The 72,089-nt window shown below is 35.0% G+C and overlaps 2 protein-coding genes across 2 annotated transcripts; both read right to left on the reverse strand.

The window, feature by feature from the left end:
* Positions 1-10,188: 10,188 nt before the first annotated feature.
* LOC140757997 (uncharacterized) lies at positions 10,189-33,912 on the reverse strand. Its single transcript, XM_073093935.1, has 6 exons — positions 33,699-33,912; positions 13,450-13,707; positions 12,213-13,254; positions 11,809-12,124; positions 11,567-11,728; positions 10,189-11,463 (listed from the first exon to the last, which is right to left on the reverse strand). The coding sequence occupies exons 2-6, from the start codon at positions 13,586-13,588 to the stop codon at positions 10,690-10,692; spliced, it is 2,433 nt and encodes an 810-aa protein (XP_072950036.1). The 5' UTR covers positions 13,589-13,707; positions 33,699-33,912; the 3' UTR covers positions 10,189-10,689.
* LOC140757835 (uncharacterized) lies at positions 13,661-37,621 on the reverse strand. The gene is made up of 2 exons (XM_073093705.1): positions 36,508-37,621; positions 13,661-13,707 (listed from the first exon to the last, which is right to left on the reverse strand). The coding sequence occupies exons 1-2, from the start codon at positions 37,619-37,621 to the stop codon at positions 13,661-13,663; spliced, it is 1,161 nt and encodes a 386-aa protein (XP_072949806.1).
* Positions 37,622-72,089: the final 34,468 nt, after the last annotated feature.

Consider the following 72,089-nt stretch of genomic DNA (forward strand, 5'->3'; position numbering starts at 1 on the left):
GCGGTTTTTGGACAAACATGAATTGTTGCCATCAATCTCAGTCGGACGGGACCGTATAACAGATATGTGTTACGTTAGTTATTCGTTATTCCCACTTTGTTTTTTTAGTAACACGGAATTGCCAAGTGTATAACTGATATTATGTCGTATCAAAAAAAAAAATACCTTGTCACTGATGTAAGTTTATTCTGCCAATTAACTTACCTATTTCTGCCTATTAATAGTAGTGCTAAGCGCTGCTTTGTTCTGGTTTGAACGCCGTGGTAAGTGAGACATACTTTTCCGAGGCGGTCCAGCTTCGTACTCAGTGTTAGCGGCGCATCTGTAGTCGACCTTAGCTAGGAATATCTAAGCCTATCTGGGGTCGATTACAGATGTACACGGGCGGCAGTAGCCACTTACCATCAGGTGGATTGGATGTCGTCTGCTACTCCTATATTATAAAAAATGTAAGTTTTTTTGCCATTCCATTACGAAATATATATGTTAAACTTAGAAATTAAGTGATTGTGATTTATCATTATTTTAATCCACCATAATATTTAACACACGTATTCCAATTTAGTCCTCAGCAACGCATCTGTGGCCGATCTCATGTAGAAACATAAAAAAGGCAATCTTATGTGGGATTGATCATAGATATCCATGGGCGGCAGTCGCTACTTACCACTGGTGAAATGCCAGCTCCACATGTATACTAAAAATATATAGAAAGAACATATATGATTATGTATTATTATACATATATTGATGCACCAACTTTACATGTTGAGGTTAAGCAAACTTTGTGACTCATAATACACACCACATAGCATAATTTTCTAATTTGGCTGAAGTCCAAAGTTCACCGTTTCGGGGGAAACGTAGAAGACATTCGCAATATTGGAGAACGGCTAATCCAATAGATATATTAACTTTCCTTTTGTTTTACTATGAAAATCATGGTGTATTTTGGGAAATTTCACCTAATTCACAGATTGGTTTCTAGTCCTAAAATTTCCCGCGCCCCTTTTGGCGAATTATCTATAACTGAAATGAAAGAAACCAAGAATTTCATAATAAAACCTTGTTTAAAACCTATTTCTATTTTATTGCAATATTTTTCTCCTATTATCTATAAAAAATGTGTTGTGTAAAAATAATACGTATAGATAATATATACAGACATAAAAAAGGTTTTTTTATCGAAGTAGTAAAATATCATTATCTTATTGAATGTTGCAAAAAAATTTACTAAGAATTATAATTAGAAAACTAATATACAACAACCTTGCAGGAGGTATATAATATCCGAAAAATATATTTCATTTTTGCTACCTTGATACGAAAAAGTTACAGGTCAGTAAACAAGTTGATTAAATAAGAATTCCTATCTAGGCAGCCCCGAAAATATGACAGCTATCTCGACCAGCGAATATTGGACCTTTATCTGATACGATGGAAATGTTGTTCCCAGTGCCGTTCGTATCTTTTCGGATCTTTCGACTCAGCTGGACGTATGAGTAAGCTTTTCGTCCCAAAGCGTTTCGTTTTATGTAACATGTAACATACAAAGTATGTAATGTAAGTTGTCGGTTACGTAAATTGTTTGGATGTGTGTGTTGGTCTATGTTGTCTTTGTGTGTTCATGATATATATGTAGAACTGGATATAGCTATAAGCGTAGAATGTGATGATACGAGAGGAATTCGGTGGTAGAAATTTCAATCGCACGCTCGGTAATTCGGATTCAAATGTCAAGTTAACGATCGATATTTTTTCAAAGTTATGTACGTATTTGTATGTGCAAGTTATGTACCTATCTAAGAATAAAGTTTGGAGAGTTATCTTAGTAGTAGGAATATACATTTTCTATGCTTGACAAGCGAGATTCAATTTCTTAGTTCACATTTTTTCGAAGTTATGTATGTATGAGTGATCGCTGGCTTTACAGATAAACAAAATTGATAGGACGAAGACCATAATTTTAATTCATATTTATAATTTCATTAAAACTTACTCATGACGCCCCAAGACTATAAACCGTCTGAAAAGAACTCTAAAGCCAATGTCTAAGCAAAATCTTAACTTACTAATAATATTTCAACATGAATTCAACTAAGCTCTCGCTGAGTTTCATACAATGTAGTAGCCCGTAACAGCTTAATTGGATAACTGTTCACTAGCTCCTAATACGAACATTAATGTAATCTTCGCATGCATGTCTAGCGTAGTTCTACTACTGCGAAATCTGAGATAATTGGTAGAAACCAATTTGCGAACGGAGTTTCTGTTATATTGTAGTAATGTTACATGACAGGGACTAGTGTTCAACTAAGTTTCTGTAGCCATAACGTGGGTTATTCGTATTACTCGGTAATTTGCTAACCTGTCTTTACGGATTAGACGGCTAAATTCGCGTGTATATTTCGGGTTGAACAAAACATAGACCGACTGGAACATCTATAGGCGAATTTTGAATAAGGACGAAAATGTGTGTGATTTGAATACGGAGTTAGTACCGCCATAACTATTTCTAGCATGAAATAGTTCTTGTCTTTCGGAAGAAGGTCGTGGGTGACCGCTGACTCGCATATTAGGCGACCATCTCAATCCTCATGTGTTGCAATGAATTTTTAATCGGCTTCAAATATATCCCTTTTTTATATAGAGCTCGTCTGCTATTTTAATGCTGAAAAAAATAACACTTTATTTTTTTATTTAACACAGGATTGTGTCATGTGTGTCATAGATACATAGACAAAAGACTTTATCTGTCGTACCCGGTAATTTAATAATTTTAATAGCGACATTCACAATGTCATAAATGTAAAATATCTGTAATGTAGGCACAGTATAAAGGTATAGATACTTATACTGTGGTATATGTATCGTTTCATGAAATATCTTAAACCCGCTTTCAAACGAACTGTTTCTAAATTTAACTTATTCTAATATCTAGGTCACAACTCGCAAACTTATTTAGCATCTATCGATATCTGAAGATAACTGATAGCCTACTTGCATGAAAATCGGTCACAAGATTTTATTATTGGAAGAACTCAATATTAAGGCCACAGACATTGACTCGAGTAAAGTTTTGTGTTATCGTTTACAATATTTATATCAAGTTATGATTTTATACTGTACTGTATATGTAACGTGTATATAAATATGTAGACCTAAAACCTTAGTCGCAATTCATCATTAAGATGCCTGGCCACGGATTGAACCCAGTACCCACTGTATGGTGAGGACCACATGGGAATTCAATTATTTACACCTAAAATATAATTGTAGAACTGTGTATACAGATGCATAATTACCTATTACAATATGAATATTATTCTATTCTGCGTTATACATAATTTTGTGACATAGTTCGTATAACGTAATTGTCTGCTTGGCAAGCTTATTGAGTTACTACGGTCCTCGAGGCAATAAGATGACCAGACGAGCGGGGAGATGGACAGCGACTAATTGGGTTACGCAAATGAGCGTAACTGGCCAGTTATGTCAAATAAAAGGATGACTATATCAACAAATCGGAACAGCTAGTTAGTTAGTTAATTTAAGAATATCTTAAATTAAGCTTATAAGCTATAAGAGGTTTTGTAAGCCTTGTTTATGTGGTAGTTTCAGTTTGTCATATAGGTAACATTGCTTCCCAGAAAGTCATCCTTATAAGTGACATTATCCTATGATGGAATAATAAAGGATGTGTTTCTTTTTCAAAATGAACTCGTTCGATTTCCGGCTAGGGAAAAAGATATTTTAAAAAACGAATGATACATTTTAGTTTTTATCAAAATCGGCTTCGTAACTCCTTTCAGCATTTTTTGCTAATCCTTATAGATTGGGATTTAGCCCTGAAGGCCCATTTGAAAAAATCACCCTGTATACCTAAAAGATCAGTTTAAATTGTAATTATGTATTCTCACTTATAGTATAACATGATTGTTTAAATTAAAAGAGGTTCCATTCCATTTTATCTTATAATTAAATCCTTTTTCTCTTGACTAGAATCTTAAAATTCCAATTTCGATAAAACTGATCCATCATTTGAAGAGTATACCCCCACTCAGCGATGTGGTAGTAACAGTTCAATCACGATCAACGAATGCTTTACTAACTTTTTACAAACCCAAATTTAAATGATATTTACATTGAAGGGAAACGAGTATTATTATTGCATATTTCCACCACAATTTTACATTTTGAGATAGCTAACTTTGTGATTCATACGCACAACATCGCATAATATACTAATTTGGCGGAATCCCAAGTTTCACTGTTACGGAAGAAATGTAGAAGACTTTCGCAATATTGGGGAACGGCTAATCCAGAAGATATATTAACTTTTCTTTTCTTTGTTAAGATAAAAATAGGTATTTAATTTCCGAAGATTTCTCTTACATAGGAATATTAGCAGGGAAAGCCCAGTGGTTGAAACTTGGCCCCTCAATCGAAGGGACCGAGGTTTGAATCCTTGCCACGCATCTTTGATTTTTCGTTCATGTACGTATTAGTTGTTAATTTATCACTTGATTTTAAAATAATGCTTTGATAAGAAAAAAATATCTCATAAGTGTGTGAAGTCTACCAAATGTGCAATTGGCCAGCGCGCTGTACTAAAGTCTAATCCTTCTCATATTAAATTGAAATCAGAGCCTAGCAGTACGACAGCAATGGGTTGACGACGACAACGAGGAAGATTGACATGAAATGACAAAAAATAGGCCTGATATATATACACAGATAAAATAACAATCATTTATACAATATTTTGAGAGGCACGGCCTGTATCTGTGTGACTATGTTACAGTAGATTAATATGTCAATACAAATTGTATTTATATAATTAGCTCTACGATTAGTGTCTGCAGTAAGTAAATAAAAACTAGAATTATCTAAAGTTCTTTGAAACTCCTGATTGCTTAACGAAGCCCTTAGTTAATGAATTAAGATAATCATATTTTTTATTTACGTAATAAAAACCCATGGTTAAATCACGATAAAATATTTTTTGACGTTGACTTAAAATTGAGTAACTAAATTTTAAAATTATCAATTACCACGAGGAGTTCGATGTGCAGCTATCGCGTCGTTTATTCAACATTTTAAATCATCGAGACGAAAATTTCATTTTTAACTTTTAATAAAATAAAAAGCAATTTAAAATGTTGAATTTCGCGCAAAATATTTCCTTTTTTGAAGCGTTCTCCTACATTTATTATTCGGACATCGCAGTTGACGCAATCAGTAAATATATCGGGAGTCTGTACAGCCGTGTCCATGAATATTACATGAGGTCAGCGGCCTGATCATGGATACATCAGGAGCGTTGAGGGCGGATCGTTCCTAAATGCGAATCGCTCTATTGTAGACCATTATACTGCTTTACTATTCAATGCTGGGTGATGATTGCATTGAATGCAGTTACAAGCGTTTCGAGGCGTAATTCAGTTTGGTTAATTCGATTATTGTTACTTAGGTATTCTATTATAACCTCTGTTAGTAATAATAATCAGTCTTAACCAATATTTGCCTGCCATAGTTCGAAGTTTGACAAAGTAGGTAGGCAAAACTTGACAAATTTCGAACTTTGTAAAGAAAAAATTGTTAGGATTGAGTATAAGTAACGGGCGTAAGTGAAATTGAGTTAGGCGTTAATTGATAATAATTTTTTGAATGTAATTGTTATTTATGTATATAAGAAGTATACCGTATATAATTAATAAATACGTTACTGGTTTAAAAAATAAACTATTTTAACGTGACCGTTCAAAGCAAAACATTTTTGAACTTCAGGCATGTTCGTTGCCTACTCTTTTATAAAAGTATAAAAAAGCATAAAGAAGTTAAAGCCATACTTACGACTATAGGCGTAAAAGCTAAAGCACTCGGAACATAATCTTTTTATAAGCATTTAAAATGCTTCTAAATGGGTAAATGGCAGCCATCAGTCAACATTTTAGTATTTTTCATAGTAGGTGCGTACTTTATAAACGTCGTTACTTTTTTTATCTCCAAAACATTTTGATAGTAGGTAGGACGACTCAATATAAAATATTTAAGAGCTTTACTTTGTGCGAAGAACTTCTGGCCGAAATTGAAATATCGTTCCGCCAGTCTGTTACTTAAATATCAACATTAAATCCATTTTTTTTATTTTAAAATGGCTTAAAAGCTAGTGTGATTAATAGACGATTGCATTATTCTTCAAGTACGAAGTTGCACATAAACGCACTCAATACCAAAATAATAATAGACGTTTTAACACTAAGACTGTTTGTCCACTGCACCGTCACCGAACCGATACCGAGAACAAGATTATTTCGCCGCTGTTATTAATTATGTCGTGACGGCGATAGCTTGTCCACTGCGACCGATATCGGCGGTTTATTTTGTTCCAGCTGTCACTCGTGTGACGGCTGTGTATGGACAAGTTCCAATGTGTTTTACATTGCCGGCTCATCGGCCCGTCAAAAACTCGGTGCCGATCTAGCAGTCACGCTGACCTACTCGCAATATTACGACGGACGGACGTTAGGTGGACAAGCTGCCATAGTAAATGTATGTACGCTACTTCTGCGCCGTCATTAATTATCGGTATTGGCTCGGTATCGGTGGTTGGTGGACAAACAGCGTAAGTTTTCATAGTCTTGCTTCTGGGAAAATTATCAGTGAGCGCTTTCGTTCTTTATTTGTGTTACATACGAAAGTACAAGTTGTTGTATCTAAAACTGAGAGACGAGAACCTGCTTTCAAAAGAAATATCGAATGGTGCACGGGAGACGTGTTTCCGCTAATATGAGGTCCCTAACAATAAATTTTATTAATGCCGAATTCGTTTTTGTATCACAAATAATTTGGTTTATTCTTTTAACATTTAAATTTAAGGCTGCCATAAAGGAGGTATCACACAAGCGACAGTAAACTAATAAATCTAAAAGCGGGGTCTACCAGCTACCGTCGCCATCTGTCGTCAGCGACTCCTGTGTCGTCAAGAAATAAAAACGAAAAAAAATACTTAAAAGGGTTATAATATGCTTTCCTATATAGCGAACCTATCAAGCCAGCCGTAAATCACTTGGTTAAATAATTACGGTACCGTGTAAATCATATTAAAAGTGTGCAGAACTAATTAATTTATAGCTCGCGCGTCCGACAACCGCGGGCGAACTCGTGGGCTATAAAGTAAGGATAAATAATAAATTTATATGCGCCTCTCTCGTATCTCTTTCTGGTATGTAAGGTATATACTTATGCGGTCAGTGGTATGGATGAAAGTGTATAGTTTGTCGAAGCATATGTAGAATGTTGTCCTATCTTTCATTTTTAAGTTAACATTCCAGCCTAGTAGTTGGTGAGGTAGAGTGCTAATAAAAATGTAATCGGATACTACGATAGTTACGAGTCAAAAGTATTACTTTCAAATTCATTTTTTAAACATTTATTAATGGCATAAGGCAATATCAGAATAAATATATTCTGATGAAAGTAATCACAAACGTATTGACTGTGAAATTCTCGAAATGGCGCGTGGTAGTTTGAGTCGGATATTATATCATGATTTTCATGATATTGAACGTTCCTGGAAACGATAAGATCCGTACTTCTTGGTAATATGTTATACCAATGTTTCATAAATAACCATGTAACAGGAAATCAGCTTCTTCATTCTTCTTCTCTCCATCTTTCTCCTCCTCGCAGCTGCGGACCACCAACTAATACATGACTGCATCAATAAAACAATTTTATATCACAATTTCCAGGCCGCAGAATATAGATATTTTTACCGTGGCAGATTTTACCATCAAAAGTAATTTAATAATATGTATTAGTTATTTCTAATAGGCGACAATTGCGGCTAAATTGTTACTAACTTGCTTCTTAATCTTAGAGTTTCTGTACTTATATTTTGCCACTAACTAGCACCAATATAACAGTATGACAATTTTTAATAAAATCATTAATGATACTGATACGCTAAGATAAACCAAACTCAATGCATGCGTTCGGTTGGAACTGAAACACTCAAATTTACCCTGGACGCACTCCATGCTAGATAACTAGTTTGACCTGTGTCAGTCGCCAATCAATAGCCCTAACGAATATTTTTGGACATGACCAGTATAGTAACTAGTGCATAAACACAAAATCATTTCATTGTACAACACTCGTAAATCTGTCACGCAGTTATTAATTTTTGTACAGTTACACACTAAGTATTGCATGCAAATTTTACATTCATTTTCATAAAATCGTGTACGCCAGTCGACTGTCAAATGCACTCAACTGGAATGGCTGAAATTTAGGGTAAAAACTACTGTGATTTTTACTGTGAAATTTATTTTGTTTTGTTCATATGGAGTTCAATTTTGTTGTGTGGCAACAGGAGGTAAAACATATATGATTTAAATGCTGCAATACTGATATCAATTGGTGAACGTTTAGGTTGCAAATTATGTAAATTAATACGTTTGTAGTGTGATCATGTAGATATACTTACAGCAGGTGTTATTTTTATCCTCAGATAATGAAACACATTCGTAGCCACTCTGTGGTCAAACGTCAATTCTATCCGACATTGATTACAGATGATTAGTCAGGCAGGCTAAGTATTACCGATAAATGGGCTACATACCCATTTTCATAACACAGTGCTATTGAAACTTACCCATAATCATGTCAACGAATTTTTCTATAACAATAATTAAGAGTACTTCTATAAGTCACGAACAATACCCTAAAGAATTCCAATTTTCTCGTTCTTTACAGTTATTATTATCGATAAAAATACTGAACTAACTAAGCACCAAAACACTCTTTAGAAGTACTAGTCGACTAATGATCTGATGCTGTCAGGTACGGCATTATATTCCACACAGCCCATTATATTCCCTCCATGTTCCCCACAACACACATGTTAGTATAATAAAATTATGGTTTATAACGATTTTATTGTGTGCTTATCTCATAATGAGATGTTTGTCGGGTTCGCCTCGTTCATTTTAATTACGTATTATTCTGATTTGTGGCCCATTATGGCATGAACAGTAATGCGGTTAAATTAAAATTGACTGCTCTTTATTGAAAGATAGATATGTATTCTCTGTAGGAACAATGTGGTAATTAGTATGTTCTTAACCAAATGTAAATATTTACCTTACACTGTAAGCGACGGTAAACTTATGAATAAATGTATTTGTAGTAACATAAAATATAGGTTTGGTCGAAAACTATAAAGTTATGTTGGAATCTCTTCAGTAAAAGTATAAATAATCACATTATACTTTTACCTGAAAAATAATGTAGTTATTTTTTACTTATTTATTGAACTCAGGTAGAAATACTTGTTAGTAGTTACTTATTAACTATGTAGTAGTATCATTGACACAAAATCACATTTCCTAATATTAAACATGACGGTTTTAGAAAGGTAGATAATAAATCCTTGGATCCAATTAGATCCCATGTAAATAACAACACAGTGTATTCAGTGTAGCAGAAAACATTAATATACTAAGTTAGAAAATTCTGCTTAAATACAAATATATACCACCAAGATATTACGAAATAGAGACGCACCTATTTACAAGCTTTTCTGGAAGTGAAATGTTAATGTGATGCTTTTCATCGCATTAGTTATGTTTTGCGTCGGGATGCAGCAGCCATGATACAGAAAGACCGAATTACTTATATATACGTATTTAATCAAAACCAAATATTACTAGTTGGCATTAAATCTAACCTAAATTATAACTAACTATCCTAAGTGACTGGCTGGGGCGATGTTAGAACCCAGAGTGAATTTCCACGTTCGAGACTATGAGATGGAAACGGAGCGGTGGTGCGGAGTCAGCGTTCTCACGGCACGGCGGCGGTGCAGGATCGGATGACTTCTTCATAATTTTGTTAAAGGCGAATGCCTAACTATGGTGGTTAAGGCCAATATATAACATTCATAAATATTTAAGCAGTAAATTATTCAAACAACATGAAGACTTCATGTTGTTTGAATAATTTACTGCTCCCCAAAGGATCACGAGTTAAAATTCTAGTTTGGCTTCTTTTTTTTGAGTCTACCATTTTTCATTATGGTGTATTCGTAGAATATTTTCACGAGTCTTTTCAGAAATAAGCTATATAAAATATTTTTGCCATCAAAGTCTATGTGTGTGTTGAAATAAAACACAATTTTACTGTTAAAGTATACGTTTTATTTAAGCTGTAGTTTACAACTCTTAACAACATGCCGTTTCCTTGAAACATAATGTTTTGATGCTAATACTTAACAATATAATGCTATTTACACTTATATAACACAAAGAACTGATTAAATATTGGTTACATTTATGCGATGTTAATACATGTACTTCTTTGAAGTTCGGTAGGTACAGAGACAAACGAATCGTAGGTTTACCTACAGAACAACGAATACCTTAAACATAGCCCTACTTAGTAGCTGTAGTTACAAACTATAAGGTTTAATTACTTATCCAAATTTATACACGCTAAAATATCCTTCTCGTAAAAATTTTACACAATTAGCTCTTCGAAAACCTATAACATATAACAGTTCTTTTATAGCTAACTACTTACATGTTATTAAAAAAGTAATCGTGATCTCAACTACGGAATGTGAAAATGTCGATCTTGGTGAAGAAGTCAGTCTTTACCTCACTAAAGTAAATGAAGATGTAACTAAACTTGACTGTGTGCAAATGTGTCTAAAGCGTAAAGTTGAGCCCAGTCTGACGGCTTCGTGAAAGACGCCGCATTTGGAGATAACTTTGCCTTGGTTCCGTTTAAAGCTTTGAGTCCAGGTCTGTATTTTCCAGTTCTCGATTTATGTCCAGATTTAGAGGTAATCAAAAGTAACATCAGAGCATTCCAGAAATTTGGCTCACTCCACAAAATTGTTGACCGACGATCCCTCTGGTCCTTCAAGAAAGTGTATATAGAATTTTCCGGTCCAATATCGGTGAAGACATAAATTGTATTTCTTGCTTTCAACATTTCTCCGCGAATTTTCTTTATATTCACATGACTGTAAGCTGACGTTAAGTAGTTTGGGGAAAATATTACTAGTGTCGTGTCCGTCTCCTGGGTGTTGCTTGTGAGTTTCTTGATAAAACTCTTGTTGCTGGGTTTGTTTATAGGTTTGGTATGTACGATGAGGTTTTTGTGAATTCTCAAACCGGGTAGCATTTCTTTGAGAACAAACTCTTCATCCATGTCAGAGTACTTGACGACGATATTTTGATTTGGAGTCTTTTGACCGTTTTGTTGCATATAATACATTTTGAAGCGAGACTTTATTGCCATGTTAATTTCCTTTCTATAAATTAAGTACAGAATCATGGTACTCAAAGATAGCGTAAGTGATACGATGAGAAGTATAAAGAAAACGAAGAATCTCAAAAAGCAGATATATTTGTTCCAATTAGGGCAATCTAATAATTCTTCGTCCATTATCTAGAACAAAAAGGAACACGTAGTATTTTTGTGTCTTATTTAGTATGTTATTAGGATTATATGTAAAGATCTATTTAGTAAGGTATATTTGATTTCAACTGACCTTTGTTCCAGAGTGTTCCTGAAGGTAGTCGAGGAAACGGTAATTCCTGCAGTTACATTTTAGTGGATTACTGGAAACCCATACTTCTTTCATTGGTTTCTTCACTAGTTCATCGTAGTCGTCTTTAGGTATTATGCCCCATACAGTTGCCCCGGCGTATCTCTAAAATGATAAGAACAAAATAAGTATAAGCATTAAACTATAAAAATATGAATATTAAGGGTTTTAAAAATTATACAGACCCATAGATAATGTATGGAGTTATGGCTAATATCTAATGAATCATGTCCATTGATCCACCAGTCCATAAAGGCATGTTTAAATTCGTTATGGCTTAAATTAAGCAGCTTCAGGTTATAAGTGTGTGCGAATGGTGAAACACTTTTCACTGTCCAGGAATTGTTCTCGAGTTCTTTGTTCTCAAAATCAAGCTTATTGTAAGCAAGCGATATTGACATCCTTTGTTTATTGTTACTGAATAAATACGAAGATATTACTTTCAAGTTATTGTTTTCCATGTTCAAATATATTAAGCTCAGAAGCGATGAGAACGTAGAGCTGAAACAATATTGTTAATTGAAATTACAATAACAAAACCAACCCTTACCATTATGTTATTGTTAGAAAGGAATCGATTTCAACTCACCCAGAAATTTCCTCAATCGAATTGTAACATAAAGTTAGTTTTTCAAGTCTTACTAATGATGAGAATAATTTAGGTTCCAAACTTTTTAAATTATTGTGACTCAAATCTAGTTCTAGTAAATTTATTTGATCGTTAAATATTGACTCTGGTAGTTTCGTTATGTCGTTGTATGCTAATGATATGTTTGTTATCAACGGCGAATTCACAAATATATCATAAGGTACTTCTTCTAATCCACATCTTTGAATATATATTTGTTTTAAATTCGGCAAGCTTCCAAATAGGCATCTAGGGAGTTGTTTTATTTTCACATCATTGTTTAAGATAATAACAGTCTCCAAATTAACATTCTCTGTAAATACGTTTTGTGGTAACGATGAAAATTTATTCGAAAATAATGTGAGCTTCTTCAATTTTCTCAATGGCTTGAAAATTAGTGGCGGGAGTTCATTAAGTCCGTTGGAGCTCAGATCTAATTCTTCGAGAACGTCTACGCCTGTGAAAAAGTCTTTTGAAAACCAGGTCACGTTACTCTGCCATAGAGATAGTTTTCTCAGAAAAGACAAATGAGCGAATAAGTTAGAAGACATATTAGTCAAGTGGTTGTGACTGATCTCTAAAGTTTCCAGTCTCTCTAGTGGCTTGAAGAGCTCTTCGGAAAGGTTAATACTGTTACACCGGATGTTCAACCAAGTTAGATTGTTAATATCCGTAAAAAGATTATCCGGTAAATGTGTGATACCTTTTACTGATAGAAGTAATTTTGTTAAGTCTTGCAATCCTGAGAAATGTTTCCTGTTGAAGTACCCTGACAAGTTCTTCGCGTTTTGAAAAATTAACGACATAGTCTTTGATACTCCTAAGTGTGCTAAGACATCTTTGAATGATGTTGACGGTAATGGACAGTCTTTGAAACTGACTGATTTAAATGTGTTCAAGCGATTGGCACATTTTGGTAGCTTACTGTAGTCTAGGCTTGTAGTATTTTCACATTTTATGTTAATGTAAGTGTTTGGTAATAAGTTTATTTTCACTATCCGACCTGAAATAAAAATATGTTTTATTTGCAGTGTGCTAAATTATTTTTGACTAAAAATAATAAAGTTATATAAGTGCTTGCAACTACAGAATAGATGTTAAAAAAAAATATGAACCATTTGTGTTCCATTTTGTCAAAATTCAGCTGACAGTAAAACAACAGAGACATTTGGAAACGTGAGCGTTTAAGTGCACTCACCGTCGATGTTGCAATTCAGTTCAACTGCGAACGTGCCGCCGCAAACGCAGTTAGAGTAACTTGGACACGTTGGTTGTGCTGCTCCAATTATATGTAGTGCTAGCGCTGCCGTTAGCACGTATACTAGTTTGAAACCCATATCTTTTGCTTTTACATCTGTTTCTTCTATTTACTCTACGTTAAGTGTTTTACACAATCCATCCAATTCCAATTACAAATCGTCTTCCTCCTTCTTAATTTCATCTTCACCCATTGGATCTGCAACAATTAATAAAAGGCATTATGTCACTACTGCAGTTAGATCGAACTTGATAAAATAATCATTGAACTGGAGAATCGGATGTAAAATTGAATTCGTTCGGTTGCTATTGCCAACAATGGAATTGATTGTGCTATTCGTAGTTTACAAGCAATCACCAACAAAAAGGGGACTATATAAATCGCTGCTGATGCAAAAATAACTTGCTTGTTGTTTCGGTCGATTGAGTTCGACCCCTTTCAATTATTTGTTATTGCTTTCCTGTTTAGAAATATTTTATGAGCACTTAGTGAAATAGTAGTAGTAGTTGTAGTATAATATTTGCATTTGCTGAAGATATTTCTAACTATCATTATCTGTTTATATTTTACATCAATCCATTTCTTTAGTCACGGACCTCATCGTCATATCATCATATCATCGGATAGTTCAGAAGTTATTCGGATAGTTAAAGCAATCGATACCAAAATGACAATAATTACTTGATTTTTGTCTGAAAAAACCCTATAGCAAATTATTATTAGGGACTCCTTCAATCAAGTTTTACGATTAGAGATCACTTTCATAATAATAATGAGAAATATCTAAATCTACATAACTGTAATTTTTATTAAATTATATTATACTGATACTGTATAAATTTCATTAATATCGTAAGGTCAGAACATTCTAAGAATTATGATCACAAGAATTTCACTTAGTTAAGAGACAAAGAAAATTGGAACGAGTAACAATAGTACTTGTGACAGCAAATTCCCGACACTCCAGACAGAAACTGTAACGAATTCCAGACAGCTCAGTGATTTAGACTCCATTGTTCCATTGACTAGTTTAGTTCAAGAAAATAAAAGCTTTTATATTTCCTAGTATTGTGTTAGTGCAAGTCACGGTCATGACCATAAATCTTCTCTAGAAGAATACTGCCAAAGTGAATCCAGAGAATGAAATTTGTTTGTAGCTTGTTTTGCCACAATACACAATACAATCTGCCTAATAGCTTTTATCTACGACATTTTTCGCCCTTCATCCAACGTGCTTTCAAATAGATTAAAAACAATGCAGGCATAATTTTTATCGTCACAATATTCTTTTACAACTGTATTCATATATCGTATTTCACAATTTATGAAGATAGAAGTAAATAGGGCCTATAAAGCTGGAATATCGAAATAAAACTAATACAGAGTTGAACTTAATGAAAATATTCTGTTCTTTGTTCGTCATCGTATTTTACGTAGCAATAACGTTTGTTTCAATGATTTTGAGGTAAAGTCAGATTAAATGGGTCTTGCTAAATATTTTACCTGGCTTGTAGATTGCAATGCAATAACTGAATGTGGCGTTATATTTTAATTAAAACATTTTTATGGTTTCACTTAAGCTATCACTCCATCGTTCAATCGATGTGCGAGTACATAGATACAAGATACACATCTTCAAAAGTAAGTATAAAATTCATAAACAAAATTCGAAATTGCGATCTTTGCACAACAGAGTTGGACATCCTTGTCCAGCGGACGTCCTCATTTGTATTCAAAAATTATAAATGAGTAAATTTGGACTTTCGGAGAAGTGCCGCCGGGTATCAACCAGACAACGCGATGACAGTTCTAATTAGTTGTTGTTTCTTCAGTTCAAGCACGAATCTCGAGAGATGCCGAAACTTTTGGCGGAAAGGTACAAAATTTAATTATTGAAAAGTCCTGGCCCAGAAAGGGGATCCGTACCTTTGTAAGAAATTTCTCGGTTTTATTTCTAAAATCCGTCCAAAGTTTAATGGCTTCCTAAGTTTTTGATACCAACTTCTTTCATACTAATGCCTACCTCTCCTCGTAAAATACCAACTTAATGTTGGTATTGTGGTTTAAGTAATTTTAACTTTTCATTTATATAAGAGAATCAAAAGTTATTCTTAGAGTGAAAGTAATGATTTATTGATAAATTGTGTAATAAATATATACAGAGCTAATATTTGAAAAATAACTTCAAAATAACTTAATAAGGTATACTCGTATATTATTTATTTCACTGTATAGAACAGTACCCTTATCATGAGTTTTTACGTTTTGAGAAATATGACTGTTATGGTATTTGTTTACGTATCAGAACTATAGTGTCCGTAACGTAACATTAAATGTCTAAATTGACAAAATGACGCTTTATGTTTTGTCTCTCTTTTTTGCGAACATGTGAGGTAGACAAAAATACTTGAGCACTTACTTATTGTTACGTTTACACAGTCTACTCAAGCAAACGGAACAGAATAATGAATTGAGTAAACGTAACGTAAAATTGTGGGGTGTTTTGAAAACTCATGGTAAGGGTACAGAGTACGTATAATATAATGTATATTGCTTTCAATTTTCAATACAGGATATTGTGTCCCATAGCGACTGGGCGGTAAGGCGCCGCCTGTGGTTGGCATCCATAATAAATGGCTGACGCATAAAAGATGATTTTTTCAAAGTAACTACTCATGCTCTGTATCTTTTTTAACTACATTTCATTTCTATTTTTTAAACATTTAAAACATCTTTCATTCGTGAGGACTATAGCGACTATAGTGCTTTTGCTCGGCAGTGATTTTTGGATATTTCGTTTTATTAAAAGAAACACAAAAGTGTGAGTATTCCTCATATTTTGCATACTTTGAGTAGTCTGTAATTAACTCCAAATAGGATTGGAGCGCTACCGTACCGGATCACGTTAACAAAACACTATTTATGCTGCACTTTACTACTTTTTGGCTACTCATAAACTCACTCACACAAAAAAACGGGTCAGTCTTTCGGGTAGCTGACAGAAGTGAAAACTCTGTCATCTATTTAGATAATAATCTAAATAGATGACAGAGTTTTCAATTAGTTTTACTTTGTAAAGAAGTTTTAATTACCAATTTAAATCTTAATGTTTGATAAAAACGCGAGTTCCATGATTTATGTTCAGCCAAAGTGTTAAACGAGCCTAAAGAAGTTTTCACTTAAAAACATAGATATTGTAAACAGTGATACTATGGTTATGTGTATAGATGACTGCGTTCAACGAATGGGCGGTGTGGCGCCGTCTGCGGTTGGCGTTCGAGATAAATTGATTCTGCATTACAGTGAGTTTTTCGCTACTCTAACTTGTCACATTTTACGCATTTTTATTGGTCGTGGGGAATTGAATGTTAGCATGTTACAAGTGGTCGAATAGTTCCAGCTCTATTTTAAGATGTTTTGAAACGACATGTTTAAAAAAGAATGTATTTTATGGAGTTCACGTCACTTCTTAAGTTATCGAGTATATTTAAACGTTATTGGATGACTACTCCAAGTACAACTGTAATAGTGGGATATTTTTTGTCTATTCAAACCTTTGATAGGTTTGGTCAGATTCCTTTCGCATCCTTAATTTTCCAAAATCATAGTAAAATAAAAGTAAAAAGTCGACATTATCAATTGCTTACACGGTAATATGAGTAGTGATTATCATGGATAATATACAATCTCCAAAACTCTCCATTATATGTTTAAAAGACCTAGAAGTCTATTATTTTACTTTTTGTAATATAATGGATATATATAATGGACTATGTTTTAAACTCACTTCGAAAAGTATTGTACCTCTAGTGCATTTCGCAGTTCCGTATATTATTATTATAATGACAAATTTGAGGCGCTCCGTGTATATTTGTTTGAGCGATCGAGTTGTCGATTCGAGTACTCTCGAATCGAATCCTAGATTGAAAACTCGTACAAACAGTACAGGTTATTTATATCATTCGCTAGTCCGACTGAGATCTAAATAACTTCATCTAATTCAATTTGGGGCTGTGTGGTCGCCGCTGAACCTATCACGCTGTCAATACATGGGACAGAATTAACGATAACACTTGTCGAAAGTCCAATTCAGAAAATATCTGCCTTCAAATGTATTTTTGATTATTTCAATGACTGATTGCTAGCGAGCATCAAAGCACAAATATAGAATGGACGTAAAATATAGGACATAAAATTTGGCGCGACCCGCCCTGTCAATCGGGCCGGCAGTTCAACTGGGATTGATTGCTTTTGTGTTTTTTGGCAATAAATGTGATTTATTTGTTTGATTTTATCCTAAATTTTATATGTTAAGAATTTCTAGGCTGTATTTATATTTTTGGGATTCTTTTAATTTGGGTGGTTGGCATATGTTTCAAAGTCTTTAACTAAATAATAGATGTAGACTATAACATTCCTTGAGATGGTGGAATTGTTCCAGGTTTGGCTGCGGAGGCATAACTGCCCAATTCTGCATTATAACAAGTATTTACCTCAAAATAAACACACAGCATTTGCATATTGAAAAAAAATGTATATACTATGTATATATCTAGTAAATTAGTTGTAAAATAAATCATTTTTAATAATGGACATATCTCTTATATAATATTGCTCGGTGAAGTATCTATGGTAGCCAGGGAATAATTGTAAAGATACTGCTATTACGCGTAGGATTAAAGCTCTAAGATAAAATTTAAGTAATGAGTATGAAATTTTAAGTACTCTCCAAAACAACGCAGTATCTCTAAGTGAGCAATTTTATAATCTCAAACTTTTAATATATAATAACTTCTGTAACGAGTTCCATAAATATTTAACTTTAATTAGGCCCTAAGGTTCTATTTACATCAAAATTTTGTTACAAAATATTATCCAGCTATTATTTTATCACTAACGTATTTTAATTAAGTCGTGCCGCCTATCATGTAATTATTTATCTTTACGTATTTTATTCATTTTATTTTATTATTTTACTAGGATTGAGTAATTACGAAATAGATATTATAAGGTCGTAGAATCAGTATGGTTCAACCGGACTGTTAGTACTACTACGTCTATTTTTAACGTAAAACGGTTCTGCATTTCGGTGGTGGTGTGTACGCCATCTGACTTGTGCACGAGGTGACCATGATAGCCCTCAGTAGTGACGGCGCATTTATGATCGGCTTTAGGTGTAACCTCTCTTGTCCCTGTTGTTCCGGGACCAGAATAGGGCTATCCCTTGCCAATCGTAACAGGCGACTAAAAGGGGGTTTTTGGGGTCGCGGGTGGCAAGAGTGGAAGTTCGAACCCCCCGGCCAGCGAACCCAGGAAGGATGGTGGTAAGTGTGGTCTCATACTGTCGTACGTACCAGACGGTTTAGCGAGCGCCAAGCTCACCTGGGCGGAGCCCGACGGGGCAACGCGCTAAGAGGACTCCGGTTGCGTTCCTTTGGAGATCCCATAGCCCTCTACTCAGCGCCAAGGACCACCGGGGGGTTTTAGTGGGTAAGAATCCCACATAACCCTACATCGCTCCTACGGCACCTTTTGAAAGTTTCCCCTCGTCAACAAAAAATAAAGGGAACCTCCCTTGTATATGAAATTGGTTTAAGTTTAATATCCACTGACGACAGTCAATACTCACCATCAGGAAGACTGCAAACACGTTTGCTAGATATTTCAATCTTATATCATCTTTGACGTCTAGCGTCGAATTTTGCCTAATATGAAAAGATAAACCGGTAACCAATAAATATATTCAATTCTGTATACGTACACATTTTCCAGTATTTATTCTTGTTTGATAAAACTCATAGATTAGTAAAGATTACTCACTCCTAACAAGAAAATGTAACGAGTTTTGACAATTGAAATTGTCACTGTCATCTATTTTCGTGTTTAAAAAATATTTAAAGTGTAGTTTTTAGATTATTTACGAATGAAACTATGTTTCTCCCCACTTTTTCTTCCATTTCGTGTTTTTGCACCACTTAATGGCACATGTCGGCATTATTCCGCGTAAATTACACCACGACAGCCATTAAATGGCTGACACATCAGTCAGCCGTTTAATGGCTTACTTTAATTACAAGGCGGTGAGATATCTATACTTATCTATGATAAAACCTTAAAAACACAACTCTGTGAAGACAAATACACATGCTGTTCATTACTTTTACTATTGTCCATTTACAACGTCAATTAAATTAAAGGAATGCAGAAACTACATTTAACTTGTCGAGCACACACGAAACCAACACATTTACTGTACAAAAAGCACGTACAAACAGTTGCAGAACTGCAATAGAATCGACGAGAAGTCTCTGATTGCGCTTTCTGTTTAACTAACGGACCGGTCGCCCACTCCGCAACTATTTTATTTAAAAGCGGAATTAAGTTTCGAAGCTCTTTGTGGCAATAAAATAAACTGGTGACGTTGATAGCTAACTGCTAATTACAGGTATGGTCTAAGCGTTTGATAGTTTATATACGGGTACAGCATTATTTAAGCCGTGAAATTATACCTAAGAAAATATACATTACTTTTGTCAATTTTTTACTATCTTTAATTCTTCGCACACTTCGTTATCTCCACATAAACCCAATAACCATTTTGATTGACCTCCCGCGTATACGACAACACATACTACAGAGAGATCAAGCTAGATCTCCCTCTTTAGATTGCTGAATTCTATAAACTATAGTCGTATACAAAATCCGTAGTAATTACTTATCTTAAAAAGATTTTTCTGATGTATCTCTTTCATACATTTGCGTTTTTAAACAAACAAGCAAATAATATCGGTTAAATATTGCTTATAAATGCAAATATAAGGCTAAGGTATTATGAGAATTACTATAGGTATTAAAAGTTTAATTTAATTTTCAGACATTCAAATGAATGGAAGAACTTTGCGGCGAATATTAAAATCAGGCACGCTTAGGCTCCTAAATTAGCATATGGGTAAAACATCTGTGGCCTTAATTGCTAAAAAAACATTCAACGTCGCTACAAGTACATTTTCAGAACAAATGTTTCCTTTAAATTCCTAATGTTACTCGAGGGTCAGGTAAATAATTTAAAATTTAAAGTTTCTGGGCTTCGTAGTTTTTAAATATAGTAATATAAATATGTAATGTTATAATTTTGGGAACTTTTCTTTGTGCTCTACATTTCCACTTCATAAAGGCCGCCTATTATTTTTTGGATGTTACGATTAACATAGAAATATTGAAATAATTATATATACACTTACCGAAAATCACATTTACTTTTTAAAGATATATTTTAAATATTATACGCTTTATATCTTTAAACGCTCGTTATACATAATCAATCTATCCAATGTCTTGCCTACCAAAGATCAACATTTGACAATTAGTTTATACTAGAAATTATCAAATTACGATCTTTGGCAAGCGAAATATGGATAGATTGAATATTAATAACATAATAATATCAATTTTGGCTCTCATCATTGTAACGCAAAATGGTTACGTATAATATAAGAACAATAGATGAATTAATGACTCTACGACAGTTTGTCTCGTCAAAGTCAGCCGCTTTGTCTGGTTATTATTCGAACAATACTTGCCTAAAACAATGAAAATAACAATTATATTGTAAAATATGTTTATGCTTTATACTACAGTGTCTTTAAGTTATATAATACAAGTAATATGATATAAAATATTTTTACTGTTTCATTTTGATAACAATAAAAATTTTGAAACATTAATCGGAGGTAGAAGGAGTATTTATAATTTGGCATCGTGTAAACAAATAATTTTATTCATAACTAGCTGACCCGGCAAACGGTGTGTTGCTATATAAATAATAAAATGATAGGGTTGAACAAACCGTAACACTTAGGGGTATGAAAAATAGATAGTAACCGATTCTCAGACCTACTGAATATGCATATAAAATTTGGTGAAAATCGGTACAGCCGTTTCGGAGGAGTACGGTAACTAACATTGTGACACGAGAATTTGATATATAAGATAAGCCCATATTTGTCGAGGGCGACATAATATATAGTAGAACAAGTATTGATTGTGGTTTATTAAAAGTACATAAGAAATACGTAGAATAAATATTTACAGATATAAAAAATGCTTATATTCTTAAATTACATTCGTTCCATCTGCATTTTCGCCGTTTACTTTAGTTTGAAACAAGATATTAGCAACAGGTCAAATGATATAAGATTTTCATTTGCCATCATCCCGTATTTCCTAGTACGAATCCTTTCAGCGTAAGTTCTAAGCTTAAGACACCTAGAATCTAGCTTACGACACCCGTTGAAATCAACACTGACAGTGTTTATGTCTTAGTAACTTTACCCTAAGTAACTTGAACGTTTGGTACTAATATAATTAAGTCTCAGGAGTTGTAATATCTTAAGCTAGAACAAGAAGTCGTGCAGGTGCATGAAACTTATTATAGCTTATGTATCATCCTTACGTCTGTAATATACTTGAGCAGTACTTAGTATTGCATAGATACCTTTGTTTCCTGTATTACGGGAAACCGCCCTAACCACAAGTGGTCCTCGGCTTAGTGGACTCCGGGATTTCCAAAGGACCTCAACCGGAGTCCTTTGCCCCCCTTGCCCCATCGGGCCCCGCCTAGATGAATATTACGATCATCACACCGTCTGGTGTGTATCACATATACCGTCATCCTTATCCTCTTACAGGAGATATCGTAGCCCTATTTCGGTACCAAAACACCAGAGACGGATGTATACCGCTACACGAAATATCAATGAATGAATTGGCTGCCTATTATTCAGCATATTTACGTCCCGTAACATTATTGTGAGTTTGAAATGTATGAAATAGCCAGGGTATCAAATAATTAAAAAGAAAACAGTGTTTTTAATCTTAAACTCTTCTCGTATTATGTTAAAATGATGAATTTTGAATTACTGAATATTTGACGTGAATGACATAAGCAACGAAAAACAAAACATATTTATAGTACACAATTGGGTTCTATAAATTAAACTGCCCACATACAAACTAACACTGTGCAGGGTCCAAATACAAATCCTTTGTAACATCAGTAGCTGTTGTAATTGTTACCGCAACAAAGCCACACTGAAGTGTTGTATTTAATTACAAAATTAAACTTTTGCAATTAACATGTAAAGTAGGATAAAGTTGGAAATGAATTGTTATCACTGAGGATATCTTAGGCCTTATATTACTTAAACTTAAATAAACGGTGTTTCCAAAATTTAATTTAACTACTTTCTGAATAAAGTAATATAATAGCAGTGATAGCCTAGTGGTCGTAACTCAGCCTCTCAATCGAGGGGTCATCATCATCAACCCATTAATGTTCCACTGCTCGGCACGGGTCTCCTCTAAGAGTGAGAAGGATTAGGCCATAGTCCACCGCGCTGGCCAAGTGCGCATTGGTACACTATACATACCTTTGAAAACTTTTTTTAAGATTTCTCAGGTATGCAGGTTTCCTCGCGATGTTTTCCTTCACCGTTTAAGCAAGTCATAATTAATTTCTAATACGCACATAACTTGGATTTGAACCTCGGACCTCTCGAGCGAGAGGTCGAGTTTCCTAACCATTAGTGTATCACTGCTTAGATTTTTAAAGACATTTCGTATTATAAATTAAATATCACTTGCTAAAACACTGTTAAAGGGGTGAAGGAAAACTTTTCGTATTTTTGTCTAGTAAAGTTATAATCTTAGCGACCATAAACTTTCTTCTATTTATCGCCCTAAGGATATTCTCCTCATAAGCAACTTTGTTCCTTATCGGTTATCAATCCTCTGAGGAAAATGGCTAACTCATTTCCACTTTAACCTGCTAATTCTGCAAAATATATTTTGTTGATAACTTTTCCTCACCGATTGACTATAGGCATATGATTGTTGTTACATCAATATTAATTTTGGATTAAAAGAAAGAAATGAAACACGACTGACATTATGAATTAAGATATTTTTCTTATATCAGAAGAAGCGTCTTGCATGAATACTCCTATTTTCTCACTGGACGTAACAGAATTCTTTCTACATTAAAGGTCTTTGCCGCTGGACAAACACACTATCACACACTATTGCGTCAGTTTCTTTACAATAACATTTCGTTAAAAATCATATACAAATGCCAAAATGTAAGTTTCGTTATACTACCAATCTTCCGTCTTGGATTGGTCATTAGGTTCAATTGACACTGCACAAAGGAAATGGTAAGAGATCGCACTATGTTACTAAAGCCAAAGTATACAAGAAAAGTTAAGCCCATTAAATTCCACTTCTACTGCTAATATCAATTTCCATAAACTACTTACACTCTGATTTCATTTTCAATTAAATCAAGATAGAGTCAACTCCATACTCCTAGTCTATTGTGTGTGAAATTTATTATCTCACGAGCCTATTCAAGTGTAATAACAATAGCCTAGAAGATTTAGATCTTTATCCGGCGGCATTGTTTTGTCTTTGCCGCAGCTACAGTAGTGGATTCGATTTGGATTAGAGAATCCTCATAATGGCTTGTGCTGAGCTGGGTCCGTGCGTGCCTATTGTATGAGAACGTAACCAGAGTAATGATGTATACGTAAGACTAATACACGTTAAATTAGTAGGATTATGGAGCAAAAGACTCAGTGTCCCCGCTACTAGTTGAGAAATGGTACGGCCTAGCCGGATTAGGAGCTCTATATCTCTTTTGGCTGAGCTACTAATATCAAAGATAGTCTAGCTTGACAATAGGGTATTAATACTGGATTAACCATTATGTTGACTTCATGACATACAAGTACATAATATATTTCCACATACAAATTACCCACATCTGAATTTAATAATAATATGTAATAACATAGATAAGTATAGATATTTCACCGCCTTGTAATTGAAGGAAGCCATTAAATTACTTAAACGGCTGACAATTCTATCAACCGTTTAATGGCTGTCATGGTGTAATTTACGCGGTATAATGCCGACATGCACAGTTAAGACATGAAATCGAAAATAGTGCGAAGAAATATCGTTTTATTCGTAAATGATCTAAACACTACATTTTTTTAAATATTTTTCAGACACGAATATAATTGACAGCGACATTTGTCAAAAAGTTACATTTTCTTGTTAGGAGCGAGTAATCTTTACTAATCTATGTGTAATAATGAATAAAGTTCATTGCTTAGACCCTTTATATTTTTCAAAGTGGAAAGTCTTAAGATTTTTTTTAATCAAATTTTACTGTTAAAAAAATCATATTAATACGTTACATTAATTGTTCTGTATATAATTTAAAATGAAGCTTACACTGATTTCACGATGTTTCCTTTCATGATTGTGATAACTGGTATTAATTTTTAAGACACAAATAACATCAAAAATCCTGGTATTTAAACCGCAACTCCTTAGATTGAGAAGCTGAATTTTTAACCAAGAGAGTATAATTATTGCTTTATATCTGTATGTGTGTGTTATATACGAGTGCGGTTAGCTGCAATACCCACCCTATTTTTCGATAGCCCGTTGAGTGTTTACGGCATCTACCCCATTCACCCTTAACGCGTCATCACGTGCGTTCGATGTTCTGAATTAATGTGGGCGGTTAGAGGACTTGTTCTATTCCAAAATAGAAACGAGTAGCTAAAATTCCAAAATATAATTCAAAGTTTAAAAGGAGAATGAATGGAATGGAAGTATACTACACGAGCTTTTGCCCGCGGTTTCGCTCGCGTTACGAAGTAATATTATTAACTAAGAAGATTTATACAAACTTTCATCCCCTATTTTATACCCTTGGGGGTAGAATTGATCAAAATCCTTTCTTAGCGGATGCCTACGTCATAGCATGTACCTGCATGCCAAATTTCAGCCCGATCCGTCCAGTGGTTTGGCCTGTGCGTTGATAGATCACTATGTCAGTCAGTCACCTTTGAGTTATATATATTTAGAATTTAATTTTGTGTATCTCATTCAGTCATCGTTACCTCGTATAGGAGTCACTTAAGTTTTTCAACTAAGCTTTAACAATCCAGTTGACGCTCACTAAAATTTAATTTTAAAATTTTAAGATGAAATATCATATCATGTCACGTCAAATAGATAACCTTTTATCACGTCGCATTATATGCCCACGAGATTTGTCCGGCGACAGCTTATATTAGTCTCTTTACGTAATTGATGTCTTTATTCTATGCAAATTCTCTAAGTAGTGAATTTGGGATTTTATTCGGTAAACATTGTAGAGCAACCCCTAAGTATTTCACAGTTTCAAAATAAGATATATAGATAATTTTGTTCTATCTCATACAGTGTGGTAAGAAAGAAAAAGACGAGGCTGTCCAAATTTGCAACAAATTAGCAATGCGGGTCGCCCGCGTAACTTTATGCAGACCCATAGTTATTATACGGTGGTAGAACCCTTTGTGGTTCGACTCCGGCGGCACCACCGCCACCTATTTCTGCCTTATAATCATCATAATACCTCATCATGTTCTGGTTTGAAGGGCGTGGTAAGAGAGACATACTTTTCCGAGGCGGTCCATCTTAGTCCTTAGCGTCGCATTTGTGGCCGCCCTCAGGTAGGAATATCTAATACTATCTGGGGTTTATTACATATGTCTAAGGATGGCAGTAACCACTTACCATCAGGTGGCTGCATGCTCTTCTGTTACTCATGTATGGCTGACATCGCTAGCAGACTATATGCACGTTTGCTTTTTAATAAGAAATAATATCTAAAATGCAGATGGTGATCACGAGGATTATATTAGGCAGTCCGTTCTCCCCTCACTAATATCACATAACCCGTTGCGGGTATTCCCATGCTTCCCCCATTCACCCTCTATGACGCGACGGCACGTGCGAACGATGGCCTGAATTAATGCTACTAGCTTCGTGTTTGGATTTATATCACTCAAATATTTTGTCTATCATACGAAAAATGTTGAAATTTTGATTGAATAAATCGTTGAATGATACTTATGATAGCGTTAGCGGTAGATCAATGGATATGCATATCGTACGCTTAAAGCTAATATTAAATTATGTATGAAATAATGCTAAATGTTGTTGTTAGTGTTCTCTGGGCTCTCTCTGGTCTCTGGACTTGAATGTTTGACTTCGTAACACACATGAGACATTTAATATAATATGTTTTGTATAACACAATTGTGTTAATTACACTAACAATATATTTTAATATTTTGTCAGTATAGCAGTATGCATGATACGTATTTTATACCTTAGTTTGCATACATTTCCAAAACACCCTGGTCTCTAAGAGTACACATTAAAATCAAGAACATCAGTAAATCAGAACTCGTTTTCAACGGCATTAATCTACCATACCGAAATACGTACCACTAAGTTACCACTGCTTGTCATGGTTATGATTAAAGTGAGGGGACTTCCCACGTTCCCCTTCACGTCGGACGGTCTACCAGTATTGCATGTAACATGTCTGAATTAATACCCTCAGCTTTTGTGTTCAGTGAGTGGATTTTTGCATTTCATATTTGTAAAAGTATGTACCCGCCATAGAGATGTGCCCTTAAATGTATTTGAAATATTAAAACATAGAGTAACCTATATGACTAGTAAAAAAACAGACTGTAGAAGACGACTATGCAATCCGATGGTAAGTGGGTACTGATGCCGGTGGCCATCTGTAATCAACCCCAGATCGGATTAAATTCCTACCTGAGGTCGGCCATAAGCGCTGCTAACTCTGAGGATTAAGCTTGAACGCCTCGGAAAAGTATCACACAAACGTGATAAAAGTAACGCTTTTCGCAACGAAGGGCTCCTACTACTCGTATTTACTGGAAAAAATCCTAAACGACATTAAACATTAAGTGCCACGTCCCAATATCCCCAATTGACCCTGATCGACGGGTCGTACGATGACTGAATTAATGCCTTCAGTTTTAAAAGCGGAATTTTTCATGCAAATGTATCGGTCAATATGTCTTCGTAAACTTGTTTAGCTTCTTCTAAATATTTCAAACTTTCTTTATTATTTTCGAATATAATTGTAACACACGTATAGCCAAGCCAGTCAACTTCACCTTTTCATGGACTATTTAGCATCTATTTATTATACACGGACAACCAATCGACAAGTGCGGGTTTCGGGTTTGGTTACTTTAATAAGCTATAATTTTTGTCATCATAACTTGAATATGCCTCTTGTTGGAAATAGGTCGGCGGAAAAAAAAGTACATAGAATTATAATATTGTTGAAGATAAAGAGTTATCATTAAAAGTAGGTAATTCAAGCGACAGCTCCTGTCGACTACCGTCGCTCACGACCGTTGACGGAAATCAGTGACAGTCGGCAACGGTCGTTCACATTGATGTATATTATCTCCCTGAAACTTTGCCGTCACAAGAACGGACGGACGAAGCCACGGACTATTGTTTTAGAAACAGTGCTTATGGGTGGTAGAACCCTTTGTGGTTCGACTCCGGCGGCACCACCGCCACACCTATTTCTACCTAATAACAGCAGTGTTAAGCGCTGCTGTGTTCCGGTTTGAAGGGTGTGGTAAGGGAGACAGACTTTTCCGAGGCATTCCAGCTTAGTCCTCAGGGGTAGCGGCGCATCTGTGGCCGACCTCAGGTAGGAATATCTAATCCTATCTGGGGTTGATTACAGATGTCCATGGGCGGCAGTAGCCACTTACCATCAGGTGGACTGCATGCTCGTCTGCTACTCTTATATTATATAAAAAAAAAAAAAAAAAAGTGCTTTCAACATTTATGACGTATTAATATATTAACAGTTGTAGCTCGTAAATGGTTTAATAATTAGTGTGTGTGGACTAGATTAACATATAAGCCACTTTAAGTCCCGAAATCTATGTAAGCTCCTGAGATTATAATCTTTCTGGTAAAGTTAAATGACCTCTGGTGACGATGAAATTATTTACATTTTAGTTTAGAACAAAAAAATAATTGTTTTCTCAGTTAAATGAAATATTGCTTTTGATGAAAAACTTTAATTATATAAAACGTTAAATCCGGGAGTAGGTTGCAAATTGCTTGCAAATTATTTCTATGTCCCAATGCTGGACAAGGGCTTATTCAATTGGGAAAGATCATGTAAACCAGCACTCCATCACGCTGCTTCAATTCTGTATGCTACATAATAAAATTAATTAATAAGAAAATCAAGCACATATCAACAGAAAATTCACACCTATTTCTACCTAATAACAGCAGTGTTAGGCGCTGTTGTGTTCCGGTTTGAAGGGTGTGGTAAGGGAGACAGACTTTTCCGAGGCGCTCCAGCTTAGTCCTCAGGGGTAGCGGCGCATCTGTGTCCGACCTCAGGTAAGAATATCTAATCCTATCTAGGGTTTATTACAGTTGTGCATGGGCGGCAGTAGCCCCTTACCATGAGGTGGACTGCACGCTCGTCTGCTACTCCTATATTATAAAAAAAGTAAATGTAGATTAAAAAATCTAACTAATTTCGTATATACAATAAAAACCCGGCACAACAGACTGGCCTTAATAAAAACTTAGTTTCAAATACCGCTAGATGTAAAACTTCAGTTTCCGTGAAAACTAATTTAGAAGGGGCGTATGTTCGCGTCTGCAGCATAGCGGTTTCAAAGTTTCGATAGAATCTACATTCTTAATTCTATTTGTGTTTCCGTAAACTTTACTAGTTAACGTAATAGTTTTATACTGTTTTTCTTTTACTCATTACAATTATTACACATTAATATTTATATTTATTTGAATTCTTGAATTGCCTGTGGTGTGGTTTAAAGATCAGTGCTGTCATAATAGTCTACAATGTATAACTTTCCTGGTTTCTTCCCTGCCAGGAATCTAAATGACAAAGTTACATTTCTAATTATTTCTAATGACTTCTCTCTTATTTTTGCATAGATATTAACGTATTATTTGACTTAAGCACGGCAGCGACGACACAGTTAAAAATATTTGTCTGGTCGGGAACCGAACCCGGAACCCTCGTAGTACACCACGTAGCCGTTCCAATAACCAAGTATTTTTGAAACTACCCAAAATATTATTGTTAAACACAAAATATTTTTAATGCATAAATGGGCTTTTTTACGTGAAATACATTTGCTAATTAGTTTTCCTCTACAGACCCTTTTAACTTAATTAAACTGTAGGCAATTTATGAAACAGTTCCGATTATACAAAAATTGTAGTACTCGTTAATAATACGTATAGCTTAGCCCGGCGCCGTCGGTATCAAAAGCTTAATTAATTAACTCGAGCACTACTATGAACTCGTATCGTATTTCTAGATTGTAGTGAGGCCACAAAAATACCATGAAGATATTGGTTTACAATAGTATGGAAAATTACTAACCGATTTAGTTTTACACAAAAGTTAATTGAATTTTATGATTGCTTTGAGATCAATACAACATCAATTTTTTTAACGGTAGCTACGATATTATGTTCTACATTTTAAGAGTGTGATTTGTCTATATATCTGATGAATACTATTTGCTTTCAAAAATATATGTATAATGCATAATTCTCTATTCTGGATACCTGTAAAATACTATGTGTGGATACGTCGAGGAATGTTATCTTCCTTATACACATTTTAGTATGAGTAAATGTAAAATATTAGACGTTTTCAACAAGCTACTTTGAAGAAAGCTCGACATTAGATACCAACCGAGACCGACGGAGAGTACTTCCCAAAATACTGAATGAAATTTAGTTACTAATAGCCATTTACTCAAGTTTGCTTAACTTTTTAGACCGGTATGATGCTCTCATGCTTCAATAGAAATTAGTAAAAATTATCTAATACGCACATAACTTTGAAAAATCAGAGGTGCGTGCCTGGAGTTTGAACCTAGGACCGCTCGATCGAGAGGCCAAGTTTCTTAACCACTAGGCTATCACTGCAATAAAAATTACTCAATAACAAATGAGAAAACAAACAATACGTACTATATACGGAGAACTCTGGTGCTAAGTTTAATTATAAATCTACCAACCACTGTTTGCTTCATAATATCGGATTTTGTCTCTATTTTTAACTCTGTAAGTATAAAGAAGGGCGTGAAACGAAAGTGTCGCAGTAATATACAAGTAACATTGTATAATAGGCTACCCTAATATCGTCAGTCACTGCCAAAGCCCTAATTAACTAACGAGCCCTCTAAAGGGCGCACTCAGACGAGACGTGGACCAATATACATAATAATATGTTCACACTAAAAGTCATTTACATTAAAGAAGAAATAAATTATTAACGCGTTGTATAGACAGAAATAAATTAACAAAAATACGTGACCATTTTCTAAATTTACAATTAGTCAATTAGTTAATCAATCTAAAATTCTTAAAATGTGTCGTATGAAACCTTTTAAATGATTTAATAAAAATAGGCTGATAATATAAATAGCTTTTTATTATTATTTTATTTGAGAACTAACTGGTTTAGTTGAAACGTCATAAAAAATATATATTAGCCCTTAGAAATACCGCTAAAGTAGACATGTTGTATTAAAAAAGTCTTAGTATTATAAATAGTTTTCCTATCGCCGTCTTTCATTCATGGAATTGAAAATAATCCTTTCCTGAACTTGATAGGGGATTTATTCCGTGCATTTCTTTAGTCTCAATTTACTACGCATAAAAATCATAATTCATATAGACGAGAGAGAAATAGAGACAGATATAGATATAAAATGTATATTAAGGAAAGAAAAAAGATAAAATCGTTAATTAAGAATGTCATGAGACCACCGCACGACATCTGGCGCCGTCAATATCAAAGGGCTAATTAATTAAGGCGAGCAGGAACAACGTTGAATTTCCCTCAAGTCTGACTACTTATGTATGTGGTTCGCTTAACGTACCGAGCTCCCTGCACCTACATTCTTACTGAAGATCTTCTTTGTCTCTCAATATATGATCCGCTAACTCCTACAGGCATTAAACTAGGAATCCCATCTGAATCATTGTCGTCCATTACTGTCCCAATGCTGGGCAGAGGTCTATTTTCAGAGTGAGAGTGGTTTAGGCTATAAGACTTCACACGTCTTTGAGGCCTCTTGTGTAAATAATTCTCAGGGGTTTATGTTTTCTCATGATGTTTCCGTTTACCCTTAAATCAAGTAATTTATTTGTAATACCTACTTCATAGAAAAAATCAGAGGTGCGTGCCTGGGATTCAAACCTAGGACCCCCAATCGAGAGACCAAGACCGAACCACTACGCTACCACTGCCTTATTATCTACCGCAAATCATTTTTGTATCATAACTGTTCTACTGTAATATAAGAATCTTCTCTGATTGTGATGGATTAAGATCGCTAAAAGTGAAGTACGGTCCACATCAACTCGACGTAATATATGGCGGTCCTCCGGTTCTTTTTTGCCGCATACATACAAGATATGGTACGAAATTCCTCCTGAAGTATTCCCGTAACGCTATGAAATGGGGTTCTCCAAAAAACGAACAAAAAAGGTCTCTTTCAAAGCCGGCGATGCATAAGTGACGCCAGTAGCAGCCAATGTTCATATTCGGCAGTGACTACTTCCACCCACCTACCTTAGCAATCGCTGTCGTAATTACTGCATCTCTTTATTGCAAAGGTAATACAAAAAAGTCGAATTAAGACTGTAGTTTACATATATTGCACATATTTTTGTATTAGAAAGATGATCCAGTGAGCAGATGATTGTAAGTAGCCACGGTTACGCATGGACCCTCGTCATCAACTCTAGGTATGGTATAAGTCCTACATGATAGTCACAGCTACTTTTGAGAATTAAGTTGGCATAGTCCGCGTAAATCTACTAATCCGCTCTGAATATAGAAATGAATCGCGTCGCCATAGCAAATTGTATGACTGCACCTGCTCGCAACAACTTCAGAGCGGACTAGCAGTTTGGCGCGGACTATATAAGTATAAGTGCCTCATATAGAAGCTTGTTTAGAAAATCTGCATAAAATCCGTCCCATATACAAAGACAAACAATGAAACATACATTAAAACCCACTCTTCATACAACTTAAATACGTCTGTGCTGACGTATAATGAGGGACACATTATTTACATAACCATTGTGTCGCAGGGTCTCATGAGTTGCGACGCTTCACATCTTGCTTCTCAGGCCTAATTAATTAACTCAAGTACTCGCTACGAATATGCCCCCGGGGCCGCAGTACCTTCGTGATTACCTAAATGTTTGTTATTTACTTTCCTCCTTAAACATCTTTAATGGGCACTTTGTTCAAATTTGCAAATTAATGTGCGTGGAATTGTAAGGATGCTGTTTCACGAAATTGCGTCGAATAACGCGCAACTTCATGTAGTATGGTGTAGTAAGTGGCTACTAGAGCTTAAGATCGTTCACTATTAAATAAGTAAGACTATTGTAGTTTATTTAAAAAGTCATTAGAGTTACATTACAGTTAAATTTTTTTGTTATTCCCAATTTTCGTACGCTTCTTACTTTTGATAATCAAATCGAAAAACAAAGGTAATTACGTCGAAAATCAAAAAAATGCATTCACACCGTAGTGGTAGTTAACGTATTTGCTCAAAGCAGCTACTTTATTTACCCTTTCAAAGTGTTCACAAATAATCACACGAAAATCGATATCTTACACCGCAGCGTCAACTCTAAAAATACGTGACATAGTAGTTTGCTTTTGTAGTTCAGATTGCGTCCATATGTATTATACATATATTATTATACGTATTATAATATAATATACCTGCACCTGGCCTTTTCACGGGTCACAGTTTAATTTGAGGTTAGTTATAAATAGTTAATTCACGTGTGGTAGTGATCATTTAATCTTCAAGTGCTTTTGCTACTCGTTTGACACAGAAAACAATTCGTATTGCAGAACAAAATAATATAAAATGTATTTCACCAATATAACAAATGCATACTTTATATATGACTATTTAATATTAATTTGAAGCACTTGAATATATACATAAACACAATTTTCACATTGACATGTTGATTTACAAAAATAATTAAATAAAAAAAAAAACAAAACAATTCATCCCTAAGCAATAAAATAAAATAATATACAAAAATAAAATTTCTACACAATAAAAAAATAAACAACTGAACGAAAATAATAATGTTATAAAAAATGTAACGAAAGTTAAAATGATTGGAAAGTAAAAACACAGTGCTAAATATATATTTAATTAAATACAACTTACCTGTTGCAATAAATCCAAGCACAGAAATAACTTTACAAATGTCCTTGCACCAAAATTTGTACGACAATAAATTTAAATGATCTAGTATTACTAATTTTCAAAGAGAAGTCTTCAATGTCTACATCAACCAACGACTATTTATCGAATAGAGCACTCGTAGAGAGCGTAGAAGCGTAACCGCTACGGAGGCTACGGCACGACTGAAGCGCTACGCGGCTACAGTTTCGACTACCAATTGCTGATACTCGGGTATTTTCGGAGCGCGACGGAAATGACCGAACGCAGCACAATATACAAACTTGTTTATACTGCGTTGCCCTTACTTTTAATATTTAAATGGAAAATAGTTTTTATTACCCACAGCTGTAACATTAGGCACACCCATGTGTATTGTTTTATGAGGTAATAAAGGTCAAGCTTACGTTAAAAGCTAGAATAACGAGCGTCTACACTACAGGTCTACACGTACTTTTTCTTGTAAGTAGATTTATGGATACACTACAACAAAATTACAGGTTATACACATTCTACATTTTGCTTAAAAATAGAGTGTATAAAAGTCGAATATTGTATTTTAAGCATAGTGGTTTGAAACAAGTTGTTAATGAAATAAATAACGGTAAATTTATGAACAATATATCTAAATGTAGTTGAGTGAAACTTTTTTATTATTATTCCGCATACTTTATTATACTAAAATCTTGATACGGTGTACTTGTATTTACATTTGTAAAGATATAAAGACCGGATCTAATTAGAGGATAAATTATTACAAAGTAACTAAGTACACCGATTAGTATAATTATAACATAATTTTACAATAATAAGGTTATTTGGATTATTTGAAATAAGAACATAATTATCACTTACTTTACCGATGAAGAAAAAATCGGGTTAAAACCTGCATACCTAGAAATCTTAAAAAAAAAATGTGAATTTGATCAACGCGTCATTTTGCTAATTGGCTGATGCGGTGGATTGTGGCCTACTAATTCTCATTCTGATAGGAGGCCCGTGCCCAGCAGTGGGACAGGAATTGGTTAATGACGACGATTAAGAATAACTTGTGATCAATAATGTACTAATGACATGTAAATGAACGCAACCGCCATGTCATAGTGCATATCCGTTGCGGTACTAGAAAATTAATTATGCATTCAGACTTTAATCGTCGACAACTTGATTATATTATGTGTCCGTGCACATAATGAAGCCTTCATTAACAAAATATTTATTAATATTAACGTCGAGCCTGTGTTATTAGTTTAAAATTATGTGATTCAAACACAATTAACGAACGAACGTAAAAACCATAGCATGCATCGTCACATAATATGCCGCTCAATTTGGCTCAAAATCAGTATTATACCTATTTCTATTTTTAACCGACTGTGGACGGTGTTTCAAAAGTTTCAAAAGTATGTACATATGTATACATACGTTTGTATCTATGTATATATATATATATACACATACATACAAACGTATATATGCGTATCAATGTCTTTGCATGTCATGCAATCGTTAACATATGACGTGTCGTTGGATTAGCCTAAATTTGTTTTTATAACATTTGTCTAGTAATTTAGAACCAGTATAGTGCAGATCTAAAATTAAATTTTAGTTCAACTGACTCTATTTTCAAACCACTGAAACCTACAACTCGATGTTAGATAATATAAATGTTTGCGTGAACTTAACCACAAAGAACCGATCGTGTGAAACCAGTGCGCGTCAAACCTCAACCACACATCGTTAGCGCTAGCTATTCCAGAATATTATTGAATATAAAATAAATTTCAGTATTAAAGCATTTCAATTCCAGAAAACAGATTATTTCAAATATAATGTTTCTTATCTCAAAACAATAATGTTATAAACAAAACTTTTCTTTAATAACTTGTAAGCTTATCTAAACTTGAACGAGTGAACAAAAACAAACACTTCGTTATATTTACCCAAAACTTTACGAATTTCAACTTTGTTACTTTCAAAAATGTACAATAGGCGAGCTCAATTCTCTTAGAATTACTTCATATTTAACAAAGCTAAGCCTGTGGAGGCTTATAAACATCAAATCCTTAATAAGAATAAGAAATCTGACACATAACATAGCCTAGTGGTTGGAACTCGGCCATTTCAGACAATTCTGATCTTATACGTATATCATTAATTTCGAATACCCAAACATATGTATATGCGTATTAGAATATACATATTAATAATATAGCAAATAGCAGCTTATGATAGCAGCATATGGTATATAGCAAATTACTACATCGGCTGAAGAAAAGGTGAGGAAACCGACACGCCTAAGTGTTTTCATAGGTGTGTGAAGTCTACCCACTCGCACTTGTCAGCGGGGAAAATTATGACATAAATCCTTCTCACTCTGAAAGAACGCCTGTGCCCAGCAGTGAGAAAATAATAAGTTGATGACGAACATCTGACATGTTTACAAAAACTTTACTAAAAATGTTCATTAAAAACAACAAAAGGGTACCGGAGCCGTAAAGCTCTAATCGTAAAACGATATTTTATTTATTTATTTTTATTTATTCATTTATTTCAGACAACAAGGTCCATATTACATATACCTTACAGACTAACATACATACTAATATATACTTATAACTAAATCACGTATTTGCGGCGACGTGAGACGCGAGTCTGGTGACTTCCGGGGGTCCTCTCCGTCCACGGAACTTCCGGAACACAACTCCCTTCGGCCACAGCTCCTCCTTCAGGAAGGTCGACAATTGCTCAGTTGGGACGCGTACAACAAATGAACTAAAGTTCACCGCGTTACGCGCCTCCAACTTTTCGACCACCAATCGGAACTTGGTTTTTACCGCCAAATACTCCACTATGTCAGACGGCTTCGTGCTGTAGTGGAGCCGTGAGACATACACGTGCGACACAGGAACGGCAGGACGCAGGAGATGGTTAGATCCCGTCGGTGCTGTGCCACATTGGTTACGACAAGGAGGCTTTTTCTTCTTACGCACCACCTTAATAAAGCCATCCTTGTCCGCCGCATGGTTGGACACCGCACTGCGAGGGGGTTCATTGCGGGGGTTCCCACTTTCCCTCTCTGGCCTCGTTGTCTTCCGCTTCCCGGGTAGCTGGCGGGAGGCAGCTTCAGCGTAGTCACGTTGAGGCGTAGACATGACGACGCACGGCGACACCTCGGCGGGGGGAGGTGCGGAGCGGGTGACGCACGTGTCACCACATGCGGGCGCAGCGGTCGGTGTCGTGTCAAGTTTCGCCGACTCGAAACTTGCTGACGAGGTGTTACATGCCCCACGACGCGTGTTGACGTTATTAACCTCTGGCGACCTACTTACTGCTAGCGTATTGCGTAATGTAGCAACTTCAGCCCGTAGGTCGCTGATGGTGTCTTGCGAGGCTTCTAACTTCAGCACTACTTCTGCCAGGCTTGTCTTTAATGTTGTTATGTCCTTCAACAGCCTGGTTACATCCACATGGTCGAACGTGACGGGCGGCAGCTTGTGGATGTTCTTCACCACGAATGCTGGTATGTCATCAGGATCAGTCACCTTAAGAAGATTGATGATGTCCTGGATTCCTTTCTCTCCCTTCTCGTCTTTCCTGCGGGAAGGCATACGGTCGCTCATCCCGAGCGACTCAAACAGCAGCATCTTGGCACTGCCGATCTCCTCACGCGTGAAGTTGGTCTTGCATATCTGGATAATGCTGACCTCATCCATGGTGTCGATGGCGTGCTGTAGAAACGCCAACACCTCATTGGCTATGAGTTGTTCAGATCTCATAGCCATTTTAGCCGTGCAGCGGCGATCGCCGCGCAAACCGCGAATATAAAATAGAGTATATTCGTAAGCGCTGTGTTTGCGTCCGTCACCGAGCGCATACGACACCCGAATGATATCCGATAAACCCATACGCTACCTCCCATAGTCGATAAAAAGCGAACAAATGGACAATTATCGGATTTGAACGTGGACGTAATGCGATGGACAATAAAAAGCAAAGCTAAATACAACGTAATATGTTTCGGGTCTCGGCGGATTTAGCGAGCTGTTTTTATAGGAGTCGACTTTATGACGTAAATGTTTCAAATCCGCCAAACATGGACGTACGAATGAACAATAGAGGTTTACTTTTTTAATTTTGGTTACAATTGAGAATTTAATTCAAAAGTTGTAGGAGTCTACGTTGTTTCACCTCAGTACCCTTAGTATGAGTTTTTACTTTTTGACAAAAATGACTGTTTCTGTTTTTGTTTACGTATTTCCAATCAGTTCTGATATTATCCGCTAGGAGCGCTGATTTGGACATTTGATTTGACAGCAGTTTGGCAACGCTGTGTTTAGTATAAGGCAATGTCACCCAACCGTGTCTGCCTGTCTGTTCGTTCGCTCTTATCTGATGACTACGATAATAATTTTGATACTATTTTCACCAATAATTAGAAGAAGTCCTAACAAAATTTAAAACGTATAATTGGTGCAGTTTTAACGTAAGTTTACCAATCTGCTGTAATAAATACAGATTAAATCGAAAAATATACTCACTGCACCTCCACTATTTTTCCTAAGCTTCCTATCCTCCCATGCGAGGTCGGATCGCTAGTAACATTGTGAAGGCCGTAAACTAAACGCATTATTACATTATCCTCCTTTCGCACATCCTGGGCATAAACGGATTGTTGGAAATAACTGGGATATCGATAATCTGTTTTTGCACCACAGAGCCTCTCTAACAGATCGGGTCTACTATAAATCATTTTCAAATGTTTCGCGGTTTTATGTGGCTTTCCGCGATGCCACAGTTTATCTTGTTTCGATTTAGGATTGGGATTGGTCGGCTTCGCTATGATTTATATCGGGACCGTTGTTCCGAGGGATTCCTGAAGTCTTTCAAATTACAATAGGTCAATAAGGTTTTAGGTTTAGGTGAATTATTGCTCTGATATAAGCTTAAAGGTATGGTAATTTATTAAGTCGATTCAAAACATGAATAAATTAAAGTAGTATCATAGTTTTATCACCTTATTAATCTGAATGAATATTTTTAGAAATAATCAGTTGTAGATAATGAAGGGGTGGGTGTGTCGGTCTGGGCGTTTATTTCGGTTCTTCGCTCATCGTAGACGTCGTATTTTCGTCGTTCGTATTTTTTAGTTATAGCCGAAGAAAAAACTTCAATAATCAAATATACGCTGGTAGGTCGGATCAAAAGAGATTGTCTTCGAAACGTGGTGAAGTCGGAACAAGGTTGGCAACACATGCGTCTTGCTTTACATTCGCAAACCCAACAAAATCCATCGACCGCAGCAAACTCGTTTTCCAAAAACCCAAAACCAACTGACAGACTGACTGTCATGATAGGGGCATGACAGTCACCGTGTTGTCAATCTCGACTCCGAATACATGGTCAGTACCAACAAACATTTGGTTTCATGTCCGTGTACTTTCACTTCATAAAAAGCAATGTGTCTTGTTAGTACTCGCTCATCTCTGAAACCACCCAATTAATTTCAATAAAATTCTGTTTGCATGTATGTTGTTTCTGACACGAAAGATAGAATATTTTTCGACCTAATAGGTGGCGAAGTTATCGCAATATACTTTTAGTGGCAAGACAACAGGCGTAAGAGTTCCATAGCAGTAAAAGGACAATTAACCATTGAATTGTTTTAATAGGTTTGCATAATTGCTTTACATGCTATTGGAATCTTTCATTTTGATGGTGTCGGAAATACTCGTGCAATACATGTATGTATGTACTTGTACGAGTATTACATACATACATACATACAATATAGTGTAACCACATTATATCGGTACAATTTGTTACTTAACAATAGTCTACAGTACAGACGTTTGAATTTATACCTTTACAAGTTAAAACAAAGCAATATGGAAATTGAATTTCATTATTTTTACAACCCCTTTCCATTTCCATTCCAGTTAAGATCGCAATCAACAACGTATTTCAATACGCAACATGAATTGTTCTACCTAATATTTCCTGTTATAAAGAAAATTACACCTTTCATGTTAAGAGCATTAACTCTGTATTAATTTGAAAATTGTAATAATTTTACTAGTTAAGACTTTTTGAATTTCACAAAAGAGAAAATGCGCGTACAATTTTCAGTTCAATAAGTATAAAAAGCAGGGTTACTACCGGAAATGTGAATACATATTTTAATACCCAAGAGGACAGAATCGAAATACTTTGGAAATGCCAATACGAATGCAATTTAACTGAGTTGGACTGTGATGACTATGATAAATATGGTGATGTCGGGGCGGGGTATCCCACGGGTAGATATTATCTATCTGTCATCAAACCATTAAGGCCTGGCCACACAGAGCGCGTAAGTAGCGCGTAATAGTAAATCCTGACGCCGCTGAGTTGTATTTTACTGAGTTACGAGTAAGCGGTCACACAGAGCGCGTACGCGTACGCGCGTTCTCGTACGCGCGCGTATTTTTTCCCATACAATGACGCTTGTACGCAAATCTGTAAAAAAATACAACGCCCGGCGACAAGAATGCCGAGTGCCGCGACAACCGTACGCGTACGCGCTCTGTGTGACCGCTCAGTAGTAACCCAGAACGACACAATTCGGCGCTAGAGCGCGGCGACAGGATTTTGTTCTAGCGCTGACGCTTAGCGCGGCGCTTAAATACGCGTTCTGCTTGGCCGGGCCTTTAATGTCTCACTGCACGTGAGCACAGAATGAGAAGTCTCAGAATAAAAAGGATTAACCGACCACACTAGCCAAGAGCGGATTAATAGACTTCACATATATACGCTATGTGGGACAGCAATGCGTTGAGGGCTGCCTACCTTTTATTACCTACTGATACTATCTGACCACCTCTGCTTCAGCAAAGTTACGTTGCATTCGTTATCGCGTCGATTGTTACCAAATAGAGGAATAACTAAACACTTTCTACACTCACAGCCCCACACTAGGATTCCCTGTGTCGTGTGTGCCATGGATACACACATAGACAAATACACAAACACCCAGACCCAAAAACAGAAATCTAAATTCATCATTAAGATATATGTTTGGCCGGAGATCGAACCCGGGACACTTTGCGCGTCAGACCGGTATGGTGGCCGCTCCGCCACGCGAGTCGTCCGATATAACTTGATAGAAAGACAATATCCTAAGATATCTACTGGAAGAAACTAACTACTATTTTTAGCACCACGCACTCCCATAAGATAAGCCTCATAATATCAAACTTAACGCTTTAAGCCACACAGACAATTTACTTTACCGAACATCTATTAATAAATGCCGTATGTTTATTACGTGGGGCACGCGATACAGTGATTCCACTAAAAGCATCTCGACGCCTTTTACTGTTCTCACCGTTAACGATAGGCGATAAAAGATTTTAACGCTTTATACGAGTATATTACGAGTACTGCATACTTTGTAACTGAAGTCAATGGTGCATAAGGATATGGCATTGTAATAAATATTTAAAGGGTAATTGTAAAAATATATGATATATATGTCGGAGAAGGACGGCTCTCATCGACATCATTGATAGAATGTATAGGTTTTGTGGGCGTTGTCATAGGGTAGATGCAGGCACAAATACAGTAATCACAATATTTATTGTTCTTTACATTTATGACTTCGGATTTACAAAATAACTATACTATGCTACTAATATTACTTTACAAACAAAGGATTTGAGCAGCAGGTTCAAGATAGTGACTACACGCTCCAAAACACAACGAAATAATGATCCACCTCGATCACTCACATCAGTTCTTATCCATGTTTCCCCACCGCGCCGCCACATACCTCGACTCCACTAGAGACCTCTTAATGTGCTCTGATTCTAATACAAAAGCTATACAATACTGTTAATTATAATTTAAAGCAATTAACCCTTCGCTTGACCAAGTACCAATAACATTACTAAAATACTAAAGTAACAGTATAGCTAAAGCTATATCAAATAACTCTGACTCTTCCTCCGACATATATATATTTGTAGATTTCAAAAAGGTATGTTACTTATGTAAGCGTTGCTACACCTCAGGCCATCGTAAAATAATATTTGCAGGTGTTTTTTTGATTTTAAGAATGTGGTAAGGCTAATGTCACGAATTAAAGCTAACTTCTAACTGTGCCCTTAAGCTAAGAAACATATCTGTGGTAAATCTTGGGTAGGATTCGTATTTTTATTTCTTTTTAATTTCTCTTTAATCTCTTTCGAAATTTTGGCCTAATGATCTATGGTTGACAAATTTATAGAATGTATTTTAGCACTATCGCGTTCATCGTTTATCGCTCATGCACACTTCGGGCAACACATCGGTTATACAGATAAAGGTAACCGTTTTCTATAGAGAATTCTTATTCATCCAGCGTAGTTTGAATAGTGTTTCGGATGTTTCAAAGAAACATTTTCGGGCAGGAAACGCCGGCGGCATTAAATATTCACGGCAATATGCCATGCGGCGTTCAGATAACTCATGCAAATACATGATCGTGTGTTCTAAGCATAGCTACGATGCGATAGAATTTAAATTGACAGGAAAAACGTTTTATCACAACTTGCTTTTATGTAAGTAAATAGCGTTACGGAAAAGTTTCATAGAAACGCACGGATTGTTGTAAGCAAAGTGCTCAGAATACTGATATAAAGGGAACGAGCTAAGGGAATTTGAATACGTTACCTTCGTGATTCAATTACTTGAATGTTTTAAGTAAGAAAACGACAAATCGTTCCCTTATGTCAAGCGGTCGCCGCCAAGAGGCAAATAGAGAAGATAGCGAAGATGCTATCTTATTATGTATCGCACCTTTTTTAATTAACCTTCAAAAGGCACCCGACGACGTGAGAGCGACGCCGGGTTATGTGGGATTTTTACCACACTAAAACTCCGGGATCTCCGACGGAACGCAACCGGAATCCCCCAAGCGCGATGCCCCGATCGGGCTCAGCGCTGAGAAAGCAGTTTTCGCATCCTCCCACACCATCTGGTGTTCACGACGGTATGCGACCACACTAAAATAAAAAAGGTTTAGCAGCTTCAATTGAAAAACAAATCCTACTTCTAAAACCGTTAGCACAAGAACCGTCATCATTTTGTTTAAAAAGGTATGTATATAAAGGCATTCAAAATAACTTTTCCCTTTTGCAGTAAATTCATTCAAATATCCCTTCCGTAGAAAGCTATACATTCTAATACTGTTAACGTTAACTTATGTGCCAGCAAAAGGCCACTCTTAGGCGTATTAAAGGATTGTAAAAAGGTTTTCGGCTGAAAAAATATTGGATTCTCTCGCAGGCTATTCAAGTATCACTGAGAGGCTCTGTCGGCACTGGAGCGTTAACAAGACCCTTTTAAGCTAGTGTTTGTGTAGTCACATTGTTGTTGAATGTCAACGGAAAGATGGGACAACAAACAAATGTTGCGCCACTAAGTGATTGGATCAAGAAGAACATTCCTTTAAGTGTTACGGCTTTTGACATTCGTAAGTATTACGGCGTTTTTGATACGTAAGTTGTACTTATATGAAATGGAATATATTGTAGTGGGATGAAATTATTATAATAGGTTAGAGTTAGTAGTTTAAGTTTTTAAGTAGGAAATGTTAGAAAATGTATTTGTTTTGGTCCGTCATTTCACCTATAAGTTGTGGTGCACATTATTTTGGTGTAAAATGTTAAAAGTCTAATTATGACTCAATTTTATAGACCACTGAGGCGAGGAACTTAATACATTAAATTTATCAATATGTAATGAAGATAATTTGAAAAAGTTTAGATAATTACTTGCTTTAAGTATAACATTTGTATTCCTGATTTTTTATGTGAATTGAATTTTCATGACAACTATAAAGTTGAAAATAGTATGTCTTTTAGCAATCAGAAAAAAGTCACTGTACAAAAAGGTTATATGGAAGCAACTGACAAATCGGAAATAAATCAGATTAATCTTGATAATACCATATAATTTTAATGCATAGCGGGATCCTCCGAAAATGAGCATATGAATAAATGACCCATATCATTACGCTGTGAATTGTTCGTAAATCTTGTAACATGGTGGCTTTGTTTAGCCAGCGAATACCCTTTCATAGCTTAGCCGTTCCCAAATCCCGGATTTTCCATGCGAATTGAAATGGAATGTTCGCATTTTCATCCGTGTGCATCCATAACGGTTTTTCTCCTGGACTCTGAAGGTATGAGCTTAAATCGCCGGATTTTAGAAATCGCAGTTTGCGTTTATAAATTAACGGAGTTCTTCCTGATTAAAAAGTATTTTTTGATAGTTTAAATGTGCTTTAAGTTCATTTAATAATTTGCCGGCATGTATTTCGTGGAAGAACGTCATTTAATAGTGCTGTTCAATGATACCGTCGAATTATTTCAACCTCAAATAAGATTAAAATAAAAAATTGAAACGTAGTAAAATAGCAAGCAATAATTAGCAAAAAAAAATTAGCAAGGGTATAATAACATATCTCTATACTACGATTCTTGTGTTTTAGGGTTCATTGACATATTCCACCCAAATCTGGCATATAATTGTAAATTCATCACTAAGATAATCGAGATCGAATTGGAGCAATATAAACGCTTGTCAAAAAATATCCAACAAGAACTCTTTGGCCGTGTCGCATACCCCTGTATAGGAAGGAGTGCTTATATTTTTGTAGAAATGACAAATATTTGTTTATAATCTAAGCCATTCTCTCCAGAAGTCTTTGTACTGGGCACTGATTATAATTATATAGAACATATTCACGGTGTATTTTGGAATTACCTTTTTGTTATATTATGGGGATTTATAAAGTGTCTGAACAACAAATAAATCATGAAGACTTATATAATTCTGAATAATTTAGAACAGACTGACCGAGAATCAAACCTGGAACACTCCGCATGTTAAGATATTAGTAATCACTATGCTGTCAGACTAGTACTAACCGCTGTGCCATACAAAACCTAAATACGTGCCTAAACCTAGTTGTCTCCGTTATACGTAGAAACCCGGCACCAAATTTGCAGAGTCTCGGAAAGACGGATGAAGTTAGTGTAAAATTATTATGATAATTCCTCACCAAAAACTTCCGAGTGAGTTTGCGCCATGAATATGCAAGGGGAAAGTTCATACGGTGCCAAGTTTTTATGAGCACTGTCAGATTGTGGTCGGCATTCGCTTTTGTTGGGAATTGTTTACGATGTAAAGTTTTCTATGCGGAGGTGTGATAACTGTAGCTTAAGCAATAATGGTCAGATGAAGCGAAGTTTCTGCTGTAAATTACCTGTTATGGCCTGGTTTAAGCGTGATAAAAATAAATGTCATGTTTCGTGTCTAAACCGTGTTAACATCGTTTCAGAATATATTTCAGTGGGATTAAAGGTATGCTCATAATTAATGATTAACATACTTTTTTTCTTCTATTTTATTTTAGAGTCGTTGCAATATAACTTATTTTCATATTTTATTTCGATATAAAAGTTTGTTAAACATACTTTAGTTAATTTTATTTGCATAGCTGAAATTTTTATGATTCGTATAAGAGGGAATGGGTTACTCCTTACAATTGGGCATTGAAAATACTCCAGAGTATTTTAAATGAACTTACCCCATTCTTCATTGGTATCTTAAATAAGCCTTTCTTGTTGAATGCTTCTCACCAAAAAAGAAAAAGCAACTAACTAATTACAACAACTAGAATCGATGATTTAACGTCCCCTCCAAAGCACGGCAGCGCATAAAGTTTAGCACCTAACTACCTACCCAGATCTACCGGATGCGACATTGCTTACCTTAATCATTTATAATATCCGCCAGGTTACGGTACATTTTAATTGAAGCAAGATTAAAGTTTGTTAGGATTAACATAAATAAGGCTAAGAACGTACTGAGAAACTAAGTACGGCCTTTAGTATAGACCTTTTTGATAAGATCAAATGGAGAACCTTAGTTAATTCATTCATCACCAACAAAGTCAATTTGATGTATAAATCAAAGTAAATTTCCTCATTGTATTGTTCGACATTACAGAGTTAATCAATCTTCTGTTACCATTGGGTCGCTACATAAATAAACAACCTCAACCTTACTAAAGAATATTTATAATTCCTAGAAACACTAAAAGACATTTGTAAAGTACTTTCTAAAACACGATGACCCATTTCTTACATTTTCACCTCTTTTCATTTCGTCTGTTTGTTGAAAGCGCGACTTAAAAGCGACACTTGAAAGTAGCAAAGTGTAAGAACGCACGATGTAAATTGTACTCTTTCTTAACATAACATGTAGCTATATAAAAGGGTTGGTTTTTTATATTAAAAGTGGTGTGTAAAAATGGTGCATTTAGATTATCTATGTATGTATGTGTAATAATTGTAGACGAATCTTTGTTAATAGTAGGGGAGCCCACGATGTTAAATATGTAGAAACTCGAGCGTCATTGGGACCTATACGTTTGTGTAGATTAGAAATTAGAATGAAGAAAAGGTTATATGATATTTTATGATTTAGCGGGAGTTTTCTTATTCTGACTATTTGAAAAAAAATGTATGAGAATGTATGAAATATAATGTATTTTTCTAAAAATGAACCTTTTCCTTTAGTTCGTGATGCATCATTACTTCCCAGGGATTCATGCTAATAAGTGACACTATCAGATAGCATTACAATACAAGATACAAGATATTTTTTTTTCAAAATGACTTTTTTTCACTACTTCGAATGTGGTAATCGGCAGATTATGATGTTTCCCGTTTTCTAGCATTATTTACTTTATATTAAAAACAAAACTGACCACGATCATGTCCAGCAATCGATTTTCTTGATTCTGCAAACTCCCCGACATAGAAAGCTCATTTATTGTTTACGATACTATACAGGGTGTAAGGAATCTCCCAAATCATAGTCTGACGCGCTCGAGACACTCCCGAAATCCCCTCTTGGGCTCCCCAACTATAATACATGTACAAGATTTCCACCACACAAGTTATCCTAATAATACATTTAGAAAGTATTGTTTATTTATTTGTGTACAAGTAAGATAGTATTACAATGTTTTGGTTCAGTTGGTGAGGTCAATACTATGTTTCCATTACTGAGAAAGGTATTTTCGTAAAGTGTAATGATTCTGGGAATGTGAAACTAGCTGGAAAACAGAACCACTAACACCAACAGGTTTTATTTTGTTTACCCCTTTTTTATTATTTTGTTGATCTTGTGTATAAAACGCAGTCATACTTAAACGGTTCAAAGAATTATTACATCATTATAACGCAAATTAAGATAAATAATTGCAATCTAACTGATGTATGATTACAGATTAAAAAACTCATTATAAAGGAGCAGGAGTGGGATATAAAAAGGCCAGCAGATAGTTACGATGTAAATCCACTATTTTTAAAAGAGTAAAAATATATAAGAAATATTAATATGACACTAAGTAACTGGCATTTCAAGTAGATTCCAGAAGAAAAAACTAAGTAAAGCGTGATCCTCATGCATCGTGAATCCCCGGGGTGTTCCTGACAGGCGGAGAGAAATGCGCTGGATACTTTTGCACTCTGATCTATCGCGACTCTCTAGCGACATCGGAGTGTCTGCCCGTTTACATCTGACACACACGGGCGGCTTATTCTAAAACTTTGTAACTAAAACTTAGTAGACAGGTCGCTTTTCAGTATAAAACAAACCTAATATTGATTGTATTTCTCATTTAATTGTAAATCTAGCATTCTTATTTGCACTATATTTGGCCGATAAATATATATTTCATGAAATTTTATACAAATAGATAAGGTGTTTGATAATTTCGTTCATAAAGTTCGCTACACAAAACATTTATAATTTCCTGGAACTATTTGTAACGTAGCTATGCATTATAATATAGTATGTTGTATGTTGTTTTTGCGTGGAATATTAAGTATATGACACTGGAAATAGATCACATTGACAATTTAAACATAATACTAAAACTGATCACTGTAAGTATTGACATGCAACCTCAAATAATTTTGAAACATATAACATCAATATGTTATTTTAGAGCAGATGTAATTAGGTAGAGTCACTTTTGCCTACAAATAAATACTATTAAATAGTAATGCTAGGGTATTTACGTGTCCTTCTTCGTTTTAAGATGTTTCAAATATTCTTTTACATCGCTAGTAAGGCCTTAGCAACTCAATCGCCATAATGTCCATATTGTTATTTCTCTCTTCAAAGTATAAACAGTTTCGCATGCTGGTATTAAAAAGAACTTGCTATATAATTCAGTTCTTAACGAGCAGTCTTGCGCTGGTCGATATAAATGCAATAGAAATGCACGTGCCATTATAAAGTTCTTGGAGTCGCATAAACGTTGGTCCCTTGTTAAAGTAATAGAGCTATTAACTACGATGACCTGTTACACTATGGAAGAATGACTATGAATAATTTGATTTAATAATATATTGTTAACAAATCATTCAGTATCTTTTTACACAGTAAGTAGCTATGTGAGAGATACAGACGTTACTCATAAGCTGAATAAATTTATAACAAAATCTTTGGTAATTACTGTAATTAGTTACTTATTTGAAAATTACTTACAAGAAAGTCGTCTTATAGCATCAAAAGCAGTTATATTTATAAACGAGCTTTTGCCCGCGGCTTCGCTCGCGTTACGAAGTAATATTTTCATCCCCTATTTTATCCCCTTGGGAGTAGAATTGATCAAAATCCTTTCTTAGCGGATGCCTACGTCATAACATGTACCTGCATGCCAAATTTCAGCCCATTCCGTCCAGTGGTTTGGGCTGTGCGTTGATAGATCACTATGTCAGTCAGTCTCCTTTGAGTTATATATATTAAGATTTTAAACAAGTTATAGCATGATATTTTGTACCAACAAATTTTACAAATTACAAAATGGATTTATTCTATAACTTTTGATTTGACATGTAACAGTTGCAGTTTTATTACTATCGACTTTACAAATCGATTTTCGTTTAATCGTTGATGGTACAGCAACTGTGAGATCGCCGTAAATATTAGTAGGTGCTCCAATACCGGACATTCCTAAATAATGGCAAATTACCAGCAATAGAGCTATGAATTATTTATTCTTCAACTGCGAACTTTGAACTTACAAAGAAAATGTAGTTGGAGAGCTAAAATGAATTTACAAAAAATGGCCAAGTGCAAGTCAAACTCATACCTGGAGGGTTCCTTATTCTCATTTTTTTTCTATTTTAAATATTATTATAGCAGCCATTAAGTGCATGCATTGTGAAACTGTCTACCTATTACGGTTCAATAGATAAAGCGGAAAACGTCAAATTATCGTTTTTTTTTATATTTGTATTTTATATTTAGTATTAGTTGTTATAGCGGCTATCCTTATACATACCTTGTTAAATTTTATATTTCTATATATTGCGTTTCAGAAGGTAGAGCCCTGTGACAGACGGTCAGATAGCGGAGGCTTAGTAATAGCGTTCCATTTTTACCTTTGAGAACCCTAAAAATAGGTACTCAAGAGAAAATACGTTCTAAGTTTTCTTAGTTCGAATGTAGGTAATTAAAGTACACAAGTAAGTACAGCTGTTCTAATTAAAGCGAGTGTGCCGCCGAGACGTATGCCACATAAACCCAAGTGTTACTTTTGCCGAAACTTTTTAACGCTGATGAGTTGTAGCTCGGTCCCGCAATTTAAACTTTGAATTCATTACGATTCCCTTATGTTGGCATGACTTATTTGGAAGAAAGATAATGAAACAAGTTAATGATGGTGTTATGTTACAAAAATACAGCAGCTCATTCATAGATGTGTGTTTGTTTTGTACCCGGCACGTCTGTGAGCTCATTGATATTAATCTTTTATCTACATTTTGTTGCAAATGGAAAATATATCCGCACAAAATACTCACAGCGTTGAATCATCTTTGGCCAAGTTGGTATCATCATGCACATTTTAGTGTCGTCATCATAATCATTTATATATATTTTCACGCCAAACTGCTAGTCCGCTCTGAAGTTATTGCGAGCAGGTATAGTCATATAATTTGCTATGGCAACGCGGACCATACCTTGGTTACTGGCCGTCTTCGTTACACCCCACATAACCTTTTTGTACTTATTTGGGTAATCAAGGAGTCATACATAATATTGAAGAGCGTGTCTATAGTAAAACTAGTCTAAAACCTTTAAATTAATTGATTCATTCACACATTTCTGCCTTTACGAGAATTTTATATTTATTTAAAATTTAAATACCACCGCTAACAACATTACAGTAGAACAAGCGAAACACACAAACTCGGTCTAGTGGCGCGTAATTTTATGATTTCAAAGGGCGTATGAAATAAACTACGCATTCCTCGCAAAATTTAACTTGATGCAACAGAAACAATTTATGAACATGTTCCGAATGTAGCTTTGATGTTGCTGACAGAATATTTCAGCTCAAAACTTTGTAATTTACATGAAGCCTTTGAATTTTACGGAGGAATGAGTTTTACGCTCGAATTAAAATCCCACTTTTGCATAATATGTTTGAATGTGCACGAAAGTATGTGAACTTTATGAGTTTTAGTTGCGTCGTTTTGTGTAATGTGTTTATTATATAATAATATTTCTGGCCCCTAATTTGACACTAATGTAGACACATGAATCTAACTTAAAAGTTCTATATTAAATCTAGGAATCCTATCTGAAATAAGTGAATTGCGTTGATACCACTGAAAACTTAGTCTGGGTATTTCATGTATGTGGTTATGTTTTGCTATAGCCTTCAAACTAAAAGATAAGAGCACTTGAAATTGTTGCCACAAGGAAGTAAAAAGTGGAACAGTAGCACCGGCTCATTACCGTGGCACGGACGATTTTTTTTTACGTTCTTACATAATCTTAACATTTTGTTCCATAATAATTATTTTTTTACCTTATAAAAGTAATTTTTATTTTGTATCCATATGTTTCTACATACGGTAATTCTACGAGTAGCGGAGATCTATGGAGTTAAAAAGAAAATATTTACCATTTGTTTGGTTAGAAAACATTTTTTTAAAGGGAATTATGAAAGACTACGAAATGTAAACAATATTCCCACTCCACTCCACTCCAAAGAAAATTAGGTCGCAAAGTAAATATTCGAAATATCATTCTCGTTACAATGAATAACCTTTAGCAATAATGGCGGAGATGCTCCGCGGAATATTTCGTGTTAATTTACAAGGTATTAATGCCTTTGTAATGAAAATATTTCCTCGTTTGAAATTACCAATTAAGCTATCATAATGAAGATATTCAAATTACATTCCTTAAGCTTCCAATGTTGACCAGGCAACACTGTTACGGAAGGCGGAATTAATACTTTTGTATTATAACAGTTCCTGAAAGTGCTTACCTGGTGAATGAAGTTGAAGTCATATTTGAGAAGCTTGTTTGTTCAAATAGGATTACGTAGGTAACTGTATAAAGAAATACATACCTACACATATTTTAAACTAAAAAATGTAAAGCAGCTTCATATACATCGGTAAAAGAAACTGACTGATAGTTTAGTACTAAACTGTCGATTTACTGATTTTTGAACACAAAAGGTGATAGTCTGCTGTGTTCTGGTTTAAAAGGTGTGGCAAGGGAGACCTACTTATTCGAGGCGCTAAAAATTTATATTATACATTTAGAAGCAGGAACTTAATAATAAAAATAAAAGAAGCAGGGACTAACCAGATACAAAAAAAACCGCCCATCTGTCCGGTCCATTTCTTTAAAATATTTAACTACACTATTACAGAGCTCAGAGTATATACGTTACCACTTCCCCGGAATATTTTTCTTACTTCACGACGTTAGTACAGTAGGGCTACCATGAGTTTACAAAAGTATTACTCGCTAGCGACTGCGTAAAATAAATGTATGAAAAATTGTACAGCGCCTCTGGTGGTTACTCGTAGAACTAAAATCCGTAGTGACGTAACTCGATACGTAAAAAACCTATCGAAATCAAATCGCTAGCGAATGTCATTATGATCTATTGCCATACAAATTCGGTCCCATGAGTCATTAATTTGACAGACGTTGTCAAGAAATACCGTAACGATAGTAGTTATGTTATTCACTAGCAAAATGACAATAGTTTTCTATTTACCATTTCTATAGTGGCGTTTCTATGCCAACTCATGGTAATGCTACAGGACGAGTAACTGTGCATGATAAATCTGTAGACGGCTGGTATAAAAGATTGTAGGAAGATTAAAAACAGCTCAGACGTTCTAAGTTAACTTCCATATAAGCTCTGACAGGGTTGAAGCTTATATGGCTGCACTTTGGAATTTTCTGAAAATTTGTTCAATATTACAACAACATGAAAGTTATTTTACGGTCCATTTTGGATGATTGCAAATTTAGTGGAGCTCCTGTTAAACAATAAGTGGTAAAATACACGCCGTTTTTAGAGCGAGGTCTAAACAAAAATAATAAATATAAAATAGGAATACTCATAGTCACCTTTTAAAGCAATCTTAGCAGTCAACATCATGGCTTTTTATGGGATTCCATTTTAAATTACTTAATTTGAAAATTGTTCTAAATACTTTTTTATATTCTTGTTCTCAGCACGGCTGTTCCCAAATCACTCAAAGTGATAGTAGATAAGTATATACACTTATGATAAATTTCTTTAAATAAGCCCTAAACATTTTTTTAACCATCTATAAACCAAGATAAATAGAAATTAAATCTTTTAACATTCTTAAGATTGTATACAAGATATACCAGTTTGAAGAAGGTAGGTGATAAGAATCTCCCAAAGCCTAGATTTAATTAACTTTGGGCAACAAACAACTGTTACCTCTTGATTTAGGGTTGTGACCCAAAAATAATTGCTTATTTGCCTGGGAAATTCCAGGAAGATTTATAAGAATTAGATCATTATTTAGATAAAAGTAGATTCATAAATTTTGTTTATTTGAAACAAATATTTCTTGAAAAATCTTGATTCAATTCTTTTAATAGTTTGATTAAAATATTATAGAAAAAAATATTTTTATGTAACTGCCATTCTATAGAGCCTTAAGCAATCGTATTTAGTCAACATTATATAAACTAGTTTTTAAAAGTTTTTATTTACTTTTGCAAATACTACTACTACTATTTGCGAAAACGTTAAATCGTCTCTTTACTATAATTTTAAGGCAAGACGATAGATGCCACACCTATTTCTACCCGATGACAGTAGTGTTAGGCGCTGCTGTGTTCCGTTTTGAACGGTGTGGTAAGGGAGACAGACTTTTCCGAGGCGTTTCAGCTTAGTCCTCAGGGGTAGCGGCGCTTCTGTGGCCGACCTCAGGTAGGAATATCTAATCCTATCTGGGGTTGATTACAGATGTCCATGGGCGGCAGTAGCCACTTACCATCAGGTGGACTGCATGCTCGTCTGCTACTCCTATATTATAAAGAAAAGACGCCTAAAGAAAGATTACTAATTTGAATATTAGACACGGACAGTAATCAAACCAATAACAATTAAGCGATCGCATCTGTGGAATTAGGTCAACAAGTCCTTATTAACCCACGCCTAAGTTTCCATAACAAGACCCTATTTTGGTTGGCAAGTAACTTCGTTACATTAGCCTACCCTGAACCGATACAGTATCTTTGATAATTATTATCACCACACCAGAAACTCGTTTAAAATCGATTAACGCGATGTCCTTTAAAATTTTACACGCGAAGCGAAACATGGTAGACTTTTACTGTTACTTTTATCAAACTAAGTGTAAACTCCTTCGTTTTATGACATCGATAAAATAATAAATATATATTATATTCTTTTCTTTTTACAGTTCATTTAAATTTAAGAAATAATTTAGAATGTGGTCATAATAATCAGTCTAAAGCTTTCTTACTCGTCTCGGTATTCTTGTAGAAGTACATATAAAATAATATATATCCAAGTGATTCAAGATGCCAAGAATACTTCCACAAAAATATGGTGAAGATTTTATGCGTTCGCAAATGAGATTTTATTATAGAATTAATATTAATATTGGAGTTAAATTCTCGTTGCGCATGTACTTAAGCTTAACAAATGGAGAAGGCATTGTAAAGTGAAATGGAAAAATCAAAAGAAAATACATTATGTCTAGCATTTTCTCCAGATACTAAATTGGACTGATAGTACTAATCTTAAGAGGTGCTTATATTTTTTCTGACTTTTCAAAGCTTCTCCTTAAATCCACTTGTTGCCAGTATTGTTGAGCACTCTTATCAATTTCTTACTCTTTTGATTTATAAGCGACGTTTTTAAAATTTCTCTAGGGAAAATTTCTCAACTTAAGTGTGCTGATACAAATCTAATTATTCATACCAAGCGTATTTACACTATTTACGTACTTCATATAGAGTTCTCTTTTTTGCTAAGCAACCACATAAATGAAAAAAAACTAGATTGAGTATTTTTTTAAGTATGTTTAGTATTTTTCTGTGTCTTTGTACATTTAACAATTTATATAAACGGCTGAAATTTAATAATAAAACGGTAAGACTTTATTTATATAGCTCTTCCAGACCAGACTTCTCAGTGTAACATTCAACCATGCATGCGAAAAACTTTTACGAAGCTGACGAGCGCGCAAAAAATTAAAAGCAACCACTTTACGTAACACGTCGTCGACCGCACTACATAACTCCACGGTTTAAACCGACGAACTCGACCCAACACTTCACTTCGTCGGTCCACGGTAAAACCGACGTATATTTTACGACGAAAATAATTGTATTCTAAAAGTTTTTATTCTAAAAATATTTGACGGTATTTAATCTCACTTTTAATTTTTTATTACTTAAAAAAATATTATTAAATGTATGCGTTATTTAAATACGAAATTCGAAAGTAATTGTGCAGGATTTATATTTTTAGAGTGTGACAGGCACTTTGAAAAATTAATTTCACTTGTTACTGTATATCACTATTTGACTATTACATATTTTTGGATGAAAAGGAATTGTTTTGAGGTAACCACTTCAGGTTTCATATAGCTGACCACACTATGCAAATCCTCGATTTCAATTAATAAGTTGGCGAACCCGACTTATCAATTACTCGATACATATATCACACGATATAAACTAAAACTCGGTATTACAATCAGGAGATCCGAGAATTTCCAAGATTCCAATCTCAAACACGATCCTTTGGTCATTCAGTTATTGCGTAATACATATTAATTATAAGTTAATTACCACGTTTAAGAAAAACATCAACTATGGCCTAAAGCTCTCTCATTGAAAATAGACTCATATCCTGCATTAGAACAATAATGGCAGGATGAGAAAGAGGACCATACGTATATTTGTTAATTCATTAAACCGCTTATTATATTTTAACAATGTTACTTAAAAAATAATCGCATAATGTCAGCAGCTTAAAACACATAGATTACGTTACTTCAATTACTTGGCTACACCACGTTTGTATTGGACGTAGAGAAGCAAAAATGTAGCGTCGAAAGGGACGCTGTAACATAAATATAGAGCGGTTCAAATTGCGCGGTTGGCTCCGTGAGGTCATCGACATTTAATCTGAAAGAGGTTACAACGATTTACAGCTCTCGTATACAGGCGTATTTATTTTGTCGAACTCCACTTAATCCATGGCGTGAAATGGTATATTAAAATATATTTCTCGTGAAAAATTTTATACGTTTTTTTATGAAACTGAAGTACACCCATGCAATCTTTTTTTATAATATAGGAGTAGCAGACGAGCATGCAGTCCATCTGATGGTAGGTGGCTACTGCCGCCCATGGACATCTGTAATCAACACCAGATAGGATTAGATATTGCTACCCGAGGTCGGCCACAGATTCGCCGCTACCCCTGAGAACTAAGCTGGAACGCCTCGGAAAAGTCTGTCTCCCTTGCCACACCCTTCAAAACGGAACACAGCAGCGCCTAAGGCTGCTGTTATTAGGTAGAAATAGGTGTGGCGGTGGTGCCGCCGGAATCGAACCATAAAGGATTCTACCACCTTCAAAAGTTAAATCTAGTTAAAGATAAATTGTGTAGCTTATGGACTTGTGTAATAAATAACAAATATTAGTAATAATGAAATCTACATGAAGTTGGACATGTATGCGTTGCTACGCCTACTTACCACAATCACCAAACGAGGAAAAAGCAGTAAGCAATGCTTTTTTACGTCAAAAAGTATGAAGAACCTTAACTGAAAGTAATTTTGGTTGATAAAACTGATTATCTTTAACTTAAAACTTGATTAATGAAAAACATTTTCAAAATTGACTGAAAAAACGGCCACACATTTACATTTAGTATTTTCATACCGTATTTACGTACCGTATACCACGTACGTACGTACGTACGTTTTTATTAAATAGTATGTCCATGGATTATCCAGTTTATATCAAAGGCCCGGTACGCGCACATGTATTTTCTATTAAAGTTTTTAGATTTAGGTTACATTTATTTAGTTTTTATAATTTAATTCTATGTAAATATTTTACTTTAACTTATTTATAGTGAACCTTTTCATACTGCCCTACGGTGTGAACGGCGCAATTCTAAGCCCTTTATTTATGTTACTGGAATACTGGGTCCTTTCACCGCTTACTTTTTTCTAAAAGGGACTAGATTTATTGACTTAACCCCACTCGTTGGAAATTAATTATGCAGTATATTTATTTTGTCTAAGAACCCTTTTAACTTTTCAAAGATAATGTACAAACGACTGAGACCAATAAGATCTATTATTCAAATACTTTTGTAAATTTTTTTATAATATAGGAGTAGCAGACGAGCATACAGTCCACCTGATGGTAAGTGGGTACTGACGCCCATGGACATCTGTAATCAACCTCAAATAGGATTATATATTCCTACGTGAGGTCGGCCACAGATGGGCCACTACCCCTGAGGACTGAGCTGGAACGCCTCGGAAAAGTCTGTCTCCCTTACCACATCCTTCAAACCGGAACACAGCAGCGCCTAACACTGCTGTTATTAGTTAGAATAGGTGTAGCGGTGGTACTGCCGGAGTCAAACCACAAAGGGTTCTACCACCTTCAAAATTTGTAAATATAGTATTTGTAAATTCGTTTTCACTAAGGTGAATTTCTATATTATTATTGGAAGTCTTCATAATATTTACATTATTATTCATATTTTGTTTTATGTATATCGAAGTACAATTCAGTAGGTAATGAATATTTAATTGATTAGCTGAGTAATGTCTTCTGGAAAATATGATACAGCAAAAAATATATATAAACAGTTACTGTTCATACAATAAATGCTATCCGTAATACATTTATCGGTTAACAAATCTTATCTACGTGACAAGAATAGTCGAGATATTTAGACCTCGGTTTCAGGAATGCCAGGCCGTAAAACAAGAACCAACCGGACAGATGGATTAAGACATTTCTCTCGAAACAATATTACTACAACTAAAATACTATTTAAATAATCATATACACAATTGCTATGTTCGGACAAAATGCATTTTCATTTTTTTCTAACATTATATGTTTTGAAATAACTCTATCTATAACAGGAGTCAACTAGCGTAGAAAATACAAAGGCAGCCCAAAATTCCGACCCTTCTTGACTTTATTATATTACATATAAATTAGAAACCCACTTCTCTCGAAGTACAGCGTGTGTCCTCGTATATCACCATTCAGTTTCAACGGAAGAGGTCTGCCCTGGATACATCAGACCCATAAATTAGGAGCAATGGCGTCGCCCTGCTGTGAGTTTTATTGTGATTTATGTATTCGATTATCGAGCAAACGGCTAAAAGCGTTTGCCGATGTAACGATGTCATTAATAATTTAGAGGACAACTGGCCATACTTCAAAAATGGACGGCTGTGTGATACGAATTTCGAAATTTTAGCGCTATGAACGCTGACTCTGTCAAACGTCAGTTCATTCGAACGGGATTGGATTGGTTCGTTCAACGTACACCAGATCTATATCCGTTGGGTAAAAGCTATCTCACTAAGAGACACATCGGTTCATGTGGAACCTTTTACCGATGGAGCCCATTTCGGATCTTTCACGGATGGTTTCCAATGAGACTTAAAAAACCACGGAGCGGAGGTTAAAATCCGGTGGATATTAAGCCGTGTATTGAGGCGAGGGTAGACAGCGTTTATCAATTTCGCCTAACCTGTTTCATTTTAGCGAATTACACCGATAAAAGCGGCGTCAGTGGCGAGAATTATTCACGGGAAACAAAGCGACACCCAACGTTCCAGGCAGGTGTCTGAAATACGAAATTCATTGCGTCGTAAACAAAAGGACGATTTTTAAAGCTTCAGCGTGAGTGTTTTGCACAAAATTTATTTTTTTCCCCCCGCGCCATTATTCACTTTAATCTCTTTCTGTTATTGATAAACGACGACGATACGTTTGAAATTGTTATTTTATGTATTATTTTTATTGGACAAAGGCAGGGCAATAATAATTAAACGACATTTTTCATACATGCCCTTTATTTGTTATGCTATTACAAATATAAAGTGCGACTTTCTTATACGATTTCGATACATATAAGTAAGAAATGTTATAACTGTTTTAGAAGGCGCAGATTTAATTCGAATGTGTAGGGTCATATTCCCATATAGGGTCATAGGTCATATTCCCTATGACATTTGGAAATATAATTTATGGTCTCAAGGTAAAGCACTCATTTTCTTGGTATTATAAAAAATGTGGTAACCAGATTAAATACTACTTCAAAAAGAAGTACCTACAAAAATCAGCATTTAAATCATACAGCGAGCCGCAATCTCAACATTTCATAATTACATTAATTATGAAAGACCGCTCTTTACGTTTTTTGCGACTTTTCATTTGAGGTAGGAATCTAAATTAATAGGACTTAGGTCTTTTTTGCTCATTCATTAGCAGTATTTGTTTAATTCATAACGGTCCATTCAGTTGTGGGAAATAAAATGGAGAATAATTTAATATAGGCGTCTTTCATCTTTAATTAAAATAAAAGTTATTTGTAATTTTTATACCACTCCGTAGAGATTTTGTAAGTTGGCCCTAATAATCGTAATAGGACGTAACCTTAATATAGGTTTTAAGAAATTTATTCTCATAAATACCTAATATCACCTTTGGATATCACCCTATACCTTCTTGGATGCTGACGAAATTTGTAAGCTTCAATAATCGAATGGAATTATTTCATCCTGGGTTCTATAAGTACCTTAAACAAAAGTTGAAAACCATGAAAAAAGGACGGAGCGAAGGATGTCCTCCGCCGTCATAAGAAGTCCTCAAGTTATAATGACAACGCTTTTATAATAACGCTTTCTACGCTCATAACCTCCCTTCAGAATTTCCGGTGTCATTGACATTATACAAAAGTATAAAAATATCCAAAGTCAGAACAAAAGACGCAATCCCACCCCAGTATCCTTTGCATATCAGACCGTATGATCGCCCATCGAAAGCGAATTGCTATATCCGATTTTTGAACAGAGGTATGTCAAAAATATAAATTTAAGAAACTCCGTAATTCCACAGTAGAACAAATCATTTTTTTTTTCTTACAAAAGATCGTAATTCATATTTAAGTCCGGATCAACGTCAATTATGGCAAAATCTGTAAGTTTTAGCAAGTAATTAGCATTTCTAATTCTTTAGCTACCGCGACTTCGGGTATCAATCACTTATTTAGCCATTGACATTGATCGATTCACCGCCTAGCAAGGTCGCGTTAATCGACCTTCGAAATTCTAGGAAATTTAGCGGTTGTAACTTGATCAAATGAATATTGACTTGTTTAGGGGGGTAACACTACACTAGCGATAGTCCGCGCTGGCGACTATCGCCGACGGTAATAGCACTCTATTGCAACCCGACCGCCAGGCTGCCTGCAATGGTTGTGAGTGGTCGGTGACGCGGGCTGTCACTAGTGTAATAATATACCTCTCAGTCTCCCGTGTGATACCTGCCTTATGCAATTGGTGAACATTTAAAAATTTGGGGTAAATACCACTACGCAAACTTCGGAAACACGATAAGTACTATAAGCCTTCATACTTTCCTTAGCCTGCTTTGGAAACTAACTTTCAAAACTCATGTGTCAATGCTCGTAATATGATTTAAGGAACATATAAGGAAAATTCATGCTTCTAAACTGATTGGTCTCAGGCAAGGTATGTGAACCAATTTTTCGCGGACCACTAGTAGGCCGAAGTGACCCTTGCAATCGTCCGCGAAGTTTTAAATGAATTGTAATCGCATTTCTTTTTCTATAATTGTCGATAAATAGTACCTTTTTGTTTTCAAAGACGTTGTCTCCCAGAGACTTTTATAATCATAATGGTACTTTTCAAAAAGCGTAAAGAATATATGGTCGTGAAGACACAGAAGTACTTTTCTATTATTACAAAACTTTAAACTTGCTTTTACATGCTCTAAGTCCCAAAACATATAAAGCATTTTGAAGCCAAATGGTTTCTTTTCAAATCACTGCAATATGACGAACGAATCCATTACACTGGCAGTAACATGATAAAAATATACACCGTGAAACGTTAGGTATCTACATTACTCCGGTTTCCCACTTACAGTCGAGCCGACGTCAAACTGTCCAACTCGCAACGCAGGTATGCTTCCACAAAGTTATACGTGCAACCAGTACGGTCTGTAAGCTGGTGAGATAAGGTACAAATTGTACGAGTCAGTACATTTTCGTCAGTTTACACGCGGTGTCAGGCTGGCGATATTATTACGGTGTCGGAGTGACGGCCGTGGACGAACTGACACGCTCTTTATTGAACTTACCTGTGACGCTCGTCTGACGCCTGACGTCTGACGTCTTTGTTCGAAATTAACTTTGCTTTTAAATATGTTCCAGATGCTATAACTTTTAATATTAAAACGTTATTATGACTCGAGATATGACTTTGGGAATTGTTCTCGCTTTTATAACGAGTTCGAGTCGTTTGAATATTAAAGTTATTAATTTTTCATTACTGCTATAACGATGATTAAACCTAATTCCAAATTTTGCACATGAATAAAACACCTTACGACTCAGGATAAACATATTATGTGCATATACATTACTAACCATTGACATAGATTCATAGATTAGTAAAGATAATTCGCCGCCTTGAGTTTGAATGAAGCCACAAACGGCTTATTTTAGTAAGTTCTTTTTTTGAATTCTTGACAAATAAAAACATTTTGAGAGAAAAAATTACGAATAAATAACTAATACTGCGTAATTTACGTAATAAATAAATAATTATTTCAAATATTTTAGGGACATTTTAGCACGGAGACGTGGCAAAACTTTTTTACGCAACTATTTCAATTCTCAAAACTGGGTACATTTTCTTGTTAGAAGTGAGTAATCTTTACTTATCTATGCATAGATAAGTTATTAATAATTTTGATGAAAATACCGCTGTATGACATTATTGGAAGTATAACAGTATATAGTAAAAAAGTAAGGTTTAAATTAGGAAATACTGATTTGAAGTACCAAGGTCATGGACAATAATATAGATCTGTAGCTTAGAAAAGAAGCAAAGAGCTAATTGCTCTTGAAAAGTTTATAACGATTATTATTCTGAAAAAAAAAGCAGTAGAAAAAGGATTACTTTGTTGATGGTGTTAAAATTGCATTATTAAATATACCTGTTTCAATATTACACCCTAGCAAAAACCCGCATTGCTCAAACAATTCCTTTTCTGCCACATAAACTCTTAATCCATCGACGTAATCGCGTCCATAAATATTACTTGACACGAACAGACTTTAAAGGCGACCTATTTCGTACTCCTTCGATATTACCAGCGAAAAAGGTGTATTTATTCAAACTTTCATTACCAGTCATTTTCGTTTAATGACTTAATTGGACAGTTTCGTTTAGTCAGTCAATTTCGTAGCGAAAGTGGTGCAAACCGAGTGCTTTCTCGCGTGCTCACTTTTAACGCCCTCTCAAAATAACCCCGTTATTTTTTAAGCATGACTAATTGCAACAGATTTCGTGTAATTGCCTCACTAAGTCATTATTTAGCTTTCAAGTAAAACACTTTCCTTGGCGGCTCCGAACGTAATCGCTGGTGTGACTGTGCTTGCTACGATTGTTTTAATTAACCTCAAAAATAATCACTTCTACGAAATCGCTTTTCAATATTGTTTTATGTATAACTCGTGGTAGTCAGTAACCTTCAGCCAGTAATTGCCAGCCGGCTGGGTTTAAGGTTAAAATCGCCTATTCCAAATTGCTATATAATTACAATTTACTTTGTTTTCATACAAATTAATGTTTTAACAAGTGCTAAGGATTTGTATGAAATACACAACCGGTGACTATTATATATCATTCAAAGCGAAAAGCTGCGTTTAACACTACTGTTATTATAAATAGATGTACCGGTGGTGCCTCCTACATTATTCAAAATTTTAATATAATCTCATCCGAACCGTAGAAAGTAAATGTAATTTGAATTTGAATACAAAAGGCTACGTATTCGCGCAGACGGAACCGAATTAGGCAAACGTCGCCCACCCGTGGCGTACTAAGTTCTTAATTAATTAATATCGATTTCGCCCCAACTTGGGTAATTAATAGAAACGTGGCCCCAAAACTTAGATAACCCTTTGGGAAGTTCACGTATTAATCCAAGCGGGACACAATGAAAACTTTACTGGAACAGAAGTTTCGACACTTGTGTATTGAGTGGCGACACCTTTTGGGTGCTCGAGTCAACTCGACTGGAAGAAAACTCGGGGCGCAAACTTGACTGAAGTGAGCAATGTCAATGGGACTGGGATTATATTGCACTTTTGTGCTCTATTTTTGATGATTTATGCAAAATTTGTGTTAAAAAAATACATAATTACTTTGTCGTATTTATAAATACGTAATAGTACTAAGCTAAGTATTAGGAATTGTTGTCCATGTAGTTTCGGGACCAGAATAGGGCTACGGTATCCCCTGCCTGTCGTAAGAGGCGACTAAAAGGGGGCTTCCGAGGTTGCGGGTGGCAAGAGTGGGAGCACGAACCACCCAGCCAGGGGCCCCGGGAAGGACGGCGGTATGTCTGGTCGCATAGTTGGTGGGTTTGGCGAGCTCCAAGATCACCTGAGCGGAGCCAGACGGGGCAACGCGCTAAGAGGACCCCGGTTACGTTTCTTTGGAGATCCCGGAGCCCTCAACGCAGCGCCGAGGACGGCCACCGTGGGGGGTTTTAGTGCGGTAAGAATCCCACATAACCCTGCGTCGCTCCTACGGCACCGGGTACCTTTTGAAGGTTTCCCCCTCGTAAACAAAAAAAAAAGTATTATGAATTGTAATATAAGTGATTTAGGATCGCGGATTCTTCTTCAAGACGTCGATAATACTAACATACAAAAATGTATTAGTATGATAATGAATATTGTTTTAAAAATATTTATTAATTTAATCAAATACGAAAGAAATTTTATAGTGTTGAGTTCTTATTTAAAGGATACTTATACAAAGCGTACAGTCTTATTCGTCAGGATTAGCAATGCATATGTGGCCATTGGCCAACCTCCAGTAAAACATCTGTAATGGCTGCATTAGCCACATAAGGGCTGCCTCCTCATTAGCTACTATTTTTTCATAAAAATCTAAAGTATTGTAAAATGTTGTAATATAAGCATCATATTAAATTATATAAAATTCTCGTGTCACAATGTTAGTTACCGTACTCCTCCGAAATGGCTTTACCGATTTTCACCAAATTTTATATGCATATTCATTAGGTCTGAGAATCGGCTACTATCTATTTTTCATACCCCTAAGTAATAAGGGTTGTTAACATTTTTTATTTACATGGCAACACAACGTTTGCCGGGTCAGCTAGTATTAAATAAAGTATTCAATAACAACTTTAATAGCGTACAAAATATTTCATTACTTGATAATTACTGAATCTTAAATTCTGGAATGGATGGAAGCTTAAATTCCAATATCCTAATTCCTAGTATCCAATTCTGTTTGATACGTATTTGGGTATGAGCTTAAGGAATCTCCAATATGCTATCTAATAAATAGCCTTTGTTAGAGTCCATACGATCCTAACACGTGTTCCAAATCTCTATATTATTCTACGTAATACGAGACTTAGTTGTGAACAAGATAATATCAGTTTCTCAAACTAATTAAATAATAGGCACTGTGTACATATGTCATGTATGAATAGCTTATTACTTGTATTACGTCAGAGAATAACTAAACGTTTCTAATTAGTGTCAATTACTGTCAACTTCAGGGGTTTATAGTAGACTTCAGACACCTTTGAAATTTTTAGGGTTCCATACCCAAAGGATATAAACGGAACCCTATTACTAAGACTTTGCTGTCTGACCGTCTGTCCGTCTGTCACAGGGCTCTATCTCTGGAATCGTAATAGATAGACATTGGATTTTTTTACAGAGGATGCATAATTTTGGCCGCTATAACAACAAATACTATAAAAATAAAATAAAGTTGAACATTAAAGGGAGTGTCCATACAATAAACCGGTATTTTTCGGCATTTTTCGATCTAACTGTTAAAGCGTACTAGGAAGACAGTTGAAATTTTTACAATCCGTTTACTACTATAACTGCTATTACGATAAATACAAATAAGAACAATAAAACATATTTTAATATGGTTATGTTATAAAATAAATAAAATATAATGAACATTTAGTGGTATGAACGCCTTCTTGTGCGAGTTCGATCCGTACTTGGCGAATTATGTTAAGAACTCTTAGGTGTGTAATTTTATTCACTATATTTTCCGTTACCGTTATAGCTAGTAAATATATTTTTAATATGCACATTCCGTACAGTACAATAATATGCACAGTCCGCCTTTTGCATCACACTGTTTTTAACATGGCCAATAAAGAGTAAATAAATTTAAAAAAATTGGAAAATCAATGGTGTCTTCCTAGGATTTGTACCTCGCAATTGAGAGGCCGAGTTTCAATCACTAAGCTATGACTGCGTCAAATTTCAATGTTATTTATTTATTAGTCGTATATGTACTGCCGAAACGACACAGCTTTCAATAATGTTTGCTGGTTGATGTAACTAATAAGAAAATAACCAGAGACTAAGAGAACGCATAAAATAATCCACGAAAATAATACTTCGGAAAAATACAACCATGTATTGTAACAGAATAACCTCGTAGGCAATATCGGAAAATATTACCGGCACGCAAATAAATATTATATTAGACCAAGTAATTCTCTTTATGGGCCCGTAAGGCAACGTATGTTTATTGTGACTTCGACAAGATTAATTCGGCGATCCCATTCCGGGGAATTCAAAATACGTTCGCCATGATAGTATGTTAACCTACCCTTTGGTTAAATGAAGGGGAAATTGAAAAAGACGACCCCATCGGATGAAATAAATATATATGTACCTATCTTCAATCTCGTCTGCAACGCCTTTTGAGTCCCGTGTCTAATCACGGACTATTCCTGAACTTGGAAGGGCTGCAGTATATTATACTACGCTGTTACAATACGTATTGGTTTAAACGAGTTGAAAGCTAACTAATATTAACAGTAAATACAATTGGAGCTCTCCCTGATGCTAACGACAATTATATTACTACCTTTGGAAGATAATTTGAAATATAATACGAACGACAGCGGCCGTTGATGGTGGTCGCCGGCGCAGGTTGTCGCTCGCGTATGTTTATGTATCCTGTGTATGCCATGTGTCTGTGTGCGTGTGTGTGTGTGTATGTGTGTCGTCTGTGTGTTATGTGTCATGTGTCTGTGTGTGTGTCGTGTGTCTGTTATAGTACCGCAGCTATGTACCCGTGGGCGAGAACGGGCAGCGGATGGGTACCGGGAGAGGGCCCGCGCTGTCTTCGTCCCGCTAATATTTATATTTTGATGTGAAACATCTATAGCCGCACGTAAAACCGATTTCTGGCGTGGCGACGCATGCCGCGTCGCCACGCTATACGATGGTATATATATACAGTCTATATGCAGTAGTGTGTACGGTGTGGCCACGCGTCGCCATGCGCAATTACTATTACCGAAGTCACTGATTAAACGAATTAAGTAGTCACGATTTGAAATAAATTCGTAAATTTTTGTATTTAATGAAAATAAATGATTGAATAAACATAGTCATCGTTATCTGAAAAAAAATCGTAATATTTTATTTTATCATTATGACATATTTAGTTCCTATCACAATATGTTCTTTTCTGCATATTACTTTTACAAAATAATGTCGATGTTTCACATCTGCCAGGCGTCCCGTGACGGCTCACATTTTTTTTATTTATATTTTTATTCATTATTATTTTATTTATAATTTGCTATTCGACCCGAATCGTTTCTATATTCTCAGCGGACTAGCAGTTCGGCGCGGACCATACCTAACTAGGTGTCTCTACCTTGGCGCACGTATGAAAGCCTAATACAAGTAATTCTACACTTCTATAATAAGGTAGAAATTGATACAATCGAACTTTAACTATTTATGGTACCATTAAACGTAACGTTTGTATCAAGGTGATGCCGTTATGAGATGTTATTGCAGAACGAATTTCCTATTCTTTCGCATTTCTTCAAAAAACAACGTAAGTAGAAGTTTTAGCTAATACCAAAGTTACATCACAAAGTGTTCGCCTTCTAATCCATATTGAAACGCTTAACTTTTTGTTTGTCCCAACTACTACAGTTTAAAAGTACGGAACTTATTACCAAAGTTCCGTTGTTTACATCAGAAGTCTGAGGAACGTAGGTTATGTAATTTATTAGTATAATTGAAGCTTAGTTAAGATTGACGATCCATTCTTTGATTTGTAACTGAGAATAATAATACCTTTCAAAGAAATCAAAGATTTTACTACTATTTTCTACTTTGATAAATGGCTTTTATTTTTAATAATTACAATGGTTATATTCCGTGACAGAACAGTTGTAATTTTCTAAGCTTATTTCATAGATTAGTAAAGATTACTCACTCCTAACAAGAAAATGTACCCAGTTTTGAGAATTGAAACAGTTGCGTAAAATTTTGCCACGTCTCCGTGCTAAAATGTCCCTAAAATATTTGAAATTATTATTATAAATTATTTAATTATCATGAAAATTACGCAGTATTAGTTATTTATTCGTAAATTTTCTCTAAAAATGTTTTTATTTGTCAAGAATTCAAAAAAAGAACTTACTATAATAAGCCATTTGCGGCTTCATTCAATTTCAAGGCGGCGAAGTATCTTTATTAATCTATGGCTTATTTGGTCAGTTTTACTACACTGAAACAAAAAAAACGACGACCCAAGAGGCGCTACATACTGCAACTTTGAATACCACGATACTTGTTATTCTACCCTGTTGTTGTTATTCTACCATTATACTTGTTGGTCACGAATTGTTACGCATTTTTTTCGAATATCTAAATAATAAATCTACTCGTATAAATCAAATCAAATCATTTTTTTATTCAAAATAGGTTCTTTACAGAGCACTTTTTGAATGTCAATACAACTACCACCACTTCACAAGGTGTTTCGTTATGGAGAATACTGCTACTTGACTTACAAACAGATTTTTTAAATCAAATTAAATGTATAAAATTATGCACAGGAGTTTCATTACCTATTTTAAATAAAAATACTAAATAGGAGATAAGAGCGTATTCAAATTCAAAAATATCTTATTTTGACTTTAGGTTCACAGCTAGAAATTCACTATATACTAGTGAATACCTAGCTGTGAAACTATATACTAGTGAATATATATAGTAATAGTACTGTAATGTAATGCTGTCTCTAACGTACTTAGTGAATTTTCTAGAACTTTCTAGTCAGCTCGGATCTCGTCGGACAATCTAAATCTGTGTGCCTGTGTCGAACTCCGCCGTGTAATCCCGCGCGTATAGTTTAACGAAGCGTTGCGAAACTTTTTGGACCTTACACCATAGGTCTTTAGCCGATGGATATGGCCTGCTTTATTTTATTCGTATGATAAGGCGATCAAAGTAGTAAGGGAAAGAATTCGAAGAAATCCTGTTCGAAGGCAAAAGATTTTATCTCGGGAGATGAACATAGCACCTAGAACCATGACGCATTTTTTAAAAAATAACTTAGGACTTGCAGTCTATAACAGACATAATGGTCATTTATTAACTGGCAATTTCAAAAATAATACAGTGGTAAATACAAAGCAAATACGTAAGTGGTACGCAACGCGAAGTCACAGAAAAAAATCTTTACGGATGAGATTTTTTTTACAATTGAGCAATATTTTAACAAAAATAATGACCTTATTTATGCTAAAAGGTCTAAAGAAGCTTCCCAATTTGTCAACAGAGTACAAAGTGGGCATTATCTGGCTTTAGTGATGGTTTGGTGAGGGGTTAGCTATTTAGGGGTGACTGAACCATATTTTTCTGAAAAATATATCAAAATATTAGCACAAATGTATCAAGAAACCATTCTTGAGAACGTAGATATTCCCCTTAACACCACCATGTTCGATAACCAAGAATGGTCCTTTTAGGAAGACTCGGCGGCGGGTCATAAAGCTCGATCCACCTAATTTTGGTTAGAAACGATCGTTCAGGACTTCATCAGAGCTGAAGACTGGCCGTCACCTAGTCATGATCTTAATCCACAGGATTATGATTTATGGTCCGCTTTAGAGAGTAAAGCTTGATCTAAACGCCAAAATTAATATGCCATCTAAAATTCCTAGACAAGGAAAATACAAATTATTTAATCAAGATCTCACTAAATCTAATCTTGGCTATAATTCACCAATTAATAGAATGACAAGACAGTATAATATCTTGTCGGCCTCTAACCAAACACTTGACATTTTCGGGGACACTTAAGCCAAATTAATAAAAACATTTCAGAGATCATTTGTCATAGACATATTACATATTATTTTTTTTTATTTTGTATACAAATTAATCCAAAGATAATTTATCACATTTTAATTTAATAGTCTATAAGTAAAATTATTGTATTAGAAAAATCTATTCATAGTCTATTTTTTACTACTGACATTATTTTAATTTCAATGTATTAATTTTACATTTAATTTTAATTTCAATATATTTAATTTTTCTAAGTTCTTATTAATTGTATAAAATTGTGTAATATATATTCTTATCTTGTATTTAATGTAAATTGTAGTCTTATTATCATTATATTTAAAACTACTAGAGGGTCTATTCTGTAAATGCCGTGTTCACCTATAATTGTGGGTACACGACTTATTTTTCTAACTTTTGCAATGTAATTTATATAAGTGTATACTACGTTGGTGAACCTTTAATAAATAAATAAATAAAATAATTTGAAATCCCTAAAACAATCCATACGATTTTCAGTCAAGGATTTTCCCAAAGAAAGAGTGCGTGTTGCTATTGATAACTGGCCTCGTCGTTTCTCATCATTTAAAGGACTGCATTGCAGCCAATGGAGACTACTTCAAATAAACTTAACATATTTTAACACTTTAATATTAATGTATTAAACTAACACACTATAATAGTCATAAATGTTAAGTACAAAAAAAAATGTTTTTCTTTGTAACAATATTTATGGCTAGACTGAGTAATTGACCCCAATGTGAACAAAACTCAGAACCTCACTTTTTACATGTCCGCTTGGCGTGAAATACCCCACATATTATATATATATTATGCTTTGTCATATTATATATTTTTAAGACTGTAATTAATTTATAGGCCAAGTATCTATACATCTTTTCAACTTCAACTTTCTCTGTTGCAACTGAAGTAATAAATCAAGGATCAGACTATTTTTAATCATAAAATCTGTATAGTAGATTTTACGTATTTAGACCCATTTAGGTCATATTATGTAAAACGATTACACAAATTTTGCGTTGAAGACACATCTATTCATTTGTATCCATGTTTTATACGCGTAAACAACTCCCAACTAGATTTAAGCCGAACTCGACTCTATATAAAATATACCAAAGGTTCTTTTATAGCTTTTTATTAAATTTTCATGTCCATCGGCGTACAATTTGAGAGACAGATTTTACTTTTTGGATTTTCTCGTTAGACTTTCTATATGAAGCTCTTTAATTGTTTCACGTACGGCAATTTCTTTAGGATGTTTTTTGTATCTGATGGTATATTTGAATCCCTAGTGAAAAAAGTTGGGCATCTCATATGATAGTCAGCCGACATATACAACTGTTCATATAAACGCAGAACTGTTTTACGCTAGAAATGGGTGTGGCGGTGGGTGTGGGTACCTTACCTGTCGAACCACACTATTTCTATTTACCTTACGACATATTTATATTCCCACACATACACTCGCACACATGTACACACACATATGCACGACTACACACAAGTCTACTTGCATTCACACAAATGTTTATCGTTTAGTCTTCCGCGGGAAGGCACTGATGACCTGTAATTCAGGTATTTTTTAACTGCAATAGGCACCAGTCTCTTACTACGTAAGGTTTAAGATATTCGTATGTTGTAATCATGCACTATTCATATTTGTGTATATTAAAAACACCCGCAATCATGTTGTGAAGCTATAAGAATCAAAATTTAAACTTAAACGTACAACATAATTATATCGTTAATATGTAATACACTAATGAGCACAAACAAACAAACGAACTTCCCGTGCTCATTAAATGTACGCTAACCTCAAGTTTCCTTGCCATATGCGTCGCCGTAATTTCCATATCTCATCTACTTAGAAGCCGCGACAACAAACAGAAATCCATTTACGCCATTACCAAGTAATTTGGTATCAAAATTGTCTTGAGAACGTAGTGAAGCTAATTAAAAATAAGCCGTTAAGATAATTACGTCGAATAGATAGAGATAGGTACGTCGAATTTATTAATGGTGTTGATAGTTGTTTTGAGTATTGTTTTTATACGATGCCGGTTAATTTGTTTTTGGAAAACATTTTTATTACATTTTTGACGTACATTTTGTTTGATAAAATTAAAGCAATATTTTTTAATGAAAGTTCTCTGTTTCACCGAGCACGTTATTTACAATCATTTTAATGTTTACCTCACTAGTAAATAAAAGGTTATAGAAAAAATCCAGTACGTTTCTGTCAAGACTTTTGAGCTTTCCTTACTCAGAAAACATGCCGGTGTCGACTGATGAATGATAACAATGAGTAAACCATATACCATTTATTTCAAAAAGGTTACTAAGTAATGATTGCTTCGGCGCCGGTCGGGGGGTGAAAGGGAGTGCAATTGGACCTATCTGTCTGGAAAGAAAGTACACAGGCGAAAAATGCTCTGAAATGTATATAGAATGTGTATATAAATATTTGTCAGCGAAAAAAAAACTTTCCGGCCCGGGGTTTCACTCGGCCAGGTGCCCATGCACCTCCCTGAAAAAAATCCTAACAACGTCCATGAATAACTGGACAGTGATACGAGTATAACATTATGTAAGTAATTTACTTACGAATTTTCATTTCCCCATGTATTTAGACGCCGCATACAATAATAAGCAGGAATCCATTTGCGCCATTACCGAGTAATTCGACATCGAGATTGTCTCGGGAATTGCGCTGCGCTGAGATTGCTATTCCTCTTGCATTATTACCCCGCTACGTTATTATTATGGCGCATAATAAGGTATGTTATTTGCGTAGTATATTTGTTTTGATTATTTTTGTTGTAGACTACAGTAAAGTTGAAATTGTTGAAAGCAATTGTTTAGAGACGAGAGGTAGTTATTTCAATTCGTATGCTTTAGGTGTAGAGTTTGTAGCTCGAATTTGCAAATTACCTAAAAAATTATGTTCACTCACTTTTTTAAATATGAACTTTAGTTTAAACCACACAGGCACACATTTTAGTATATACTTATATATATTGCAAATATCCTTTATATGTATAATTATAGCACAAAGCCAACATTTTTATCTCTTGTGTTAAAAGTGTGATACAATTTTAAATAAATAATTAATTAAAAGTTCGGAGGTTGAGTATATAAAAATTACTAAATTCAAAATAAAATTGGCGATATTTCATTTTCAATTTACCTTTGTTTTCAAATATGTTGCATTATTATTTTACCATACTTTATAAGCTTCGTTTATGTTTTGTTTCATTTTATGTAGTATTTTAGCTTAATTGTTTTTTTTTCATTATGCGCCTGTCAATTACGTTCCCTTACGGAGACGCAGCATTTATTTTAATCAACTCTGGCCGTCGATTTAATATAAACAGGCAAGTCACGGCTGATAGGAATGTAATTACTGCGTTCATATCGAGCACCCTCGACATCAGACATTGAGCGAATTTGGGCGATACATTTACTTGCTCATTTGAATTGTTGGCTAT

Source organism: Epargyreus clarus, unplaced genomic scaffold, assembly GCF_041222505.1.
Source record: "Epargyreus clarus isolate Ecla_fem2 unplaced genomic scaffold, WU_Ecla_fem_2.2 ptg000005l, whole genome shotgun sequence".
NCBI classification, from domain to species: domain Eukaryota; kingdom Metazoa; phylum Arthropoda; class Insecta; order Lepidoptera; family Hesperiidae; genus Epargyreus; species Epargyreus clarus.

Excerpts from the sequence above, each read along its gene's own strand:
- LOC140757997 (XM_073093935.1), bottom strand. The coding sequence starts at position 13,588 with ATGGGTTTCAAACTAGTATACGTGCTAACGGCAGCGCTAGCACTACAT. Across the intron at positions 13,255-13,449 it reads ACTGAATTGCAACATCGACG|GTCGGATAGTGAAAATAAAC; the intron begins GTGAGTGCACTT and ends TTTTTATTTCAG. Across the intron at positions 11,729-11,808 it reads ACTCCATACATTATCTATGG|AGATACGCCGGGGCAACTGT; the intron begins GTCTGTATAATT and ends TTATCATTTTAG.
- LOC140757835 (XM_073093705.1), bottom strand. The coding sequence starts at position 37,621 with ATGGGTTTATCGGATATCATTCGGGTGTCGTATGCGCTCGGTGACGGA. Across the intron at positions 13,708-36,507 it reads GGTCGAAAAGTTGGAGGCGC|ATCCAATGGGTGAAGATGAA; the intron begins GTAACGCGGTGA and ends TAATTGTTGCAG.